A 72,089-nucleotide genomic window follows, 5' to 3' on the forward strand; every position below is an offset into this window, starting at 1 on the left:
CATGAGGATAATGAGTGGCCCCGGAATTAGTATTACTGCCACGCGGGAGACTCAGTAAGTATAATGCTCCTGCTTATCCCTATTTTATTTCTTTTTCCTTTTTTTTAATCATTTGGGTGACCGGATCCAGATAGTTACCCGGAGTTCCCACAGTACTCTGGGCCCTGTATCTTTGCATGAATACTAGATATCCCGCGTGGATCCATACTTTTACAGTCTGGGTTTGACCATCGCTAAATAAGAGCTCTTTATAAGACTGCATTATAAATAAGTGTGGCTGTCAACTGAAATTGAAATGCGTTGTTTTAAAACTGAAGTTTAATGTTCATGTATGGGTACTAAAACCAGTATTCCATCAAAGTGGTTGTATCACACCCACAGCAACATGATTGACATCCCAGCATGTGGAAGGAGAGCAATGAGGAGGAGAAAAATCTCTTCTCTTCTTTCCTGTGCTACCTGTGTGACACCCTGGCTGGGCCAGGTAGTCACAAATAGGGCCCCACACAACACCCGTCCCTCACAGGTGACATCAGCCAACCTTTAAACCCTAGTCACCCCTTAAGGGCTTGATAGACACACCAGGGGGCGGAACCAGGTGGTTGGAAGATGCCCACCTAGGAGTTTTAGACAGCCCGGGGCGGGGAAAAGTCAGATCAGTTGTAGAGTTCAAGGAGAGTGGAGGTCAGGCCTGTGTCTCAGGCCTGAAGGAAAACTGACAGGTACCAGTGTAGGAGCTCTGGTGCCTTTGGCTAGGAGGCAGACGGCGGTCTCCATCTGCAGGAGCCTTAAAGATGGCTCGGTGGAACCGAGGTGGACCGGGACAGGGTAGTGGCCCGCCGGTACCAACCCGGGAAACCGACTCGGAAACCAGAGCACACAGCAGGGTACGCAGACCCTGAAGCTAGGTCCAGAAGCGACTGGAACTGGTTAATTAACTGATTGCGGCCAGGACTAGAGATCCTGTCACACCAAAAGTCCCGATTGAAGGCAACAGCCCACCGAGGGGGGTTTAACAGGCCATTGCCACGGCTCCAAGATCCCACGAGAGTCTGCGGGCAAGGGCTCCTTAGGCCACATCCAGCCGGGAGCGGACTCCTGAAGTTGCAAGCACAGGCAGTCCACTGTTCTAAAACAGGTGCAGGAGAAAGACAGACACCACCAGCCGGGTGGGGGAACCAGAACGCAGCCGGCTGCGGGCACCGACCACCATCACCTTGGTTTACCAGAGACTCGTGTGTTTTCTTAATAGTAAGTACACCAGCACCCTGCAGTCGCCCATCTCCCTGCACCACCAAACCCCAACGGGTCCCGGGGTCACCATCCTTGCCCACGGAGGGGTTAACAACTTGCTGCACAACATCTCCCCCCGGGTGCCCCGTAACTGCAGTGGTGGTGTCCAATATCACTACATACTGTGGGTGGCGTCACGAACCTAGTACGGCCCAGCCTGTACATATACAGTACGTCCATGAAATCCCCCTTTTCATTCGGAGTGTCCGCGGGATCCCCCGGGTCCGGAGACCCTCGAGCCACCCACCGGAAGGTCCGGACCCGAGCAGCGGCAGGCTGCTGGCACGGGGGCGGCACACCTGCACATGCTGGGATGACAATCACGAGGCTGCGGAGGAGATACCAGCACTTTGATGTAATGACTAATAGCATTCTCGGACTAGTCAAGTTACACAGAAGCCTTGTGATTTTTCAGAAGAAGAAGAAAGTGTCTGAAATGCATTGAGAAATAAATCACTATCTATATTCCTGGATTGTTCTACATCACGGCAGCATGGCATTAACCTTGTCTTTACACACACCATTCTCAGCAGCTGTTAGTTATGATACAGGACAATAAAGCACTGCTGATATGTCTTATAGGGAAGATGGCGCATTTTTATTTTTGTATTAATAATACTGATTATGAAATCAAGTATTGTTAATACCAAATTAAACTCACTGTTTATTTAGTTTTTTTTAATTCTAGTGTTACTGAAGCACTGGGGGCTGCCATCTTGGATGTGCTGTGTGTAGCAACAGTTACTCACCTCCTTTATTGCAGCCCCCTGTGCATTGATTCTGATTGTCGGACTGTGACCCTATTCTCTAATACAGAGAGCTCCCTGCTGTGAACTAGATGTGCCCCCTGGGCTGTCCAGATCACAGCAGATGGAACAGATCTCCGCCATCTTTGTGGAGCTCACAGCGTATGCTGTGTGCTGTACTTTCCCCCGTCACCCACTGGAATGGGGTGAGTAACGGTGTCGGACAGCGGTGATTGCACTGTAACTGATCCTGACATGCTGCTCCCCACCCTGCCGCTCACACCCCTTCCCCCACCACCGCCACTCACCACCCCCCCTCCGCTCACCTCCCACTCTGCCGCTCACCCCCCCTCCCCTCACCCCCCATTCCGACGCTCATCCCCCTGTATATGCTCACCTCGGGCCTCTGCTCCTCTGTGCTGTGATCGCAGACAAAAGGAACAGACACTAGGCTGACAAGACAGGCTGCCGGGAGCACAGGTCTGAGGTGAGTGCATGCGGCTGGAAGCAATGATCGCAGCGTGACATCTGTAGTGCAATGCTGCTCAGGCTGCAGATCACCCCTCCTCTCCGCATGTCACCTCAGATCTTCGATCTCAGCCAACAGCACACTATATGGGGGTGCAGGATATAGTGCGATATGGATACAGTGCAGGATACAGTGCAGGATACAGTGTGAGATACTGTGCGGCGCAGGATACAGTGCAGTGCAGGATACAGTGCGGCATGGGATACAGTGCAGGATACAGTGTGGCGCGGGATACAGTTCAGGATACAGTGCAGGGTGGGATATAGTACAGTGCGGGATATAGTGCAGTGTGGGATACAGTACAGGATTTAGTGCTGCATTGGATACAGTGCAGGATACAGTGCAGCGTAGGATACAGTGGGACACTATGCCAGCTGTCCTCAGTGACACTTTAGAGATTAGGATCACTTTCGGTCACCAACAAAATGGCTCCGCACTTGGACACTAAACTTCATTCTTTCTTATCCTTTTGGAAACACCCAGATTGGGAGGGGGAGGTAACATCACACACAGGAGAGCAGATTCTGCCCAATTTTACTGCAGTCGTAATGCGAGCTAGTTCTACAGTAGTTCTACAGTAGGATTTTAGCAGCTGCTCCCCCTAGTGTTTAAGAGTGGAAAATATCAAACTTGAAATATTTTTTTTATATATTTTTCTCAATTAAAAAGAAATAATAATATTTAAACAAAACATCAAAACATTAATACTTTATATATTTTAGTTATTGGAAAAAAAATGTTTTATGACACCTTCCCTTTAAGAGTAAATCTTGCAATCAGATTTCTTTTAATCTTCTTTGGGTTGCAGAATTGTACAATGAACATAAAGTCTGCAATAAAATATAGAAATAAAATAGATTATATATATATATATATATATATATATACACACATTACAAACTATATAAAACATACAGTCAAATACATCTGTGATATACTTGTGATAAAAGCTGTACTGGATAAGACTACACTTACATCCCATTTATTGTGTACGTCAGGAAAGATTCCAACATATAAACTGTGTTATCAGTGATAGATCAGCCTGGCGGAGGACATCTGGTGGTATATTGGTATAGTTTGGAATAATATATTAGTGAGCGCTTTTCCATACAATGATACAGTCATATGAAAAAGTTTGGGCACCCCTATTAATGTTAACCTTTTTTCTTTATAACAATTTGGGTTTTTGCAACAGCTATTTCAGTTTCATATATCTAATAACTGATGGACTGAGTAATATTTCTGGATTGAAATAAGGTTTATTGTACTAACAGAAAATGTGCAATCCGCATTTAAACAAAATTTGACAGGTGCAAAAGTATGGGCACCTCAACATAAAAGTGACCTTAATATTTTCTAGATCCTCCTTTTGCAAAAATCACAGCCTCTAGTCACTTCCTGCAGCTTTTAGACCCGCAACACACATCCGTTTTTTTTGTATGTGTGCGGTACGTATTTGCACGTACCGGAGACACGTACACACGGAGACCCATGTTATTCAATGGTAGATGGCACATGCAAGTAAAATCACACGGAACGTGTGTCCGTGTCGTAAGTACGTGTGTGCGCTTTTCTACACGGACGACATGTCCGTTTTTGGCCGGCAGCACGCAGGCACGGACCCGCTTTAGTCTATGGGTCCGTGCCTGCACGGACCGCACACGGAGTATGTCCATGTTCAGCACGTATCGTCCGTGTCCATTTTTAATCACGAAATCTGAAACACTTGTTTCCAATCTATCAGGTCAATTGATGGCAAACAAAAACACCAGTATCTCATGATAAATGATTAACAACGTTAATTAGGTAAGAATTCGGGCTTTTAAAAACAGACAGCACATGGACAGCACACATACGTATTTTATGTCAATACGGACATTCCACACGCACACATGGCTCGCATATGCCATCACACGGATGCCATACGTACCGGAGAAATGCCCCTAAAAAACGGAACGCGGACCCGAAAAACGGACCGTGAGACACGTACTTTTTTTTGCGCAAGTGTGTTTTAGGCCTCAATGAGTTCCTGGATCTTGGATGAAGGTATATTTGACCATTCCTGTTTACAAAACAATTCCAGTTCAGTTAAGTTTGATGGTCGCCGAGCATGGACAGCACGCTTCAAATCATCCCACAGATGTTTAATGATATTCAGGTCTGGGGACTGGGATGGCCATTCCAGAACATTGTAATTGTTCCTCTGCATGAATGCCTGAGTATATTTGGAGCGGTGTTTTGGATCATTGTCTTGCTGAAATATTGTAACGCCTGCCTGGATCCACAGACTCAGATGGGCTGTAAAGGGGAGGCTAGAGGGAAGCCACTCACAAAGTAGGACCCCCAGAACCCTGAAACCCTTTAACCCCTATACAGCAATTTGGAATTACACAGGACCCTGGAGATCACTACCTGTGGAAGGCTGCAGTCCGATGAGAGTAGTAGTCAGGCAGGGTCAAACCAGGAATTACGGAACAGGGACAGAATCGGCAGGCAGTGACATAGTCAGCAAACGTAGCAGAGGTCAGATCCGGGTTGGGCAGCAAGGTACAAAAACAGTAGGCAGAAGGGTAGTCAAAAACACGCAGAAGTCAACACAGGAATCACCAACAGAATAGGATGTAACAGGAGCCAGGAAAATCAGAACTATATCTGGCAGTAATCATGTGACAGGAGGGGAAATAAGAAGGGTGTGGTGTCTTCCCATTGGCTGTAGCTGAACGCTGGCAACTTCAGCTGGAAGACACATGCCACCCACAGTCAGCCAGCGGTACTGCAGATCCCAAGCTAACCCAGCCCAGTAGATGATCGGAGCCTGCGCCCACTGGTGCCGCTGGCATCGACTTCTCTCCCATCACCAGCACCATCCACGGCAGGAACGTGGCATTGCCTGGCGATCAGAGCAGAAGTCGCTGGAGCAGACTCCGGCGGTGACGTAACAAATATCCATCCCCTGCGTAACTTCAACTTCATCACTGATTCTTGCACATTATTGTCAAGAATCTGCTGATACTGAGTTGAATCCATGCGACCCTCAACTTTAACAAGATTCCCGGTGCCGGCATTGGCCACACAGCCCCAAAGCATGATGGAACCTCCACCAAATTTTACTGTGGGTAGCAAGTGCTTTTCTTGGAATGCCGTGTTTTTTTGCCTCCATGCATAACGCCTTTTTGTATGACCAAACAACTCAATCTTTGTTTCATCACTCCACAGGACCTTCTTCCAAAATGTAACTGGCTTGTCCAAATGTGCTTTTGCATACCTCAGGCGACTCTGTTTGTGGCGTGCTTGCAGAAACGGCTTCCTTCGCATCACTCTCCCATATAGCTTCTCCTTGTGTAAAGTGCGCTGTATTGTTGACCGATGCACATTGACACCATCTCCAGCAAGATGATGCTGCAGGTCTTTGGAGGTGGTCTGTGGATTGTCCTTAACTGTTCCCACCATTCTTCTTCTCTGCCTTTCTGATATTTTTCTTGGCCTGCCACTTCTGGGCTTAACAAGAACTGTACCTGTGTTCTTCCATTTCCTTACTATGTTCCTCACAGTGGAAACTGACAGTTTAAATCTCTGAGACAACTTTTTGTATCCTTCCCCTGAACAACTATGTTGAATAATCTTTGTTTTCAGATCATTTGAGAGTTGTTTTGAGGAGCCCATGATGCCATTCTTCATAGGAGATTCAAATAGAACAACTTGCAAGTGGCCACCTTAAATACCTTTTCTCATGATTGGATACACCTGCCTATGAAGTTCAAAGCTCAATGAGGTTACAAAACCAATGTAGTGCTTCAGTAAGTCAGTAAAAAGTAGATAGGAGTGTTCAAATCAAGAAATTGATAAGGATGCCCATACTTTTGCATCGGTCAAATTTTGTTTAAATGAGGATTGCACATTTTCTATTAGTACAATAAACCTCATTTCAATCCAGAAATATTACTGAGTCCATCACTTATTAGCTATATGAAACTGAACTAGCTGTTGCAAAAACCCAAATTGTTATAACGAAAAAAGGTTAACATTAATAGGGGTGCCCAAACTTTTTCATATGACTGTATCTGACATAAAAACATTTCGCTTACAATTGGATTCTATAGGTGATGGAAGCAACACAGGAGGCATCCATGTAACATCTGCATACATTTTGGGGTACATGTTAGAGGATCTTTTACAAATTTTGGCATGTTAAACTATCCACATCATAACCTGTATTTTATTTTTTTTATTTCTCATTTCCATTGCGGTAATATTAGCTTGTAAAGTTTAGATCCTAATTTCTCCTCCTACAGAAAGGAACATTAGCAGAGATTATCCAATTATATGGAGGAGGTGTCATGCAGGGGAAGAAAACGATACATGTATGACACACAGCCCTGCTATCCTCCCTGCACCTACTGTGATTACATGGAGGGGAGTAAAATATAGCTGTATCATTACAAACACCTCTTGCAGCTCCTCTTGCAGCTCTTTTCTCACTGCAATTTCAGTGTAGGTACGATGAGTAGAGCAGAGCTGATAGCACTGTGAGATGAGAGTGTCGCGGGCGGGGAGGACGCTGCCACTGCTGCACGCTCGCTAACGCTCGGGTCCGGCGCTGCTGCGGCTGCTCGGTAGCTCGAGCGGTGGGCCGGGAACGGGAACTCGAGCGGCACTCCTCGCCTGTGAGTGAAAGGGGTGGTTGGTTTGGGGGATTTAGTTCGTGACGCCACCCACGGGTTGTGGTGAAGGTAGGCACCACCGCTGCTGGTGACGGGGATCCCGGGAGCGATGGTAGGGAACAGCTGGGATGTTGTTTTCCCCCTTTCCATGGATAGGGATCGGTGGTCCCGGGGCCCGATGATGTGACGGGAAGGCAGGGTTGGTGAGGTGCAGGTTTGCAGGGACAGCGCGGCGCGGTGCCAGATGGCGCAGGTGTACTCACTCAGTAAGAGATGCACAAAGTCCTCGGTAAACCAAACGGCTGGATGGACGGGTCCCGCAGCCGGCTGCAGTGTCTCTCTCCCCGGACAGGTGATGGCGGCTGTCTTTCCCTGCACCTTGATGTAGTTGATTGACTACTATGGATCCCCAACGGTAGTCCGCTCCCCGGTGGGTGGATGCCGGAGGAGCCCGTTTGCCCGCAGGCGCTGGCCCTTGGGTCTCTAGCCGTAGGTGGTAGCTGTATACCTTCACGATGTGGGCGGTTGCCTTCTATCGGGTCTTTGGTTGTTAGGAAACCCCTGGGGTTCCGGTCACATTCGGATTTCACTATTGTCGGCGGCTCCAAGCCTGGTCGGGGTCCGATGGCCCTGCCTGTGTGTGCTGGCTTCACTTCACTCCCCAGTCGGTACCGGCGGGCCAACACCCGACCCCGGTCCTACGGTTCCGTGTCGCTTTACCACTCCTGCAGACGGCCACCACCGTCTGCCAACCTTGCTGTCAGTGCCTGGGCCACAAACCCAGACACCCAAGTGTTTACTCCTCTCACGTCAAGCTCCAAGACTACTCTGGCACTTTTCCCGCCTCCAGGCCTGTGAACTCCTTGGTGGGTGGGGCCAACCGCTTGGCTCCGTCCCACCTGGTGTGGACATCAGACACTGGAGGGAGGCAACAAGGGTTTTTGGGTTTGGCTGGTGTCCCTGTCTAATGGGGGTGGGGGTGTTTGTGTGTTATCTGTGACGACCTGGCTAGTCCAGGGCGCCACATTCCCCCTTGGCGAAATGCAGACCGTCCGCGGGCTGCCCGTCCATCACCGGTTTTATTTTTTTTTCAAAAGCTGTAAAAATATAAATAACATGTAAACATTTTGAACATATAAGCATTTTTGTGAGGACACTTAAACGTTGCACATATAAACAAAAACATTTTTAATAATAACGGACGGACGGACGGATATCTTTCGCTTTCCCACCCAAGCGACCTAGCCCTGATGCTGCCCCTAAGAAGTGGGCAGCACCCCTTGACCCCAGTCCAGGTTCAGGCTGCCCGAGCGGGAACAGGTACGGTTACTCGCACCCGGCTGTCACTTCAGGGGACCCCACGTCCTTGGTGGACCCCTGACCCCTGGAGGATGGCCACCGGTCCTGGTGGTGGCTGGGCCTCAGCCTGCTCTGCTGCGGGCCCATCCTCCAATCTGCCTCTCCGGAAGCGGCAACTGTTTCCATCCCATAAAACTATTTACATGCCCACCAGTTCGTGGGTGGCCTGCCAGTTCTCCGCCATGTCCATGAGTAGTCTCTCATGCAGGTGGTACAAACACACAGAGAGTCCCTCCGGGGACAACTTGCCAGCAACGGCCAGGATAATCAGGTAGACAATCAGATGAAGGTCACGGTTGATTAATGTCATTCAATCACATATTTACATACTTAACATATGACACCCCTAAATGGTAGTTTCCCTGTACCTAAGCGGGGGTTGGCCTAGGTTGGGGCGTGTGGACCTTCTGGGCCCAATGTTATCAGTGGAGGGCAAGGGGACAGAAGAGACAGTCAACTCCTCTCCCTGTCTACTGTGTGGGGCCGGCGGAGACTCAGGGGGACTGGGTACAGGTGCAGCCCTGGGCACTAGTTCACTGGCGGTTACTTCCGTCTCCTTTTCCTCCACGGGTTGTGGGAACATTATTACCGGAATAAGCACCGCGCCGTTCTGTGTAGGCCAGTCCGCTGGGAAATCACCCATTACTGTGTGGATCACCTCTTTTTCTTTCTCCCCGGTTGGTCTGGGGTTTGGAACTTCAGCTGCCACCTTCAACGGCGATGGGCACCTCTTCAGGTGGTCCCTGGACACCGTGGCCGAAGTCTTCCCCTGGTCACGACTAATCTGGTAGGCCTTCTCATTCTCCCATTCAGTGGGTTGTATGACATACGGGGTCTTTTCCCACTGGTCATCAAGCTTATGGGTTCTTCTTTTTCGTTTCAGCACTACATCTCCAGTAGAGATGAGCGAACCGGTCCCGGTTCGGCTCGAGGCGGTTCGCCGAACGGGGGGTCTGGCTCGAGTTCGGCTCGTCGAACGTTCGACGAACCGAACTCGAGCCCATAGGAAACAATGGCAGGCAATCACAAACACAGTAAAACACCTAGAAAACACCCTGAAAGGTGTCCAAAAGGTGACAAACAACTCACAACATAACACAAACACATGGGAAAGTGACAAGGACATATACTCATGTGAAAACAAAACAGCTGGACAAGGAAAAAGAGGGAGACACACAGATATATGAGTATATGCAAAGAAACATCGATTCCATTATTGTGCAACTTGAGCCCTGCTCATTTTAGGCTTCCAATCTGGATAAATTGCCTGAGCTCGCCACGTACGCCTTGAGGATCTTGTCGTGTCCTGCAGCCAGCGTTCTCTCGGAACCTGTCTTCAGTGCTGCTGGGGGTCTGCTGGCAGATAAGCACACGTGTCTGTCCACTGACAATGTGGACCTGGCTCTCAGAGGACTTTTCTTCCCCTGGGTCAGCCAGGGGAGGCGAAAGGCACGCGTATTTTTGAGAGTGCTTCATGCAAAGCATCTTTTTCTTTGTCAAAAGGGGGGCTCAACCGATGCCAGTCAAGTGGGGTGTGTGTGGCCCAGTTAGTGGCAACGAGGGAGACTGTGGTTGGAGTCCCCTCGCTGTGTCTCTAAAAGAACCAAGATGAACAAGTCATGGCTCTCAGAGGACTTTTCTTCCCCTGGGTCAGCCAGGGGACGGGAAAGGCACGCGTATTTTTGAGAGTGCTTCATGCAAAGCATCTTTTTCTTTTTCAAAAGGGGGCTCAACCGATGCCAGTCAAGTGGGGTGTGTGTGGCCCAGTTAGTGGCAACGAGGGAGACTGTGGTTGGAGTCCCCTCGCTGTGTCTCTAAAAGAACCAAGATGAACAAGTCATGGCTCTCAGAGGACTTTTCTTCCCCTGGGTCAGCCAGGGGACGGGAAAGGCACGCGTATTTTTGAGAGTGCTTCATGCAAAGCATCTTTTTCTTTTTCAAAAGGGGGCTCAACCGATGCCAGTCAAGTGGGGTGTGTGTGGCCCAGTTAGTGGCAACGAGGGAGACTGTGGTTGGAGTCCCCTCGCTGTGTCTCTAAAAGAACCAAGATGAACAAGTCATGGCTCTCAGAGGACTTTTCTTCCCCTGGGTCAGCCAGGGGACGGGAAAGGCACGCGTATTTTTGAGAGTGCTTCATGAAAAGCATCTTTTTCTTTGTCAAAAGGGGGGGTCAACCGATGCCAGTCAAGTGGGGTGTGTGTGGCCCAGTTAGTGGCAACGAGGGAGACTGTGGTTGGAGTCCCCTCGCTGTGTCTCTAAAAGAACCAAGATGAACAAGTCATGGCTCTCAGAGGACTTTTCTTCCCCTGGGTCAGCCAGGGGACGGGAAAGGCACGCGTATTTTTGAGAGTGCTTCATGCAAAGCATCTTTTTCTTTTTCAAAAGGGGGCTCAACCGATGCCAGTCAAGTGGGGTGTGTGTGGCCCAGTTAGTGGCAACGAGGGAGACTGTGGTTGGAGTCCCCTCGCTGTGTCTCTAAAAGAACCAAGATGAACAAGTCATGGCTCTCAGAGGACTTTTCTTCCCCTGGGTCAGCCAGGGGACGGGAAAGGCACGCGTATTTTTGAGAGTGCTTCATGCAAAGCATCTTTTTCTTTTTCAAAAGGGGGCTCAACCGATGCCAGTCAAGTGGGGTGTGTGTGGCCCAGTTAGTGGCAACGAGGGAGACTGTGGTTGGAGTCCCCTCGCTGTGTCTCTAAAAGAACCAAGATGAACAAGTCATGGCTCTCAGAGGACTTTTCTTCCCCTGGGTCAGCCAGGGGACGGGAAAGGCACGCGTATTTTTGAGAGTGCTTCATGAAAAGCATCTTTTTCTTTGTCAAAAGGGGGGGTCAACCGATGCCAGTCAAGTGGGGTGTGTGTGGCCCAGTTAGTGGCAACGAGGGAGACTGTGGTTGGAGTCCCCTCGCTGTGTCTCTAAAAGAACCAAGATGAACAAGTCATGGCTCTCAGAGGACTTTTCTTCCCCTGGGTCAGCCAGGGGACGGGAAAGGCACGCGTATTTTTGAGAGTGCTTCATGCAAAGCATCTTTTTCTTTGTCAAAAGGGGGGCTCAACCGATGCCAGTCAAGTGGGGTGTGTGTGGCCCAGTTAGTGGCAACGAGGGAGACTGTGGTTGGAGTCCCCTCGCTGTGTCTCTAAAAGAACCAAGATGAACAAGTCATGGCTCTCAGAGGACTTTTCTTCCCCTGGGTCAGCCAGGGGACGGGAAAGGCACGCGTATTTTTGAGAGTGCTTCATGCAAAGCATCTTTTTCTTTTTCAAAAGGGGGCTCAACCGATGCCAGTCAAGTGGGGTGTGTGTGGCCCAGTTAGTGGCAACGAGGGAGACTGTGGTTGGAGTCCCCTCGCTGTGTCTCTAAAAGAACCAAGATGAACAAGTCATGGCTCTCAGAGGACTTTTCTTCCCCTGGGTCAGCCAGGGGACGGGAAAGGCACGCGTATTTTTGAGAGTGCTTCATGCAAAGCATCTTTTTCTTTGTCAAAAGGGGGGGTCAACCGATGCCAGTCAAGTGGGGTGTGTGTGGCCCAGTTAGTGGCAACGAGGGAGACTGTGGTTGGAGTCCCCTCGCTGTGTCTCTAAAAGAACCAAGATGAACAAGTCATGGCTCTCAGAGGACTTTTCTTCCCCTGGGTCAGCCAGGGGACGGGAAAGGCACGCGTATTTTTGAGAGTGCTTCATGCAAAGCATCTTTTTCTTTGTCAAAAGGGGGGGTCAACCGATGCCAGTCAAGTGGGGTGTGTGTGGCCCAGTTAGTGGCAACGAGGGAGACTGTGGTTGGAGTCCCCTCGCTGTGTCTCTAAAAGAACCAAGATGAACAAGTCATGGCTCTCAGAGGACTTTTCTTCCCCTGGGTCAGCCAGGGGACGGGAAAGGCACGCGTATTTTTGAGAGTGCTTCATGCAAAGCATCTTTTTCTTTTTCAAAAGGGGGCTCAACCGATGCCAGTCAAGTGGGGTGTGTGTGGCCCAGTTAGTGGCAACGAGGGAGACTGTGGTTGGAGTCCCCTCGCTGTGTCTCTAAAAGAACCAAGATGAACAAGTCATGGCTCTCAGAGGACTTTTCTTCCCCTGGGTCAGCCAGGGGACGGGAAAGGCACGCGTATTTTTGAGAGTGCTTCATGAAAAGCATCTTTTTCTTTGTCAAAAGGGGGGGTCAACCGATGCCAGTCAAGTGGGGTGTGTGTGGCCCAGTTAGTGGCAACGAGGGAGACTGTGGTTGGAGTCCCCTCGCTGTGTCTCTAAAAGAACCAAGATGAACAAGTCATGGCTCTCAGAGGACTTTTCTTCCCCTGGGTCAGCCAGGGGACGGGAAAGGCACGCGTATTTTTGAGAGTGCTTCATGCAAAGCATCTTTTTCTTTTTCAAAAGGGGGCTCAACCGATGCCAGTCAAGTGGGGTGTGTGTGGCCCAGTTAGTGGCAACGAGGGAGACTGTGGTTGGAGTCCCCTCGCTGTGTCTCTAAAAGAACCAAGATGAACAAGTCATGGCTCTCAGAGGACTTTTCTTCCCCTGGGTCAGCCAGGGGACGGGAAAGGCACGCGTATTTTTGAGAGTGCTTCATGCAAAGCATCTTTTTCTTTTTCAAAAGGGGGCTCAACCGATGCCAGTCAAGTGGGGTGTGTGTGGCCCAGTTAGTGGCAACGAGGGAGACTGTGGTTGGAGTCCCCTCGCTGTGTTTTACATGCTTTTAGAAGGGCATGAAATGGCTTGGAGGTTGACTTTCATCATATGCAAACTGTTGGCTACCAAAATGCTGCCTTTCCAACAACTGTGGTTATAGGCAATGAGGAACATACTGATGAAGATGAGACGCAGATACCCGATTGGGATGACAACTTAAATATTCGGTCAGGGCAAGAAGAAACTCGGTCTGAGGGGTAGGGGAGTGCAAACACAACAATTGATGATTAAGTTCTAGATCACACCTACTGTCAACCCACAGTCAGACACTCGAGGAGGTCAACAGAGGCGGTGGAGGAGGATGCAACCGACGTCGAAGTAACCTGGCGCCTTCCTGGACACAGTCGGAGCACTGGTAGCACGTCTACAACTGCATCCTCAGCCACCACTCTGCCTCTGAGCATTATTCGGGGTGGATCAACAGGTCGCATGGCCTCTAAGCCTTGCCTAGCCAGGTCCTTTTTTGACATAGAAAAAGATCGCCCAAATTATGTGATCTGTAAAATTTGTCATGGTTCTCTTAGTAGAGGTCAAAACCTCAGCAGTTTGACAACTTCTTCCATGAATCGTCACATGAATAAATATCATATGGCCCGATGGGAAGCTCACCGTGCTGCAATGCGGCCTAGCGGAGCGAACCATCCACCGCCTGCCCCTTCCAGTGCATCCGCGCGCTCGTCATCTTCTAGGACTGTGGGGACAGCTGTCACACCTGTTTTTCCACCCACAACTTCCACCACTGTAACCGCAACAGGCAGTTTGCTTGGTAGGTCGTCAGTTGGTTTGGAAGGGGAAACAAGTGAGTGTGTACAGCTCTCTCAGACATCGATAGCACCAACTTTGGATGAAGGCAACATCATGTCTCCGCCTGCACTTTCCTCACAAAGCTGCATTTTTCCAGGGACACCCGACTCAACACCGTCTACACACAGCAGCCAGATCTCTGTCCCTCAGATGTGGTCAAATAAAAGGCCACTTCCTGCGACCCATGACAAAGCGAAGAGGTTGACTCTATCCCTCTGTAAGCTGTTGACTACAGAAATGCTGCCTTTCCGCCTAGTGGACACACAGGATTTTAGAGACCTTATGTCTGTCGCTGTGCCCCAGTACCAGATGCCTAGTCGCCACTACTTCTCTAAGAAAGGTGTGCCCGCGCTACACCAGCATGTCGCACACAACATCACCGCTTCCTTGAGAAACTCTGTGTGTGAACGGGTGCATTTCACCACCGATACTTGGACCAGTAAGCATGGACAGGGACGTTACATGTCGCTGACTGGCCACTGGGTAACTATGGTGATAGATGGTGAAGGGTCTGCTGCACAAGTCTTGCCGTCCCCACGACTTGTGTGTCAATCCTCTGTCTGTCCAAGTTCCGCCACTGCTTCTGCATCCTCCACCTCATCTGGGTCCTCCACCTCCGCCCCAAGCCTGCCTGGTCAGGCCACCAGCGTTCTCACTGCGCAGAAGGAATCACGCACCCCTCATTACTATGCTGGTAGCAGAGCGCAACGGCATCAGGCGGTCTTTAGCTTGACATGTCTTTGAAATAGGAGTCACACAGCGACTGAGTTGTGGGCAGCTCTGGAGACTGATTTTGATAAATGGTTGTCTCCACTCAACCTGCAGCCTGGTAAGGCCGTGTGCGACAATGCTGCAAACCTGGGTGCGGCCCTTCGCCTGGGCAAGGTGACACACGTGCCTTGTATGGCTCACGTGTTTAACCTTGTTGTCCAGCAATTTTTAACACACTATCCCGGCCTAGATGGCCTTCTGACCAGGGCACGGAAACTGTCTGCAGTGCTCACTTCCGCCGTTCAACCGCCGCACCTGAGCGACTTGCATCGCTCCAGAAGTCTTTCGGCCTGCCGGTTCATCGCCTGAAATGCGATGTGGCGACACGCTGGAATTCAACTCTCCACATGTTACAGCGACTGTGGCAGCACCGGCGAGCCCTGGTGCAATACGTCATGATGTATAGCCTGGGCCAACGAGATGCAGAAGTGGGGCAGATCACCCTGATGGAGTGATCTCAGATCAAGGACCTATGCACCCTTCTGCACAGTTTCGACATGGCGACGAATATGTTTAGCGCTGACAATGCCATTATCAGCATGACGATTACAGTCATTTACATGCTGGAGCACACGCTAAACACTATTCGTAGTCAGGGGGTGGGACAACAGGAAGGGGAGGAACTACAGGAGGATTCATATGCGCAAGACACAACAACATCACCAAGGTCCAGACGTTCATCATCACCAACGCGGCAGGCATGGGACCATGGGGGACAGGGATCAACAAGGGCGCATGGTAGCAGGTGAGATGTTGAGGAAGGTGCAGGAGGACATGAAGATATGGAGGACGAACTGTCCATGGACATGGAAGACTCAGCAGATGAGGGGGACCTTGGTCAAATTTCAGTTGAAAGAGGTTGGGGGGAGATGACAGAGGAAGAAAGAACGGTTAGCACCTCTATGCCACAAACACAGCGTGGACTTGGTGCGCATGGCTGCGCAAGACACATGAGTGCCTTCTTGTTGCACTACCTCCAACATGACCCTCGTATTGTCAAAATTAGAAGTGATGATGACTACTGGCTTGCCACACTATTAGATCCCCGGGACAAGTCCAAATTTTGTGACATAATTCCACCCATAGAAAGGGACGCACGTATGCAGGAGTATCAGCAGAAGCTGTTACTCGATCTTAGCTCGGCTTTTCCACCAAACAACCGTGCAGGTGAAGGGAGTGATTCTCCCAGTTGTAACTTGACAAACATGGGACGGCCTCGTCATCTTCAACAGTCTACCCGTACCAGTAGGACCGTATCTGGTGCTGGTAACAGCAATTTTATGGAATCTTTTCATAATTTTTTTAGACCCTCCTTTGCAAGGCCACCAGAGACAACAAGTCTGACACATAGTCAACGGATGGAGAGGATGATACAGGAGTATCTCCAAATGAACATCGATGCAATGACTTTGCAAATGGAGCCTTGCTCCTTTTGGGCTTCAAATCTAGAAAAATGTCAAGAGCTCTCCAGTTACGCCTCGAAGATTTTGTCGTGTCCAGCTGCCAGCGTTGTCTCTGAACGTGTCTTCAGTGCTGCTGGGTGTGTGCTGACAGATAAGCGCACGCGTCTGTCCAGTGACAATGTGGACAGACTGACGTTCATCAAAATGAACAAGTCATGGATCCAGAAGGAATTTACTACCCCTGTGTCATCCTGGGGAGAGTAAATGCTTGTGGATTTGGAATGTGCTTGATGCAAATCAAAACATCCTGTTTGCAACTAGGGCACAAGTGCTGCCACTGATAAGGTGTCTGTGTGGGGCCCAATTTTTGGAAAAAAAGGGAGACTCCGCTTGGAGTAACCCTTGCTTGCTGTGTTTTTTAAAAATGATACAAGATGAACAGATCTGAAGGCAAGATGAAGCCAACATCATGTCTCCGCCTGCACTTTTCTCACAAACCTGCATTTTTCCAGGGACACCCTACTCAACACCGTCTACAGACAGCAGCCAGATCTCTGTCCCTCAGATGTGGTCAAATAAAAGGCCACTTACTGCGACCCATGACAAAGCTAAGTGGTTGACTCTATCCCTCTGTAAGCTGTTGGCTACCGAAATGCTGCCTTTACGCGTAGTGGACACACAGGATTTTACAGACCTTATGTCTGTCGCTGTGCCCCAGTACCAGATGCCCAATCACCACTGCTTCTCCAAGAAAAGCATGCCCGCGCTACACCGGCATGTCGCACACAACATCACCACTTCCTTGAGAAAATCTGTGTGCGACAGGGTGCATTTCAACACAGATACTTGGACCAGTAAGCATAGACAGGGTCATTACATGTCACTGACTGGGCACTGGCAAACTATGGTGAGAGATGGAGAAGGGTCTGCTGTACAAGTCTTGCCGTCCCCACGAGTTGTTTCAATCCTTGTTCTGTATGTAGAAGTTAATACACTGCTTCTGCCTCTTCAACCTCGTGTGGGTCCTCTACCTTTGCGCAAACCCTGTGTGGTCAGGCCACCCTTCCTTGCAACTGCGCACAAGGACTACCACACACCTCCTTACTATGCTGGCAGCAGAGCTCAATGCCATCAGGCGGTCAAAGTTTTACTTTGAAATGTATGGGAAATGTGAGTCACACCGCTATTACAGAGAATAGTAGTCAGGCAGGGTCAAAACATTAATTGAGGAACAGGAACAGAATGGGACGGCCAGGACTTAATCAGAAAACAAGCAGAGGTGAAATGCGTATCGGCCAACAAGGTACATAAACAGCAAGCAGGAAAAGTAGTCAGGTAACAAGCACACAAAATCATAAAACTGAACTGGGGGTAAAATTAACCAGAGGTTCATAGCTATGTCTGGCAGTGGTCTGCAGACAGGATGGGCATAAAAAAGGGTGTGGTGTCTTCCCATTGGTTGTAGCTGAATGATGGTATTTCATCTGTGAGATACCCACCAGCTACATTCAGCCAGAGATTCTGCATCTGTCAAGGTAATGCAGCCCAGTGGGTGAGCATAACCTGCGTCCACCTGCGCCGCTGGCATCGACTACTCTCCCATCATCAGCACTATTCATGAAAGGAACACGTTGTCACCTGGCGACCGGAGTACAAATTGACGGAGCGGACTCCGTTGGTGACTTAACAGCCGTGTGCGGCAATGATGCAAACCTGGCTGCGGGCCATCCTCAGGGCAATGTGACACACGTGCCTTTTATGGCTCACGTGTTGATCCGAATTCTCCAGCAATTTTTAAAACACCATCACGGCCTACATGGCCTTGTGCAGCGGGCACGCTCGCTATGTGCTCACTTCCATCGTGCGCACACAGCAGCTCAACAACTTTCATCACTCCGGAAGTCTTAGGGTCTGGCAGTTAAACGCCGGAAATGCGATGTTCCGACACGCAGGAATTGGAATCTGCACATGTTGCAGCGTGTGTGGCAGCACCGCAGAGCCCTGCTGAAATACGGTAAGACATATAGCCTGGGATAAGTTGATCCAGAGGTGGTGCAGATCACGCTGCTGGAGTGGTGTCAGATCAAGGACCTATGCACCCTGCTACACAGTTTTGAAATGTCGACGAAGATGTTTAGCACTGGCAATGTCATTCTCAGCGTGACAATTCTGGTCATCTACATGATGGAGCACACTGTAATTATTATTCGGAGTCAGGTGTTGGGACAAGAGGAAGGGGAGGAAGTACAGGAGGAGTCATATGCGGAAGGGATAACAAGATCTACGAGGTCCAGATGGTCAGCGGCACCTATGCGGCAGTCATGGTGAGGGAGAGGGATTAACAAGGGCGCATAGTATCAGCAAAAAGTGTTGATGAAAGTGCAGGAGCCCATGAAGAAATGGAGGACGAACTGGCGATGGGCATGGAAGACTCAGCAGATGAGTGAGAGCTTGCTCACATTTCGGTTGTGCGAGGTTGTGGGTAGAGGGCAGAGGAAGGATGCACGATTCTCACCTCTCTGCCACCAACACACCAAGGACTTGGTCCTCCTGGATGCACAAGACACATGAGCGCCTTCTTGCTGCACTACCTACATGACCCTCGGATTGTATGAATTTGAAGTAATCCTGAATACTGGGTTGCCACACTGTTAGATCCCCGGTACAAGACAAAATTTGGCGAACTAATTCCTGCCATAGAAATAGACGCACGTATACAGGAGTATCTGCAGAATGTGGTACGCAATCTTAGATCTACTTTTCCACTAAACACCAGTGCTGCACAGAGTGAATCTCAACACTTTGTCATGGATAGGAGGAAATGGTCTTTTACTTGTCCACATCGGAGGGACCGAGGGATGGCTGCTGTGCTGAGATGGCGTTGAGTACGGTGTCCCTGCACAGTTGCACTTTTGGTCATATCCCAAAATGAGTTGAAAAAGGACAGATGCTGTTGGAAAGGGGAACAGGTGTGTTGGAAAGGGGAAAAAAATTTTGGTCCGTGGATTTGGTGGTTAAACAACTGTAACATTTGCTGAAGAAACAACATCTGTTACAGTGGGACTGGCAGATTTGGATAAAGTGGTATATAATCTGTGACCGCTATATAACAAAAATTAATAAGAAAAGAAAGAGAAAGGTATATATCACCTTCAGCAGTCAGTGTCCACCGTGCTCCCAGTTGGAAAAGGAGAGGTTGGCAACTTGAAGGTTTGGTGGAGGATACAGAGCTGTGTGGCTATGAAACTAATAGTAGCCTGAACCGAGTTAGACGCCATTCGGATCTGGAGACTGTGAGCCCTGTTAGCGTCACAGGGTCCACATGCCCACCCAGCCCAGGAACTCCCTGTTAACAACACAGGGGCCATTGAGTACGCTGACCGTGTGCGTAGGGGCCACACCTGTGGACAGCAGGCGCATCAGCAGCAGCAGGCCTGTTAATGCCACTGGGCTGCACAAGCAGGACTGTTAGGACAGGAGCTGGTCTTAACCGTTCTGCGTTACCAACTGTGGTGGTGGCCTGCATCCACCACCCTATCCCTGCCTACCTCTGGCCTAAAGCCGCAATGGGTTCAACACATGGAGGTGTGCTCTTTCGGAGCATAATAGAAGACTGCGCACCTCCTTGTTGGCTCCAGCCCCTTTTATAACCTGGGTCCGCCCCAAACCAGGGTGAACCACAATGCACCTCCTGGAGACAAAAGCAGAGTGACACGTCATGAGTGGCATAACTAGCGTCCTATTTGGAAACGCAACTTCAATGATGACCTCATGGCTGCCATGACCCAAACACCTCACCAGTCATCGTCTGACCATCAATAATGCGGTGACAAGTCATAGGTGTGGGCCTCTGCAAGCCATTTGGGAGGACACCTGATGCCCTGTGGTCTATATGGGACCCCCACATCAGGGCCAGGGCCAAAGAGTTCATTACCGGACCTAGTCTCTGATGCAGGAAGTGCCTGAGCATGCTCAGTAGCATGAAATACAGTCTCTGAAAAAAGACTATCAGCTTTAGCATGGTGTCTAGGCACAAAACAGGACTTAGACCCGGCACAGAATGCAAGCACCTGTGCAAAGAGGCTTTTCACACTTAGTGTGGGAGCATGCGCTGTATCCCGAAATGAAGACTTAGCGTCAGGAATGGCACAGTCAGGCTGAGCATACTCACTAGGCGAAACACTGTAATTATGCTGCAGCTGGGGTACATCGGCACACGCATGCGCACTAGCTGCCTCTCCACACTTAGACGTGGAGGGGAAATTTGTCTTGGAGATGCTGTCTATGAACAGAAGGAAAAGCTAAAGGAAGCCTGACTTTCTATCCCTCCGAATTATGAAATGCAGCAATGAATTCCATGAGTTTGCTATAACATTAGCGTAGCTAAATGTGCATGAGGGTGTGATGTAGAGGTGCTAGAAATAGCTTGTCACCAGTGGGGCACTAATGGAATACAACAGCCAGTTCTATGATGCCACAAAATGGCAGTATTTTGTGCTATCATTATAGCTTATTAAAAACAGAGCACGAGGTTGTCATGCAGAGGTGCTGCACATAGATTTGCAGTAGTGTGAATAGACAAAAGTACAATAGCCACGTTTAGGATACAACTAGGTACAGTGAGTGTTTGCTAGTATAATGGCTGAGTTTAAAAAAGTTTGAGTGTGCAATGCAGGCAGATGTCCTGCAAATATCGTTCCAATACTGTGAATTGACAAAAGTACAATAGCCACGTTTAGGATACAACTAGGTACAGTGAGTGTTTGCTAGTATAATGGCTGAGTTTAAAAAAGTTTGAGTGTGCAATGCAGGCAGACGTGCTGCAAATAACGTTCCAATACTGTGAATAGACAAAAGTACAATAGCCACGTTTAGGATACAACTAGGTACACTGAGTGTTTGCTACTATAAATGGCTGAGTTTAAAAAAGTTTGAGTGTGCAATGCAGGCAGACGTGCTGCAAATAACGTTCCAATACTGTGAATTGACAAAAGTACAATAGCCACGTTTAGGATACAACTAGGTACACTGAGTGTTTGCTACTATAAATGGCTGAGTTTAAAAAAGTTAGAGTGTGCAATGCAGGCAGACGTGCTGCAAATATCGTTCCAATACTGTGAATAGACAAAAGTACAATAGCCACGTTTAGGATACAACTAGGTACACTGAGTGTTTGCTAGTATAATGGCTTAGTAACAATGAGTTGTAGTGTGCAATGCAGGCAGACGTGCTCTGCAAATGTCTTTGCACTAGTGGGACTATAGCAAAGTCCAATAGCCACGTTTAGGATGCCACTAGGTACACTGAGTGTTTGCTAGTAAAATTGCTTAGTTTAAAAAAGTTGGAGTGTGCAATGCAGGCAGATGTGCTCTGCTAATATCTTTGCACTAGTGGGACTATAGCAAAGTCCAATAGCCACGTATAGGATGCCACTAGGTACACTGAGTGTTTGCTAGTATAATGGCTTAGTTAAAATGAGTTTGAGTGTGCAATGCAGGCAGACGCGCTATGCAAATGTCTTTGCACTAGTGGGACTATAGCAAAGTCCAATAGCCACGTATAGGATGCCACTAGGTACACTGAGTGTTTGCTAGTATAATGGCTTGGTTTTAATGAGTTGGAGTGTGCAATGCAGGCAGACGCGCTCTGCAAATGTCTTTGCACTAGTGGGACTATAGCAAAGTCCAATAGCCACGTATAGGATGCCACTAGGTACACTGAGTGTTTGCTAGTATAATGGCTTGGTTAGAATGAGTTGTAGTGTGCAATGCAGGCAGATGTGCTCTGCTAATGTCTTTGCACTAGTGGGACTATAGCAAAGTCCAATAGCCACGTATAGGATGCCACTAGGTACACTGAGTGTTTGCTAGTATAATGGCTTAGTTAAAATGAGTTTGAGTGTGCAATGCAGGCAGACGCGCTATGCAAATGTCTTTGCACTAGTGGGACTATAGCAAAGTCCAATAGCCACGTATAGGATGCCACTAGGTACACTGAGTGTTTGCTAGTATAATGGCTTGGTTAGAATGAGTTGTAGTGTGCAATGCAGGCAGATGTGCTCTGCTAATGTCTTTGCACTAGTGGGACTATAGCAAAGTCCAATAGCCACGTATAGGATGCCACTAGGTACACTGAGTGTTTGCTAGTATAATGGCTTAGTTAAAATGAGTTTGAGTGTGCAATGCCGGCAGACGCGCTATGCAAATGTCTTTGCACTAGTGGGACTATAGCAAAGTCCAATAGCCACGTATAGGATGCCACTAGGTACACTGAGTGTTTGCTAGTATAATGGCTTGGTTTTAATGAGTTGGAGTGTGCAATGCAGGCAGACGCGCTCTGCAAATGTCTTTGCACTAGTGGGACTATAGCAAAGTCCAATAGCCACGTATAGGATGCCACTAGGTACACTGAGTGTTTGCTAGTATAATGGCTTGGTTAGAATGAGTTGTAGTGTGCAATGCAGGCAGACGCGCTCTGCAAATGTCTTTGCACTAGTGGGACTATAGCAAAGTCCAATAGCCACGTATAGGATGCCACTAGGTACACTGAGTGTTTGCTAGTATAATGGCTTGGTTAGAATGAGTTGTAGTGTGCAATGCAGGCAGACGCGCTCTGCAAATGTCTTTGCACTAGTGGGACTATAGCAAAGTCCAATAGCCACGTATAGGATGCCACTAGGTACACTGAGTGTTTGCTAGTATAATGGCTTAGTTATCAGTTGGAGTGTGCAGAGGACAAGAGGGTACAGTGGCAGGATTGTGGTGCTCTGGGTAGAGGAATGGAAGCCTGCCTTTCTATTCCCTCCTAATGGTGAAATGCAGGTAGGAAATCCCTGACCTGGGCTACACAGACGCTGTTGCTGTTTGCAGGACCTGTCACCTATGGCTCTCTGACCCTGCCGGTTGGAGCCCTTAAAAGGACTGCTATAAAGTGCTCTCCCTAAGCTGTCTAACGCTGTGTATGCAGCGCATACAGCTGTATCGGCTATAGGACTCAGGAAGACGGAGCTGCGACAGTGATGTCTGACACCAAAGACGCAGAAGGCAGATAATGGCGTCCGTGAAGAAAATGTCCGGTTTTATAATGCAGGGACATGTGACATGCAGATCCTATCACACATGCCGTTGCTTCTCTGGCTCAAAGTCCACTTAGCTGTGTGTGTGTCTGGGATTGGCTGACATGCTGGCCCGCCCCACAAGACGCGCGCGCTTAGGGAAGGAAGACAAGAAAAAAAAAAAAAAAAAATGGCGATCGCCATTATAGAAACAGCAGTGATCTGAAGGCGCTGTTCACGCACACTATACACTGAAATGTGATAATAGTTTGATTCACAGAGTGACTTACACTATTACAGCAGAAACCAAGCTATGATTTAGCTGTTTTTTGGCTGCTAGAACCGTTCTCGAACGTTTCTAGAACTACCGAGCTTTTGCAAAAAGCTCGAGTTCTAGTTCGATCTAGAACATGCCCCAAAATCACTCGAGCCGCGAACTGGAGAACCACGAACCACGAACCGCGCTCAACTCTAATCTCCAGGTTTAAAGGGGCCAGCTGGAGCCTGCCTGTTGAAGTACTGTTCCTGCTGTTCCCGGCTCCGACACAGGTTTCTCTCTACGTACTCCTGGACCTGTCGGTACTGTGCTCTCCGCCGAGTGTCCCATCCAGCAGTCAAAGAGAGGGCTTCTGGAGCTTCCAAGCCCATTTCTAGGTCCACCGGCAACCGGCCTGGCCGAGCTCTCATCAAATACGCTGGTGTACATTTGGTAGAGCTGGAAGGGATGTTATTGTACATATTGACCAGGTCAGGCAGCTTTTCTGGCCACAGATTCTGCTCTTCCAGTGGTAACGTCTCGAGGAGACCCAGGACCAGATGGTTTATCTTTTCACACATGCCATTAGTCTGGGCATGGTAAGGCGTGGTCCGAATCTTCTTGCAGCCGTACAACTGTCAGAATTCTTGAAACACCTCCGCTTCAAAAGCCGGGCCCCGGTCGGTAAGCACCCTCTCCGGGTACCCATGCGGTTGGAAGAAATAGCCCTGGAATGCTCTAGCGGTGGTACGACCGGTCAGGTCCTTCACTGGGGCAACCACCATGAATCTCGAATAGTGGTCTACAATGGTCAGGGTGTAGGTGTACCCACTTCGGCTAGGGGTGAGTTTAACGTGGTCGAGGGCGACCAACTCCAGCGGCTGATGAGTGATGATTGGGCGTAGAGGGGCCTTCTGGCTGGCCTCGTCCCTTCTTCTCAATGCACACGGACCACACTCTCGGCACCAGGCCTCCACAGACTCCCGCATCCCACTCCAATTGAACCGCTCTCTCAACAGCATCTCCAGCTTTTTCCACCCAAAGTGCCCGGCACCGTCATGGTAAGCCCGTAGGACTGTGGGCACACTAGCCTGTGGATCCACCAGCTGACGAACCTTCTCATGGGTCTTCAGGTTGATCAGTTCCCGATACAATTTCCCCTGGTCCAGATGCAGCCGGGCTCGTTCTTTCCACAGCCGTTGGGCCTCAGGCGGAGCAGCAGGGTCCAGTCTAGTGGAATCTTGTTCAAGCGGGTCCAGGTTCGCCTGCTGCTGCTTAACATGCAACTGCTTGACTGGTGGCCGGTGAAATGCAGGCAGCTCGATTTCTTCGAGATCATCGCCCTCCGGACCCTCATCCGATAGGTGGGGCATCCGGGATAGCGCGTCCGCGTTGGTGTTCTTGCGGCCGGCTCGGTACTTGATCGTGAAGTCATAATTAGACAGCCTGGCCACCCACCACTGCTCCAGCGTGCCCAGCTTGGCCGTGAACAGATGGGTTAACGGATTATTGTCCATATAGGCGGTGAACTTAGCGGCTGCGAGGTAATGGCGGAATTGCTCAGTAATGGCCCACACCAGGGCTAGGAACTCAAGCTTGAAGGAGCTGTAATTCTCAGGGTTCCTCTCCGTGGGCCGGAGTTTTCTGCTGGCATAGGCGATCACTTTTTCCCTTCCGTTCTGGACCTGGGACAGGACAGCTCCCAAGCCTACATTACTGGCATCGGTGTAGAGGATGAATGGGAGATTATAGTCGGGATACCCCAGGATTTCTTCCTTTGTCAAGGCCGTCTTCAGCTGGCGGAAGGACTCTTCGTGCTTTGCTTCCCATGCCAACGGGGTTCCAGAGGGCCTGCCACCCTTGGTCTGTCCCACGAGGAGGTCTTGCATGGGGGCGGCCATCTTCGTATACCCCTTAATGAAGCGACGATAGTAGCCCACCAGGCCCAGGAACTGTCTCACCTCTCTCACCGTGGTCGGTCTCGGCCAGTCCTGAATGGCAGTGATCTTCTCGGGATCTGGGGCGACGCCTTCTGCGCCCACCACGTGTCCGAGGTACTGCACCCTGGGTTTCAGTAGGTGGCACTTAGAGGGCTTCAATTTCATCCCATATTTGGCTAGGGATGCGAACACTTCAGCCAGATGTTCCAGATGGGCCTCGTACGTCTGGGAGTACACGATCACATCGTCCAGGTACAGTAGGACCGTTTCGAAGTTGAGATGTCCCAAGCAGCACTCCATTAGCCGATGGAAGGTTCCAGGGGCATTGCACAGCCCGAACGGCATGCTGTTAAACTCACAGAGTCCCATGGGAGTGGCGAATGCTGTCTTCTCACGGTCCTCTGGCGCGACCGCCACCTGACAGTACCCGCTAGTGAGGTCGAGGGTAGAGAAGAAGTTAGCAGTTCTCAGTGCAGCCAGCGACTCTTCGATACGGGGGAGAGGATAGACATCTTTATGCGTGATCTGGTTGATCTTCTGGTAATCCACACACATTCTCATGGTGCCGTCCTTCTTCTTTACCAGCACCAGTGGGGCTGCCCAGGGACTACAACTATCCCGAATGACCCCCGCCTCCTTCATGTTCCTCAACATGTCTTTAGCGCATTGATAGTGTGCTGGCGGAATGGGCCTATACCTCTCTTTGATGGGTGGGTGTAGGCCTGTAGGGATATGGTGTTGAATCCCCTTAATCCTCCCGAAATCTAATGGGTGCTTGCTGAAAACCTGCTCATACTCTTGCACTACCCGGTATACCCCCTCTTTGTGATGCGTGGGTGTGGTTTCGGTACCTACGTGTAGTTCCTGGCACCACCCCTCTAACTGTGCAGAGGGTGTATGGTTACTGGCAGGGGATGCCGAGGTAGGAAGGACAGCTTCGTGAAGAATGGTGTGAGGGTCTAAGGTGAGCAACTTGGCGAGGGTAGCATAACGGGGGAGCATGACTTCCTCCTCTCCACAATTCAGCACTCTTACAGGCACTCTCCCCTTTTTAACGTCAACCACCCCTCTGGCCGCCATCACCGTGGGCCAGTGTTCAGAAGGCGTGGGTTCCACCATCGCCAGGTAGTCGTGCCCCTGGGGGCCTACTGCTGCCCTGCACCAGATCATCATTTCACTTCGGGGTGGCACTACCAAGGGGGGCACATCCATTACCCTCACTCCACCAATCTCTCCGCCAGTCAAGCTCACTTGCTGCCGATACAGAAGGGCCCGGATCTCACGTTGCACAGCCCTCTGCCGGCCTCCTCCTGCTGTGGCGGCCAACTGCTGCAACAGATTCAGCACCTCACTCATACAATGTTCCATCATGATGGTCCCCAAGATTACTTTCGGGGTGTAATCACTGGGTTCATTCATTTCCACAATCATCCCTTGATTCTTTAACTCTGCATGTCCCACAGTCAGGGTCACTTGCTTGTAGCCCACCTGGGTTAGCGGGAGTCCATTAGCTGCGATCAGGGTCAGGCTATCATCAAAGGGGGCAAGTTCGTCAGTGCCCCAATACTGCTGGTACAGTGTATATGGTATAGTGGTTACCTGTGATCCTGTGTCCAAGAGGGCCATAAGCGGGACGCCGTCCACTGCCAGGGGGATAATGGGGCGAGCTCCGACGTACCGGTCTCGCCAATCAGGGGGGTCGTTGGTGTCTACTCCTGAGGATTGGCCCTTGGCCCCAGGGGTTGCTCGTTTAACGGGCACCGCCTAGAGTAGTGGCCAGGCTTGCTGCACCTGTAACAGATAGGAGGCCCATACCGTGAGTCATTGGTCCTTCTCCGCTGCATCCAGGGGACATCCTCCGGGCTGTCGGCGAGCTGGATCCCTCCTGGGGGCTTGACTCTCGTCGGAAGCTGGAGTGCGGCGAGGATCTTGGCTAGGTCTCCATCCATGCGGCGGACCTGGGCTGCTAGTTCCTCCATCATCCCGATGGGTGCTGCAGGAGCCGGTAGAGCCGGGGGTGGAGGCGCCACCGTGATAGGAGCGGTCTTAGCCGGCCATGGGGCCGCCTCAGGAGCGTCTGGCGCTGGGGCCTGCAGGGCCTTGATGGCCCGCTCTTTCAGTACTGCAAAGTCCAGATTGGGGTGTTCCAAGGCCCACAGCCGCAGCTGCTTGCAGTCTTCCACGGACCCCAGCCCCTGCAGGAATTGCTCTACTAGCATCTTATTACTGTCCACATCATTGATAGTGTCCACCCGCTTCAGCGTACGGAGGGCTGTTTGCAGGCGCAGGGCATAGTCTCTTACATTGTCCGCAGGCCGTTGTCAGCACTGATTAAACTGCATCCTCTGCTCCGCTTCGGTGCGGGTCTCAAAAGCGATTTGTAGTTTTTCGAAAATGGTAGTCACCGAGGCCCTGTCCGCGTCGGTCGAGGTCTCCGCCTCCTGCTCAGCCGCGCTGGTTAGCTGCCCTAGCACTACCGCTGCCCGTTGTCTATCAGCCAAGGGATATAAATCGAGGACCGGGCTAATCTTTTTTCGGAACACCTGCAGAGCATCAGGCTTCCCATCGTACTGCGGTAGCCAGGTAGCACCGGGCACATAGGGCAGGGAGAACGGCATCACCTGGGCGACCGCTGGACCCACGGCCCCCCCGCTCCTGCGACCGGAGCAGGGGCTATCCCATTTCCAACTACGGGTGCAGCGGGAGCCGCAACCGCCACTCCTCCAACAGCTCCGTCGGGCGCAGACATCTTTTTCCCGTCCCCCCTTGGTTCTCTTCAGCACTTCCGTTTGTTGGGGGCGGGGCTTCGCTTTCGCGCCTTCCCTGCTCGGAGAAGACGCTCGAGCGGGAGATTTTCGCGCCAAGATGGCGGCGCTTCAAAATTTTTAGCCAGACACCGCCGGCGGAGATCACAAGGCGCACTTCTACTGGTAAGTAGATGGGTTCAACCCGGTTCGTGATGCCAAGTTGTCGCGGGCGGGGAGGACCCCGCCGCTGCTGCGCACTCGCTAACGCTCGGGTCCAGCGCTGCTGCGGTTGCTCGGTGGCTTGAGCGGTGGGCCAGATCCGGGGACTCGAGCGGCGCTGCTCACCCGTGAGTGAAAGGGGTGGTTGGCTTGGGGGATTTAGTCCGTGACGCCACCCACGGGTTGTGGTGAAGGTAGGCACCACCGCTGCTGGTGACGGGGATCCCGGGAGCGATGGTAGGGAGCAGCTGAGATGTTGTTTTCCCCCTCCATGGGTAGGGGTCGGTGGTCCCAGGGTCCGATGATGTGATGGGAAGGCAGGGTTGGTGAGGTGCAGGGTTGCAGGGACAGCGGTGCCGGATGGCACGGATGTACTCACTCACTAAGAGATGCACAAAGTCCTCGGTAAACCAAACGGCTGGATGGACGGGTCCCGCAGCCAGCTGCAGTGTCTCTCTCCCCGGACAGGTGATGGCAGCTGTCTTTCCCTGCACCTTGATGTACTTGATTGACTACTATGGATCCCCAACGGTAGTCCGCTCCCCGGTGGATGGATGCCGGAGGAGCCCGTTTGCCCGCAGGCGCTGGCCCTTGGGTCTCTAGCCTTAGGCGGTAGCTGTATACCCTCACAGTGTGGGCGGTTGCCTTCTATCGGGTCTTTGGTTGTTAGGATTCAGATTTGACTATTGTCGGCGGCTCCAAGCCTGGTCGGGGTCCGATGGCCCTGCCTGTGTGTGCTGGCTTCACTTCGCTCCCCGGTCGGTACCGGCGGGCCAACGCCCGACCCCGGTCCTACGGTTCCGTGTCGCTTCACCACTCCTGCAGACGGCCACCACCATCTGCCAACCTTGCTGTCAGTGCCTGGGCCACAAACCCAGACATCCAAGTGTTTACTCCTCTCACTTCAAGCTCCAAGACTACTCTGGCACTTTTCCCGCTTCCAGGCCTGTGAACTCCTCGGTGGGTGGGGCCAACCGCTTGGCTCCGCCCCACCTGGTGTGGACATCAGACACTGGCGGGAGGCAACAAGGGTTTTTGTGTTTGGCTGGTGTCCCTGTCTAATGGGGGTGGGGGTGTTTGTGTGTTATCTGTGACGACCTGGCTAGTCCAGGGCGCCACAAGAGCAGTAAAGGCATTTGTAAGGACACACAGGTCTGCTCTATTCCTTCTTTCCTCCTCTGACAGTGGTGTGAGCTTAAAGCTGTAGCTGCAGAGGTGTTTGTAATGACAAACAGTTCTCCTTTACTCCCTTCATTTACTTGAAATCATAGCAGGTGGCAGCGCTGAGATCAGTGAGGAGAGCAGGGCTATTTGTCTTTAATGATCCGACACACAAAAAGCCGTTTACCAACATTACTTGAGAAACTTTTCACAGGGCAGGAAGAGACATATCCTAATGCCAAATGTTAAAAATTGTAATCATTTTGTTTAACAATTCAAAAACAAATAAAAGAGAATAAATAGGATTAAATAGGGAATACTTCATATTAGTACACTAGGAAAAACGAAAAAGTCCAGCAAGACATCCAAAATATAAAACTTGTTCTTCTTTATTAATACATGTTAAAAAGGTTAAAACCCTGGACGAGGGACGCGTTTCGGAATATGCTTCCTTATTCACAGTCCTAGGACATTAGGACTGTGAATAAGGAAGCATATTCTGAAACGCATCCCTCGTCCAGGTTTTTAACCTTTTTGAAAGGTATTAATAAAGAAGAACATGTTTCATATTTTGGATGTCGTGCTGGACTTTTTCGTTTTTCCTAGTGTCATGGCCAAGATTTTTTTCCGTGCACCATCTGACCGGACTTCCATCTAACTGGTGAGCTGGAATTGATAGTTCACTCTCCTTTGTTTTGTGGTTCATATGAGTACACACATACTGAATATCCTACAGAGTCAATAGAGCTGAATGATGGATTAAACCACAATAGAAATAGGCTTATGGCTAAAGTGCAAGTGCAGAATCACATAATATATATTACTGTTTTTGATTAGCCAATAGATTGCATATATAATAACATCACGAGCTCAGCAAAACAGCATATATACAGTTAGGTCCAGAAATATTTGGACAGTGACACAATTTTCGCGAGTTGGGCTCTGCATACCACCACATTGGATTTGAAATGAAACCTCTACAACAGAATTCAAGTGCAGATTGTAACGTTTAATTTGAAGGTTTGAACAAAAATATCTGATAGAAATTGTAGGAATTGTACACATTTCTTTACAAACACTCCACATTTTAGGAGGTCAAAAGTAATTGGACCAATAAACCAAACCCAAACAAAATATTTTTATTTTCAAAATTTTGTTGCGAATCCTTTGGAGGCAATCACTGCCTTAAGTCTGGAACCCATGGACATCACCAAACGCTGGGTTTCCTCCTTCTTAATGCTTTGCCAGGCCTTTACAGCCGCAGCTTTCAGGTCTTGCTTGTTTGTGGGTCTTTCCGTCTTAAGTCTGGATTTGAGCAAGTGAAATGCATGCTCAATTGGGTTAAGATCTGGTGATTGACTTGGCCATTGCAGAATGTTCCACTTTTTTGCACTCATGAACTCCTGGGTAGCTTTGGCTGTATGCTTGGGGTCATTGTCCATCTGTACTATGAAGCGCCGTCCGATCAACTTTGCGGCATTTGGCTGAATCTGGGCTGAAAGTATATCCCTGTACACTTCAGAATTCATCCGGCTACTCTTGTCTGCTGTTATGTCATCAATAAACACAAGTGACCCAGTGCCATTGAAAGCCATGCATGCCCATGCCATCACGTTGCCTCCACCATGTTTTACAGAGGATGTGGTGTGCCTTGGATCATGTGCCGTTCCCTTTCTTCTCCAAACTTTTTTCTTCCCATCATTCTGGTACAGGTTGATCTTTGTCTCATCTGTCCATAGAATACTTTTCCAGAACTGAGCTGGCTTCATGAGGTGTTTTTCAGCAAATTTAACTCTGGCCTGTCTATTTTTGGAATTGATGAATGGTTTGCATCTAGATGTGAACTCTTTGTATTTACTTTCATGGAGTCTTCTCTTTACTGTTGACTTAGAGACAAATACACCTACTTCACTGAGAGTGTTCTGGACTTCAGTTGATGTTGTGAACGGGTTCTTCTTCACCAAAGAAAGTATGCAGCGATCATCCACCACTGTTGTCATCCGTGGACGCCCAGGCCTTTTTGAGTTCCCAAGCTCACCAGTCAATTCCTTTTTTCTCAGAATGTACCCGACTGTTGATTTTCCTACTCCAAGCATGTCTGCTATCTCTCTGATGGATTTTTTCTTTTTTTTCAGCCTCAGGATGTTCTGCTTCACCTCAATTGAGAGTTCCTTAGACCGCATGTTGTCTGGTCACAGCAACAGCTTCCAAATGCAAAACCACACACCTGTAATCAACCCCAGACCTTTTAACTACTTCATTGATTACAGGTTAACGAGGGAGACGCCTTCAGAGTTAATTTCAGCCCTTAGAGTCCCTTGTCCAATTACTTTTGGTCCCTTGAAAAAGAGGAGGCTATGCATTACAGAGCTTTGATTCCTAAACCCTTTCTCCGATTTGGATGTGAAAACTCTCATATTGCAGCTGGGAGTGTGCACTTTCAGCCCATATTATATATATAATTGTATTTCTGAACATGTTTTTGTAAACAGCTAAAATAACAAAACTTGTGTCACTGTCCAAATATTTCTGGCCCTGACTGTAGTACAATCAGCTTAACAGAACACCATAAGTAAAATGTAGCCACAAGTCACAATGTAAAGCAGTATAAGGAGTTTGGTGTTGGCATATATATCTTCCTGCCCTGTGAAAAGTGTTTGTGAAGTGCTATGCATTTTTACTAGTCGGGCAAAATTGCTAAATTAACAGAGAAACCCGGGTCTGACCCTCTCTGGGTTATTTTTTCCTCTACATGACAACTCTTTCTTATACGTCATAATGGAGAAGTGCGGAGAGACCCACCACCATCTTCTGTACTCCATCTTGGCTTCTCTACTGCTAGAGACAGGTTATACTTGACAACAGTCAGTGGACGGCAAATTACATAGACGATAGATACCGTAGTGGTCAGCACTTTGGATTGTTTTTTGGTGGAAAAGTGTTTAATGAAGTGATTTGCAGATTACGTATATCCTCTGTTATTTATCAAATAAGATCAAGTGGTCCAAACGTACAGTGGCTATTAAAGCCAACAAAGGTAAATGAGAACATTATCAGCTCAATCACATATAGTCTAAAGGAAAATACGGAAATGGATAAATAATATTATTTCTCAATACTTTTGTATAGTTTACTTGCATTATGTCAAACTGCAGTCACCTTTCCTTAAGGGAAATTGATGCCTGGTGTTGACTTTTGCAAAACATTTTGCTGATGGTTTAAACAAATATAATATTACTTGCCAACAGGAATATCCTGTTTGTGGCTGTACATTCATTTGCAGAGTCAACTACACAAACCATTCTCAACCTCTTGATAAGTAGCATGAGCTCAGAATATAGCTGCTCAAAACTCTAAACAAACAGACCGTATATTGATATGAAGATATGACTTCAATTAGCCATAGCAAAAGCAATAATTATTCTTTCACGTTTATTTTGTCTGAATAATGTCTGCTGTTTGACTTCTCATGCAAATGACGAAAAAGGAAAATCTAACAAACCACAATTATGTTTCTTGTGTATAGCTATGACCTGATGAGTAAAAATAATTCCAGAGGACACCATTTGTCTGCTTGGCAGATAAAGAATCTACGTCAAGAAGTTATATTATATAAAGAAGTAGTAACGTTTTAGCAAATCTTATTCATTGTATTACAAAAAAAAATCCAATATGTTTTCTCTATCACCCTGCATCTTCAGAAACTGCAGAAAATGTACAATTCAATTTGTACAAGCTTACTTCATCATTGAAATGTTTATGTCATGTAAATACGCTAAGTGTATGTGTTTGTGCACTTGGCTCTCTTGTTTTGGCAGACATTTTTATTTGTGAAATACTGTTTTTATGTTTGCTAGTATAAGTGCACACATTTTTATTTATATTATTTTACTCTATCCCTTAACTCACTCATTTGGATAGTTATATTGTAATATTGCTCTACAAAGCAATTCTTGTGCCTATTTTTCCCTACTATTCCTGTGTGTAGCTGCATCTCTGCAAGCAAGTTACCAGCTTGCCTATAAATCCCTCCTGTTTTTGAGTGTAATTGCATCTCTGCAAGCTTGATACCAGTTTGCTCGAACATCATTGTATCAGAAGAACACATACAAATACTGTTCTACTAATGTTGTTCATCCTAACCTATAGCTTAAAACTGGAGCGTCAAACCATTTTTCTGCCTAGAGCCATTGGATATTTCTACAATCATTCAAAGGTTGAACAAAATTATCAACTTGAAAATTACTTTGCTATATTTGGTCAAATGATAAATTAACTCCCCTTTAATGTGTTAGCTGGAACTGCTCCTCGTTGATGCAGTTGTGATGTTAAGCCTGCTTTACATGTTAGAATTCTGAATATGATATCGTATGCGATCGTAATCGCCCCCATCGTATGTGCGGCACGTTCAATTTGTTGAATGTGCCACACAAACGATTAACCCCCATCACACGTACTTACCCTTCCATACGACCTCGATGTGGGCGGCGAACGTCCACTTCCTGGAGTGGGAGGGACATTCAGCGTCACAGCGACGTCACGCAGCAGCCGGACAATAGAAGCAGAGGGGCGGAGCTGAGCGGGACGTAAACATCCCGCCCACCTCCTTGCTTCCGCATTACCGGCCGGGAGCCGCAGGACGCAGGTAAGATCTGTTCATCGTTCCCAGGGTGTCACACACTGCGATGTGTGCTACCCCGGGTACGATGAACAATCTGATGTTCAATTCATGAGGAATGAACGATGTGCGTGCGATGAACGTTTTACCGTTCAATCGCAATCGCACATAGCTGTTACACACTGCAATGTACCTTACGATGCCGGATGTGCGTCACTTACGACGTGACCCCGCCGACACATTGTAAGATACATTGCAGCGTGTAAAGCGGGCTTTAAGTAGGGGTTATTAATCATTTTGCTTCACACAACTGTTTTTCAAGGTTTACATTGGTCTGTAGTGCAGTTGACTCTTTTTGATATGTTTTGTAAACAACTCTGGATAATTCCTCACAGGAGATGCTGGGGCAATTATCCATCATAGAACAGGCTGGATCATATACACCACAGTAGACACTTCTATTTCTAACCCAGTGAATGTAAAGGGAAATAAACACACACACTGGAAAAAATAGTCTAGTTGAATAAAGACCCTTCCAGATTCCCTCATTCACCAATTTATTTAAAAACAAAACATGAAGATCTGATGTAATACATTGTGTATTGGTTGCACAACGTCCCCCGAATTTGTACTCCAACCTATGGAGCCTCATTCTCCGCGTGTGTGATATTCTTGGTCATGAGGGACCATGAGTGACACCAGAGTTACTGATGTCAAAACGCTTTAGAGACTCTGGGTTTGGCGCTGAGCAGGAGTGACTTCAGAGATCAATCCTGGTCAGCACCAGAGCCAGAATTTTTCATGCATAGTGTCATCAGTATCATCGGGCATGAGAAATTCTGGGTCTGGCACTGACTAGAAGTAACTCTAGAACTCTGAACAAGGCTGCCTCGGTTGAAGTATAAATTCAGGGGATGTCGTGGAACCACTACACAATTGATTATGTCTGATCTGTATGTTTTTTTTTTAATAAATTGGTGAACAAGTGATAGTGTGGGTGAGTCTTTATTCCAATAAACGGTAATGATAATTTATCTGATGTATATACACTAACTTTTTTCATACCATCTAATCACTGACATTAAGAAATTATCACTCCCTTCTCAGTAAACGGATGAGAAAAAAGGAACCGCACTCTGTCCGCTGTGCTGGGTAATGTTTATTCAACACACGTGCATGGTGAGAGGCTGGAGACGTACTGTGAGCTGGCTCCTCTAAGACGGACGACGGCCGTTTCGCCCACAAATTGGGCTTCCACGGGTCCACACGGGTCCACCCGTGTGGACCCGTGGAAGCCCAATTTGTGGGCGAAACGGCCGTCGTCCGTCTTAGAGGAGCCAGCTCACAGTACGTCTCCAGCCTCTCACCATGCACGTGTGTTGAATAAACATTACCCAGCACAGCGGACAGAGTGCGGTTCCTTTTTTCTCATCCGTTTACTATTGGACTGTCTTCCATTACCAGCACCCCGCTTCTGGACTTTGGTTTTCCCAGGCTCTCCATTCGGGCACAGGTGATATTGCAGGCGATACCGCAGGTAATGTGCAGTGGTGCAGGACCTATATTCTTACTTTGCTCTATCACTCCCTTCCCAGTATTCTTTTTTCAAGTTAGATGTGAACTCATTGTATTCTCATATAGAGTATATATTGAGGTTAAATGCTATAGTTATTTTTTTTTTAAATTACCATTACCAAACACAATTTCTTTTATATAGCATTAATTTTATATTAAAACACATTTTTTTTTTCTTTTGAGGGTGTGACCTATAAGCAGTTGAGGGGCTATACAATGTGGACACAATTTGCCTCAAGAAACACCAATCTATTTATCTATAATATATCTATGATATATTTATATATCTATATATATATATATATATATATATATATATATATATATAGCGTTTTGAGTCCCTTTTCATTGGGTGGTCCTTCCTGCTGAAAAGTCACATCCTAATTTACAAGAGATTCGTAGACGATCTTTTCTTAATTTGGACAAGGACTGCACATGAAGTGCAACCATTTTTTGCTGAACTAAATGACAGCTAATGAGGCTTGAAATTCACATTGTCTTATTCTAAAATTAGGATAGCATTTTTAGACCTCATTTTATCAAGAAATAAAAAAGGTAACATTTTTGCAGCTACTCATTTCAATAGTGTAGATGTAAATATTTTTATAGAATTTTTGAGTAGTCATTATCTCAAGTGGAGAAAAAACATACCATATGGGCAATATTGGCTGATTAACATAAATCTGTGCGCTAGATAGTGATTTTAAGAGTCATTCATGGTTAATAAAGAAAAGGCTCCCGGAAAAGGGATATCCTAAAAATATTCTGAAGTATGCATATATGACCTCAAAAAAATAAATAAAAACGAAAGCACTTAAGAACAAATCTAACAATGAGACTAAATACAAATATAGCTTTATTAATACATTTAATAGATCTCACAAAGAGATTATGCACATTTCTATGAAATATTGGCTATTATAAAACGTAATCCCATTTTATCAGATTCTCTTCCAAACAAACCTAATTTTATGTTCAGATGCAATATGAATTTGAAATTATTTAATCCCTGGTTGTATTACATTCACTGACTATTGAAGTTAAATGATGATAAACTTGGGAGATTATCCATTTTTCCGGAACTTAAGGGATCTTTTCGATGTGGCAATTCCAAATATAGATGTTGTTCAAACATCAATAATGGATGTCAAAACTTTCAGCAATCAATCAATAGAAACCAAGGAGAGGTTTCCAATGAAATATTTTTTTAAATTGCATTATCTCATAAGCCTTTCCATTGACAAACATATTGCTTCTTCCAGCTTAAAGGCACACACAAATTTCTGGTCCTTAACAGTCATGCATAGGTTTGGATACGCCTTTCCACAGATGTATCCCATCGACCCCGGTCAGATGAAGTGAACCCTCTATTCTCCCAGGGGGTCCCTTCAGAGAGGTTTCTATTCCTGTATCCTGAGTCCAGCAGCCTTTTCACTTTATCTCAAAGGCTGCTCCTCAGACACTCAAATTTCTGGTCCGTAATGCTTGTGATTTACCCACATGAGTTTGGATACGCTTCCTGTATCCTAGTGGAGCTCACTCAGCCTCCACTCACTCACTTCCAGTCAGCTGAAGCAAACTCCCACCTTCCTCAGCTTGGGTTCCTTTCAGAGGCTTCAATACCTCTATGACAGTTTAGCAGCCTCTCCACACTGGCTCCTGGCAGTGCACGTGTAGAGCCCATTACCTTCAGGTCACCTCAGGGTCTCCAGGGACTTCACGTGCTGGTGATCTTCTGGCCACGGGTAGGTTAGGTTAACTTCAATGGGAATCGTGATGCCACTCTCGGTAATTGCGGTCAGGGGGCGACCGCCACTGCAGTTTAGGGAGCGCCTGGGGCTGATGGTAGATGCAGTCAGTTGTTGTGGCCTCCCGAGAGTGAGGCTGGCCCTTGGGCCCAGTGTAAGTGTGTAGTACCACAGATCGCAGAAGAACTCACACCAGACACAGGCAGCAATATCTTTCAGGGTTTTTACTCACTTTTCTGGTGGTAACGTGAGACAACCCGGGCGATGCTATGATGAACCAGGTGGAACCAGGTATCCCTTCGGCTGATATAGGGGTGACTGCTGACTCGCCTTTCTAGCCCTTCTTGTTTTGAGGTGACCCCAACTTGGAGTCCTTCGGGATCAGCCAGGGAAGTCGCAACTGCCGTTCTCTCCTTTCTGATCCGTTTGCTGACAGCATTGACCAAGGATAAGATGGCTCCAGGCTCGATCCTCCTTATGGGCCCCCTCGTTGCTGTTGATGCTGCGGGTTCTGTGTGGTTCGGTGAGGTACTTACAGCACTCTCACCAGCAGGTTTAGCAGGCCGAGTAGATGGGTTACTGCTCTGGGGACCTGTTTCCCCGTGCGGGCTTGGTCTACTGGTAGTCTCCTTACTCAGCCACCTCTTCTTTACTTCTCTAGGTGGTTTTCAGGCAGCACCACTGGGTAGCCGCTCTCCCTCACCAGCAGCCACTACCGGTGCAGGGTCTGGCAGTGTCCTGCTCCTCTGCTCTGCACTCCAGACGCGGCTGCTCCACTCCTACTCCTCTGACTACCACTGCATAACTCTCCTGTCTCCAGTCCCACTACCCACCACTAGCTGGGATGCCAGGGCCACGCCCCCTCCCTGGGTCTGTCCAGGGGTCCCCTCTAAGCAGTGTATGTGTTCCTGGTTACTTTGTGTCTATGTGTCCACACCCTAGTCAGCCTTTGGGATTACCTGTTTTGTACTCACTCAGCCTGAGTGCAGTACTCAGTGGCGGCTGACCAGGTCAGGGGCGCCACACACACACACTCTCTCAGATGCTGCTTCTTGCACACACATAATCATGTGCCAAATAACCTGCCTCCATTTTACAGACATGTAACACACCTCACACACACCTATGGGCAGAGTATGTAGGTAGCCAGACCCACCCATCATTCCAGCTACCTGTAAACCTGACCCAGAGAACACTTTACAAACATGTGGCACAACATGTACCAGAACGGACCTTCAGGTTTACACCACACAATGTAGCCGGTCACCATCTTACAAGTGTAGAATGATAAAAAAATTCTGTATATTTTATATTATTTTATTTATTATCCATATATTTACTTTATTCACTTTATTTGATATTGTGTATAGTTATTTTCTTTTTTTTCACATTGTGTGATTAAAGTCACCATAATTCACATTCATGCACTTTATTAGCATAAACTATGGCACTTTGTTTCTGTTCCCTATATTGAATACTAGTCGACTCTCTGTGTGTTTCTTAAGTCTCTGACATAATGACACATAGAAATCCACTTATACCAATGAAATTTGATGTGCACTTGGCCCCGCTACTCCGTGCCTTCTCTTTTTACTCGGCATCTTTTATGGTGTCTGCATTCGCAGGAGCCATGTTGACACATCCACACTGGATAGTACTACCTAGATGGCTTAAGGTACCGTCACACTAAGCAATTTACCAGCGATCCCAACAACGATAGGGATCGCTGGTAAGTTGCTAGGAGGTTGCTGGTGAGATGTCACACTGCGACGCTCCAGCGATCCCACCAGCAACCTGACCTGGCAGGGATCGCTGGAGCGTGGCTACACAAGTTGCTGGTGAGCTCACCAGCAACCAGTGACCAGCCCCCAGCGCAGCGTGGAAGATGCTGCGCTTGGTAACTAAGGTAAATATCGGGTAACCAACCCGATATTTACCTTGGTTACCACCGCACGGAGCTACACGTGCAGAGAGCAGGGAGCAGCGCACACTGAGCGCTGGCTCCCTGCTCTCCTAGTTACAGCACACATCAGGTTAATTACAGGATGTGTGCTGCAGCTACATGTGCACAGAGCAGGGAGCAGCGCACAATGCTTAGCGCTGGCTCCCTGCTCTCCTAGTTACAGCACACATGGGGTTAATTTCCCGATGTGTGCTGTAGCTACATGTGCACAGAGCAGGGAGCAGCGCACACTGCTTAGCGCTGGCTCCCTGCTCTCCTAGTTACAGCACACATGGGGTTAATTAACCCGATGTGTGCTGCAGCTACATGTGCACAGAGCAGGAGCCGGCACTGACAGTGAGAGCGGAGGAGGCTGGTATCAAAGGTAAATATCGGGTAACCAAGGACAGGGCTTCTTGGTTACCCGATGTTTACATTGGTTACCAGCCTCCGCAGAAGCCGGCTCCTGCTGCCTGCACATTTAGTTGTTGCTGTCTCGCTGTCACACACAGCGATCTGTGCTTCACAGCAGGACAGCAACAACTAAAAAATGGCCCAGGACATTCAGCAACAACCAACGACCTCACAGCAGGGGCCAGGTTGTTGCTGGATGTCACACAGCAACATCGCTAGCAACGTCACAAAAGTTGTTCGTTAGCAGCCATGTTGCTAGCGATGTTGCTTAGTGTGACGGGGCCTTTAGGAATGATCAATTGGTGCACACGGTCGAATGCACATGTGCCGCTTATCTTGATGCCATTTTGTGGCTCCAATCATTTAAAGTCCGATTGGTAAGTCTGGAATACTGGACCCTTTGGGGGGCAACACATTAAACATGCAAAACATGCGTTGGGGTAACTCCTCAATGTGCACTAAAGCTATGGGTATGAACATTTTCTTCACAATGTACCTATACGTTGATATTTGGATGACAGCATTTGGATTTATGACCATTGTGTCATTAAAATGTATACAAAAATATAACTATGCATACTTCTTTGCTGCTTCTGTGCTTTTATGTTTTTATACTGCCTTATTGCTCATGTATGTTTTGTCTGTCTTCACATCATTTTGCTTATTTAAATATTCTCAACTATATGTATCATTAATAAGTCCCTTTTTAGCCTAACACTCTGTTTTTTCTCCTTTTTAATATTATTATTATTATTATTATTATTATTAGAATGGGGAGTTTGCTATTTGCATATTTTGTGAACTTCTGTTCCATGTCCAAAGGCTAAATTCACTTTGTAATTATGCACCTGGTGGATGTAATTGGTCTAATTGGATTATATGCATGTAGAACGAATGTAATAATTCATCAATTTTTCAGTGATTTAATAAAAATTTTTACAGTGATTTTAAGCAATATGTATAGCGTTTTTGTTGATATTTTCAAATGTTTGTACTTGTTTTATGTGTTGAATTTGGTCTTTTGCATCAGATAAATTTGGTGAAAAATAGCACCCATTTTCCAAAAAAGTATTACATTTTATATTACAGTATCCCACATAACATGCAGAAGAAATCTCATCACAGTAAAAAAAAATTGCCAGCTACTAGTTGCATAAGAAAGGACATTACCCAGAAATGTTTCCTGACTTTTTAGACATCCAAGGTTTTAGGAAAATCTTTCACAAACCTGTCTTATCCTCAAATACAGTCTATGCAATGCTTATAAAACATACTTACTTCCAGCCCATATGAGCGATGATTATTAGGTTAGGAATGGAAAAAAAGGAAAGATAAGCAAGATCATTATTCACATGTTCCATTGTACCAAATTTAAGTATCATGTCTGAACATTTTAGAAGAACTTTATAGGAGTAAGGACACACAGTCCGAATCTAGTTCTTGTTGTTGTAATTGTTCATTGGATCCTAACATGGACCTTAAAAGAGGATGGAATTTTTAAACTTTGAATACATTTTTGGATTTTAAATATGACCAGAATGTGACTGCTGGATATCCTATCTGAAATTCCTGTACTCAGCATTTGCATGCCTTAGCGTTTTAGAATGCAGCTGTTTATTTGTTAGAATATATTTCTATGTAAACGTCTTCCTGGGATTTCCAGCTCTTCATATTTGGAGTTTACCTTGGAAGAAAACCCCAGTTGAGTGTTTGCTGTTTGTCTGTGTGTATTCCTTCCCAGCCTTATCCTTTCACCTTATTTGTACCTGGTTCTGTTTAGTTTTTGTTTCTGTTTGTTACTGCAGTCTTTCCTCTCCACTTGTACACAGTGTTTGGTAGCCTGCCCACTGCCTCAGGGGGCATGATAAACCCTTTAATTGCCTTTAAGGGAGCCAGGTCTCAACAGTGATGTTAGCTGTGCGACTAGGGTCTTGTGACATCTGCCCAGGACCACAGACTCAGGATGGCTGTCACGTACAGACTAGAGGCTAGCCTCCCACTCAGCAGGATCCCAAGGTCCCCGAAACCCTTTAACCCCTGTACAGGGATCTGGAAATACAGCAAGTTCAAGGAAATCGCTGCCTATGAAAGGCTGCAATCCAGGAAGAGTAGTCGTCAGGCAGGGTCCAAACCAGGAGGAACAAAAAGGGACAAAATCAGCAGGCAAGAGAGATGTCAGGAAATTAGGCTAAGGTCAAACCAGAGATGGCAGCAAAGTACAATACACGGTAGGCAGGAGAGTAGTCAGAACAGGCAGAGGTCAAAACACAGGGGTCAGAAGTTCAGGAGCAGGGTGCGAACCAGAGACAAGCAGTATACTACAAGACTATATCTGGCGGTGACCAGCAGACAGGAGGGGAAATAAAAATTGTATGGTGCCCTACCATTGGCTGTATCTGAAAGGTTGGTAAGTTTAGCTGGAAGACACACACCACCACAGTCAGCCAGTGGTACTGCAGGTCTCAGGGAAACCCAGCTTAGTGGATGGGCGGAGTCTGCACCAGAGCCAATGGCACTAACTCCTCCTCTATCACTAGCATTGCCCACAGTGGAAATACGGTGGCACCTGGTAATCAAAGCAGAAGTCGCAGGAGCAGACTCTGGTAGAGACATGACAGGTCTTTAGTCTGGGTGGGTGTGGCTGCGTCTTCCCAATTCTTGTGAGTGGTTTATGTTAATAACAGTAAAATGTAAAAGAAATGTAAAAGAAAAAGTAGTAATAAATAGGATACTATAAAAAAGCAAAAAACAAACTCTACCCGAGCTAAGAATGTGATAGCCACTAGCAGAAGCATCACCACCACTGGCATCAGCCATCCGGACAGTAATAACAATATTAATTTTTATTTATAAAGCGCCAACATATTCTGCAGCAGTTTACAATTCAGAGGGCATAAACAAGATAAGACTTTACAGAGTAACAAAGAATAGAAGTCAATGGTGGGCTGGATGAAGAGCGTGGATTAGGTGAGTATAAGAGTTTAAAAAATATATATAATATATTATTTTTCCAATGAATGGGGGATATCACAAGAGGGACTGGCTGTGGGGACATTACAAGAGTGGCTGTGTGGGCATCGCTGGATGGTCTGTTGGGGTTATCACAAGGGGCTGTGAAGGACATCACAAGAGAAGAAGGGAAGGACATCACAAGAAGTGTTGTAGGAGAGCTTATATTATGTGGGAGACTATGGGTGACATCACCAAATGAGAGTGTGGAGACATCATACTATAGGATATGTAGGGGCATCAAAATGTATAGGTGTCTGTGGGTGACATTATACTGGGGGCTGTGGATAAATCATGCTGTACAGGGGGCTGTGGGGAGGGCATCATGCTTTATAGGTGCTGTGGGGGATATAATACTGGCGGCTGTTTAGACACAATACTGTAAAGGGGGCTGTGATGACCATACTGTAGTGTAAGGGTATAACTGGGATCTGTGGTGACTATACTATTTTGGGGAAGGTTGGGAGCCTTATATTAAGGGCTATGGTGACCATACTGTATAGGGGATTGTTGTAGACATTATACTGTATAGGGAGCTGTGGTGACCATATTGTATAGGGGACAGTGGTGGACATTATATGGGGGTTGGGGTGACCATCATACTGTGTAGGGGAAGAGTGTGAGGAAGGGGTACAGTTTGGAGAGGACTGTGTCGTGAGCAGTATGAGAGCATAGTGTGAAGAGGGGACACAGATTGGATATGGATAATAGGCAGTATAAAATGGGGGCACAATATGGAGAGAAATTAGCATGATGGGGGGTAGTGTGGGAATATAGAGAGTACTGTGGTTCCAGTGGTCTGGAATCTGATGATGACGACTAGTAACAATAATTCCCACCATCTCCTTACCATTGTTAAGGGTATAGTGGTAGTTGTAGCTTCATGAGTTACAACTGTATATGGGCCTGACAACAATACAATTGATTACTGTGCTAAGCTTGGTGATGTGGTCATGCACTGAAGGTGGTTCTGGTGATGTATTCATGCTCTGATGGTGGTTCTAGGGACCTGTTTATTTACTGATGATTCTAGTGCCATATTTATGTGCTACAGTTGATGATTTTGGTTTTGTATTCATGTAGTAATGAGGGTGATGAATACAGCACAAGAACCATAATCACTACTTGAATACATCACCAGAGCCATCAGTAGTGTGTGAATACAGGACTAAAACAACCATCACCACATGAATATGTCACCAGAACCACCCTCAGTACAGGAATACAACACTAGAACCACCATCAGTACATGAATTTGTCACCAGAACCACTATCTGTACAGGAATATGGCACCAGAAACACCTTTAGTTTTGTTGTAATCTGTATTTGTCACATGGCGGACTTAACCTCTTCACGACACATGACATACTGGGTACGTCATGGATTGTGGGAGGATAATCCCTGCCGCCTGCTGCGGCAGTGATCGCTGCACATGTCAGCTGATTTGAACAGCTGACATGTGCGGCTATCAGGCACGAGTGGACTCGCTCTCCACTTGTGCCTATTAACCCCTTACAGAGCGCTGTGAAAATGTCACAGTGTGATAAAACAGCAGGCCGTGGAAAGCATTCACTGACCCGGCTCCATCGGAAGTCACGTGATGTGATCACGTGGATCCGATGGTTGCCGTGGTAGCACAGGGTGTGATGACTCCTGTAGCTATCAGGAGTCAGTTCCTCATACAGTCGTCAGAGGGCCATGTGTGAGAAGAGAAGCTGCTTTTGTACAGATCAGAGTGATGCTGCTCTGATCTATATAAAGGAATAAGCAATCAGACTGCTGATCGTTATAGTCCCCTATGGGGCCCAAGTAAAATAAAAAAAAAAAAAGTTCAAACCCCCATTGAAAATTAAAGGGTTAAAAAAAAAAATACACATATTTGATATCACCACATTCAGAAATGCCAGATCTATCAAAATATAAAATCAATCAGTAAGCGACATAGCGGCAAATTATACCAAACGCCAAAATTACGTTTTTTGGTCACCGCGAAATTTTGCGCAAAATGCGATAACAGGCAATCAAAACATCGCTTCTGCGCATAAATGGTACCGTTAAAAATGTCAGCTCAAGACCCAAAAAATAACCCATCACTTGGCCATAGATCTCAAAAAGTGAGAACGTCATGGATCACGGAAAATTGAGCAAAAAGTGCGCCTTTTTTTTGGAAAAAATTTCTGAATTTTTTTAACCCCTTAGATAAAAGTAAACCTATACATCTTTGGTATCTATAAACTTGTACCGACCTGAGCCATCACACTGACACATCAGTTTTACCATATAGAAAACACAGTGAATAAAATATCTCAAAAACAATCATACAATCGCACTTTTTTGCAATTGTTTTGCACTTGGAATTTTTTTGCCATTTTCCAGTACACTATATGGTAAAACATATGATTTCATTTAAAAGTAAAACTCGTCCCGCAAAAAAATAAGCCCTTATATGGGAAGATTGACATAAAAATAAAAATGTTATGGCTCTTGGAAGAAGGGGAGCTGAAAAAAATTCGGAAAAATGGAAAATCGCCCAGGGGCAAAGGGGTTAAAACCATCATACACTGAGCAAAATGGTAACAATGTTTTGAACTTTTAACTGTCAGGCATCATATCTCAGCATTAGAGATGAGCGAACCGGTCCCGGTTCGGCTCGAGGTCGGTTCGCCGAACGGAGGTCCCGTTCGAGTTCGGTTCGTCGAACGTTCGACGAACCGAACTCGAAACGCATAGGAAACAATGGCAGGCATTCACAAACATATAAAAACACCTAGAAAACACCCTCAAAGGTGTCCAAAAGGTGACAAACAACTCACAACACAACGCAAACACATGAGAAAGTGACAAGGACATATACTCATGTGAAAACAAAAGAGCAGGACAAGGAAAAAGAGGAGGAGACACAGATATAGGCATGGCACGCCCTTCTAAAATCATGTAAAACACCGCAAGGTGACTCCAAGCGTCTTCCTTTTTTCCAAAAATTGGGCCACACACACACCCACCCATTCAGTGGCAGCAGTTGTGCCCCAGTTGTACAATTCACAGCTAGGTTTGCATCAAGCACATTCAAAAATACGCCATAATTAACCGTCCCCAGGATGACACCAGGGTAGGTAGCAAAGTCTTTCCTGATCCCAGCTCTGTTCATCTTGGCTCCTTTTAAAAAACACAGCAAGCAAGGGTTACTCCAAGCGGAGTCTCCCTTTTTTCCAAAAATTGGGCCCCACACACACCCACCCCTTCAGTGGCAGCAGTTGTGCCCCAGTTGTACACTTCACAGCTAGATTTGCATCAAGCACATTCAAAAATACGCCATAATTAACCGTCCCCAGGATGACACCAGGGTAGGTAGCAAAGTCTTTCCTGATCCCAGCTCTGTTCATCTTGGCTCCTTTTAAAAAACACAGCAAGCAAGGGTTACTCCAAGCGGAGTCTCCCTTTTTTCCAAAAATTGGGCCCCACACACACCCACCCCTTCAGTGGCAGCAGTTGTGCCCCATTTGTACACTTCACAGCTAGATTTGCATCAAGCACATTCAAAAATACGCCATAATTAACCGTCCCCAGGATGACACCAGGGTAGGTAGCAAAGTCTTTCCTGAGTCCAGCTCTGTTCATCTTGGCTCCTTTTAAAAAACACAGCAAGCAAGGGTTACTCCAAACGGAGTCTCCCTTTTTTCCAAAAATTGGGCCCCACACACACCCACCCCTTCAGTGGCAGCAGTTGTGCCCCAGTTGTACACTTCACAGATAGATTTGCATCAAGCACATTCAAAAATACGCCATAATTAACCGTCCCCAGGATGACACCAGGGTAGGTAGCAAAGTCTTTCCTGATCCCAGCTCTGTTCATCTTGGCTCCTTTTAAAAAACACAGCAAGCAAGGGTTACTCCAAGCGGAGTCTCCCTTTTTTCCAAAAATTGGGCCCCACACACACCCACCCCTTCAGTGGCAGCAGTTGTGCCCCAGCTGTACACTTCACAGCTAGATTTGCATCAAGCACATTCAAAAATACGCCATAATTAACCGTCCCCAGGATGACACCAGGGTAGGTAGCAAAGTCTTTCCTGATCCCAGCTCTGTTCATCTTGGCTCCTTTTAAAAAACACAGCAAGCAAGGGTTACTCCAAGCGGAGTCTCCCTTTTTTCCAAAAATTGGGCCCCACACACACCCACCCCTTCAGTGGCAGCAGTTGTGCCCCATTTGTACACTTCACAGCTAGATTTGCATCAAGCACATTCAAAAATACGCCATAATTAACCGTCCCCAGGATGACACCAGGGTAGGTAGCAAAGTCTTTCCTGATCCCAGCTCTGTTCATCTTGGCTCCTTTTAAAAAACACAGCAAGCAAGGGTTACTCCAAGCGGAGTCTCCCTTTTTTCCAAAAATTGGGCCCCACACACACCCACCCCTTCAGTGGCAGCAGTTGTGCCCCAGCTGTACACTTCACAGCTAGATTTGCATCAAGCACATTCAAAAATACGCCATAATTAACCGTCCCCAGGATGACACCAGGGTAGGTAGCAAAGTCTTTCCTGATCCCAGCTCTGTTCATCTTGGCTCCTTTTAAAAAACACAGCAAGCAAGGGTTACTCCAAGCGGAGTCTCCCTTTTTTCCAAAAATTGGGCCCCACACACACCCACCCCTTCAGTGGCAGCAGTTGTGCCCCAGTTGTACACTTCACAGCTAGATTTGCATCAAGCACATTCAAAAATACGCCATAATTAACAGTCCCCAGGATGACACCAGGGTAGGTAGCAAAGTCTTTCCTGATCCCAGCTCTGTTCATCTTGGCTCCTTTTAAAAAACACAGCAAGCAAGGGTTACTCCAAGCGGAGTCTCCCTTTTTTCCAACAATTGGGCCCCACACACACCCACCCCTTTAGTGGCAGCAGTTGTGCCCCAGTTGTACACTTCACAGCTAGATTTGCATCAAGCACATTCAAAAATACGCCATAATTAACCGTCCCCAGGATGACACCAGGGTAGGTAGCAAAGTCTTTCCTGATCCCAGCTCTGTTCATCTTGGCTCCTTTTAAAAAACACAGCAAGCAAGGGTTACTCCAAGCGGAGTCTCCCTTTTTTCCAAAAATTGGGCCCCATACACACCCACCCCTTCAGTGGCAGCAGTTGTGCCCCAGTTGTACACTTCACAGCTAGATTTGCATCAAGCACATTCAAAAATACGCCATAATTAACCGTCCCCAGGATGACACCAGGGTAGGTAGCAAAGTCTTTCCTGATCCCAGCTCTGTTCATCTTGGCTCCTTTTAAAAAACACAGCAAGCAAGGGTTACTCCAAGCGGAGTCTCCCTTTTTTCCAAAAATTGGGCCTCACACACACCCACCCCTTCAGTGGCAGCAGTTGTGCCCCAGTTGTACACTTCACAGCTAGATTTGCATCAAGCACATTCAAAAATACGCCATAATTAACCGTCCCCAGGATGACACCAGGGTAGGTAGCAAAGTCTTTCCTGATCCCAGCTCTGTTCATCTTGGCTCCTTTTAAAAAAACACAGCAAGCAAGAGTTACTCCAAGCGGAGTCTCCCCTTTTTCCAAAAATTGGGCCCCACACACACCCACCCCTTCAGTGGCAGCAGTTGTGCCCCAGCTGTACACTTCACAGCTAGATTTGCATCAAGCACATTCAAAAATACGCCATAATTAACCGTCCCCAGGATGACACCAGGGTAGGTAGCAAAGTCTTTCCTGATCCCAGCTCTGTTCATCTTGGCTCCTTTTAAAAAACACAGCAAGCAAGGGTTACTCCAAGCGGAGTCTCCCTTTTTTCCAAAAATTGGGCCCCACACACACCCACCCCTTCAGTGGCAGCAGTTGTGCCCCAGTTGTACACTTCACAGCTAGATTTGCATCAAGCACATTCAAAAATACGCCATAATTAACCGACCCCAGGATGACACCAGGGTAGGTAGCAAAGTCTTTCCTGATCCCAGCTCTGTTCATCTTGGCTCCTTTTAAAAAACACAGCAAGCAAGGGTTACTCCAAGCGGAGTCTCCCTTTTTTCCAAAAATTGGGCCCCACACACACCCACCCCTTCAGTGGCAGCAGTTGTGCCCCAGTTGTACACTTCACAGCTAGATTTGCATCAAGCACATTCAAAAATACGCCATAATTAACAGTCCCCAGGATGACACCAGGGTAGGTAGCAAAGTCTTTCCTGATCCCAGCTCTGGTCATCTTGGCTCCTTTTAAAAAACACAGCAAGCAAGGGTTACTCCAAGCGGAGTCTCCCTTTTTTCCAACAATTGGGCCCCACACACACCCACCCCTTTAGTGGCAGCAGTTGTGCCCCAGTTGTACACTTCACAGCTAGATTTGCATCAAGCACATTCAAAAATACGCCATAATTAACCGTCCCCAGGATGACACCAGGGTAGGTAGCAAAGTCTTTCCTGATCCCAGCTCTGTTCATCTTGGCTCCTTTTAAAAAACACAGCAAGCAAGGGTTACTCCAAGCGGAGTCTCCCTTTTTTCCAAAAATTGGGCCCCATACACACCCACCCCTTCAGTGGCAGCAGTTGTGCCCCAGTTGTACACTTCACAGCTAGATTTGCATCAAGCACATTCAAAAATACGCCATAATTAACCGTCCCCAGGATGACACCAGGGTAGGTAGCAAAGTCTTTCCTGATCCCAGCTCTGTTCATCTTGGCTCCTTTTAAAAAACACAGCAAGCAAGGGTTACTCCAAGCGGAGTCTCCCTTTTTTCCAAAAATTGGGCCTCACACACACCCACCCCTTCAGTGGCAGCAGTTGTGCCCCAGTTGTACACTTCACAGCTAGATTTGCATCAAGCACATTCAAAAATACGCCATAATTAACCGTCCCCAGGATGACACCAGGGTAGGTAGCAAAGTCTTTCCTGATCCCAGCTCTGTTCATCTTGGCTCCTTTTAAAAAAACACAGCAAGCAAGAGTTACTCCAAGCGGAGTCTCCCCTTTTTCCAAAAATTGGGCCCCACACACACCCACCCCTTCAGTGGCAGCAGTTGTGCCCCAGTTGTACACTTCACAGCTAGATTTGCATCAAGCACATTCAAAAATACGCCATAATTAACCGTCCCCAGGATGACACCAGGGTAGGTAGCAAAGTCTTTCCTGATCCCAGCTCTGTTCATCTTGGCTCCTTTTAAAAACACAGCAAGCAAGGGTTACTCCAAGCGGAGTCTCCCTTTTTTCCAAAAATTGGGCCCCACACACACCCACCCCTTCAGTGGCAGCAGTTGTGCCCTAGTTGCAAACAGGATGTTTTGATTTGCATCAAGCACATTCCAAATCCACAAGCATTTACTCTCCCCAGGATGACACAGGGGTAGTAAATTCCTTCTGGATCCATGACTTGTTCATTTTGATGAACGTCAGTCTGTCCACATTGTCACTGGACAGACGCGTGCGCTTATCTGTCAGCACACACCCAGCAGCACTGAAGACACGTTCAGAGACAACGCTGGCAGCTGGACACGACAAAATCTCCAAGGCGTAACTGGAGAGCTCTGGCCATTTTTCTAGATTTGAAGCCCAAAAGGAGCAAGGCTCCATTTGCAAAGTCATGGCATCGATGTTCATTTGGAGATACTCCTGTATCATCCTCTGCAGCCGTTGACTATGTGTCAGACTTGTTGTCTCTGGTGGCCTTGCAAAAGAGGGTCTAAAAAAATTATGAAAAGATTCCATAAAATTGCTGTTACCAGCACCAGATACGGTCCTACTGGTACGGGTAGACTGTTGAAGATGACGAGACCGTCCCATGTTTGGCAAGTTACAACTGGGAGAATCACTCCCTGCACCTGCATGGTTGTTTGGTGGAAAAGCCGAGCTAAGATCGAGTAACAGCTTCTGCTGATACTCCTGCATACGTGCGTCCCTTTCTATGGCTGGAATTATGTCACAAAATTTGGACTTGTACCGGGGATCTAATAGTGTGGCAAGCCAGTAGTCATCATCATTTCTAATTTTGACAATACGAGGGTCATGTTGGAGGTAGTGCAACAAGAAGGCACTCATGTGTCTTGCGCAGCCATGCGGACCAAGTCCACGCTGTGTTTGTGGCATAGAGGTGCTAACCGTTCTTTCTTCCTCTGACATCTCCCCCCAACCTCTTTCAACTGAAATTTGACCAAGGTCTCCCTCATCTGCTGAGTCTTCCATGTCCATGGACAGTTCGTCCTCCATTTCTTCATGTTCTCCTGCACCTTCCTCAACATTTAGCCTGCTACTATGCGCCCTTGTTGATCCCTGTCCCCCATGATCCCATGCCTGGCGCCTTGTTGATGATGAACGTCTGGACCTTGGTGATGTTGTTGTGTCTTGCGCATATGAATCCTCCTGTAGTTCCTCCCCTTCCTGTTGTCCCACCCCCTGACTCCGAATAGTGTTTAGCGTGTGCTCCAGCATGTAAATGACTGGAATCGTCATGCTGATAATGGCATTGTCAGCGCTAAACATATTCGTCGCCATGTCGAAACTGTGCAGAAGGGTGCATAGGTCCTTGATCTGAGACCACTCCATCAGGGTGATCTGACCCACCTCTGCATCTCGTTGGCCCAGGCTATACGTCATGACGTATTGCACCAGGGCTCGGCGGTGCTGCCACAGTCGCTGTAACATGTGGAGAGTTGAATTCCAGCGTGTCGCCACATCGCATTTCAGGCGATGAACCGGCAGGCCAGAAGACTTCTGGAGCGATGCAAGTCGCTCAGCTGCGGCGCTTGAACGGCAGAAGTGAGCAGACAGTTTTCGTGCCCTGTTCAGAAGGCCATCTAGGCCGGGATAGTGTATTAAAAATTGCTGGACGACAAGGTTCAACACGTGAGCCATACAAGGTACGTGTGTCACCTTGCCCAGGCGAAGGGCCACACCCAGGTTTTCAGCATTGTCGCACACGGCCTTACCAGGCTGCAGGTTGAGTGGAGACAACCATTTATTAAAGGGAACCTGTCAGCAGAAATTTCGGCTAAAACCTAACAGATTCCCCCTCTTCAGCTCCTGGGCTGCATTCTAGAAAGGTCCCTGTTAGTATTGTGCCCCCTTTCTGACCAAAAAAAAGAGTTTATATAGAGGTACCTTTTTGGCTTCGGATTCTCTAAATGGGACACGGGGGCGGGCTGCCTGATGGCCGTTATTCTGCCCCCTGGTCCTGTATGCCGCCCCCATCGCTGATTTCCATACTTCTGGACGCCGCCCACTGCTCCAGCCATCCCCGCGCATGCCCAGTGCTCATCTCTCGTGGATGAGCACTGTGCCCAGTGTCACCGCTGGTGACGTGCACGCAGGGTTTAGATTATGGGCGGTGCTGTGATGTTTATTAACAAGCAACCGCCCATAATCGCGGGACCCGCTCTTCCCATCTATTTCCTGCCTCAGGGCAAGATGGGAAGGAGGTGACGTGAGGTCAGCAGCAGCGCGCTTGCGCAGAAAGAAGCAGGCTGAGGGGGAAAGCGCGGTCCCGCGATTATGGGCGGTTGCTTGTTAATAAACATCACAGCACCGCCCATAATCTAAACCCTGCGTGCACGTCACCAGCGGTGACACTGGGCACAGAGCTCATCCACGAGAGATGGGCACTGGGCATGCGCGGGGATGGCTGGAGCAGTGGGCGGCGTCCACAAGTATGGAAATCAGTGATGGGGGCGGCATACAGGACCAGGGGGCAGAATAACGGCCATCAGGCAGCCCGCCCCCGTGTCCCATTTAGAGAATCCGAAGCCAAAAAGGTTCCTCTATATAAACTCTTTTTTTTGGTCAGAAAGGGGGCACAATACTAACAGGGACATTTCTAGAATGCAGCCCAGGAGCTGCAGAGGGGGAATCTGTTAGGTTTTAGCCGAAATTTCTGCTGACAGGTTCCCTTTAAACTCGGACCGCAGAGCTGACCACAACTCCTCAGCTGTGTGACTCTTATTCCCAAGACATGTCAAGCTAAAGACCACTTGATGCCGTTGCGCTCTGCTGCCAGCATAGTAATGAGGGGTGCGTGATTCCTTCTGCGCAGTGAGAACGCTGTTGGCCTGACCAGGCAGGCTTGGGGCGGAGGTGGAGGACCCAGATGAGGTGGAGGATGCAGAAGCAGTGGTGTAACTTGGACAGACAGAGGATTGACACACAAGTCGTGGGGACGGCAAGACTTGTGCAGCAGACCCTTCACCATCTATCACCATAGTTACCCAGTGCCCAGTCAGCGACATGTAACGTCCCTGTCCATGCGTACTGGTCCAAGTATCGGTGGTGAAATGCACCCGTTCACACACAGAGTTTCTCAAGGAAGTGGTGATGTTGTGTGCGACATGCTGGTGTAGCGCGGGCACACCTTTCTTAGAGAAGTAGTGGCGACTAGGCATCTGGTACTGGGGCACAGCGACAGACATAAGGTCTCTAAAATCCTGTGTGTCCACTAGGCGGAAAGGCAGCATTTCGGTAGCCAACAGCTTACAGAGGGATAGAGTCAACCTCTTAGCTTTGTCATGGGTCGCAGGAAATGGCCTTTTATTTGACCACATCTGAGGGACAGAGATCTGGCTGCTGTGTGTAGACGGTGTTGAGTAGGGTGTCCCTGGAAAAATGCAGGTTTGTGAGGAAAGTGCAGGCGGAGACATGATGTTGCCTTCATCCAACGTTGGTGCTATCGATGTCTGAGAGAGCTGTACACACTCACTTGTTTCCCCTTCCAAACCAACTGACGACCTACCAAGCAAACTGCCTGTTGCGGTTACAGTGGTGGAAGTTGTGGGTGGAAAAACAGGTGTGACAGCTGTCCCCACAGTCCTAGAAGATGACGAGCGCGCGGATGCACTGGAAGGGGCAGGCGGTGGATGGTTCGCTCCGCTAGGCCGCATTGCAGCACGGTGAGCTTCCCACCGGGACATATGATATTTATTCATGTGACAATTCATGGAAGAAGTTGTCAAACTGCTGAGGTTTTGACCTCTACTAAGAGAACCATGACAAATTTTACAGATCACATAATTTGGGCGATCTTTTTCTATGTCAAAAAAGGACCAGGCTAGGCAAGGCTTAGAGGCCATGCGACCTGTTGATCCACCCCGAATAATGCTCAGAGGCAGAGTGGTGGCTGAGGATGCAGTTGTAGACGTGCTACCAGTACTCCGACTGTGTCCAGGAAGGCGCAAGGTAACTTCGTCATCAGTTGCATCCTCCTCCACCACCTCTGTTGACCTCCTCGAGTGCCTGACTGTGGGTTGACAGTAGGTGGGATCTAGAACTTCATCATCAATTGTTGTGTTTGCACTCCCCTCCCCCTCAGACCGAGCCTCTTCTTGCCCTGACCGAATATTTAAGTTGTCATTCCAATCGGGTATCTGCGTCTCATCTTCATCAGTATGTTCCTCATTGTCTATAACCACAGGTGTTACAGATTGTGACAAAGGGTCAACATTATGCTCAGAAACTTGGTCCTCACGGCCTGAATCAGAGTCACAAAGGTTCTGGGCATCACTGCAGACCATTTCCTGTTCTGTACTCACTGTAGCTTGGGAGCAGAACTCTGATTCCCAGGCTATAGTGTTACTGAACAGCTCTGCAGACTCAGCCATCTCAGTTCCACCATACTGTGCAGGGCTGATGGAGACTTCAGAGCTGGGAGAAAGCAAGTTTGATTGGGATGACAACTCAGAGGACTGGTGTTTTTTGGATGCGGTACTTGAAGTGGCTGAGAGGGCACTTGTTGGACCACTTGAGATCCATTCAAGCATTTTCCTTTTTTGGCCATCATCTACCTTTGTTCCTGTTGTTCGTGTCCGTAAAAAAGGGAGCACATCGGATTGTCCACGGTAAGTAGTAGACATCTTACTTTTGCTGGTAGATGGTCTATCTTCAGCAGATGATAATGGAGCTTTGCCACCTTCCCCACGGACAAACCCTTTTTTTCCTTTTCCACCACGCCTCTTCCCCTTTCCACCAGCATCTGTCATTTTGCCACTCATGTTGATTGCGACAAGATTGTGCACTGAAAATGTGGTAGTAAAAATTGAGAGGTGGTGTAAATTGCAGCGGTGGTCTAGCTTTATTAACAGCAGAATAATAAAGAATAAATATCCCTGACAATGCAACTACGGCCCTTAAACTGGCAGCATCAATTGCTAGTATAATGGCTTAGTTATAATGAGTTGGAGTGTGCAATGCAGGTAGAGGTGCTGCAAATGTCTTTGCACTAGTGTGACTAGACCAAAGTCCAATAGCCACGTTTAGGATGCCACTAGATACACTGAGTGTTTGCTAGTATAATGGCTTAGTTATAATGAGTTGGAGTGTGCAATGCAGGCAGAGGTGCTGCAAATATCTTTGCACTAGTGGGACTATAGCAAAGTCCAATAGCCACGTTTAGGATGCCACTAGGTACACTGAGTGTTTGCTAGTATAATGGCTTAGTTATAATGAGTTGGAGTGTGCAATGCAGGCAGAGGTGCTGCAAATATCTTTGCACTACTGGGATTATAGCAAAGTCCAATAGCCACGTTTAGGATGCCACTAGGTACACTGAGTGTTTGCTAGTATAATGGCTTAGTTATAATGAGTTGGAGTGTGCAATGCAGGTAGAGGTGCTGCAAATGTCTTTGCACTAGTGTGACTAGACAAAAGCCCAATAGCCACGTTTAGGATGCCACTAGGTACACTGAGTGTTTGCTAGTATAATGGCTTAGTTATAATGAGTTGGAGTGTGCAATGCAGGCAGAGGTGCTGCAAATGTCTTTGCACTAGTGTGACTAGACAAAAGTCCAATAGCCACGTTTAGGATGCCACTAGGTACACTGAGTGTTTGCTAGTATAATGGCTTAGTTATAATGAGTTGGAGTGTGCAATCCAGGCAGAGGTGCTGCAAATGTCTTTGCACTAGTGTGACTAGACAAAAGTCCAATAGCCACGTTTAGGATGCCACTAGGTACACTGAGTGTTTGCTAGTATAATGGCTTAGTTATAATGAGTTGGAGTGTGCAATGCAGGCAGAGGTGCTGCAAATGTCTTTGCACTAGTGTGACTAGACAAAAGTCCAATAGCCACGTTTAGGATGCCACTAGGTACACTGAGTGTTTGCTAGTATAATGGCTTAGTTATAATGAGTAGGAGTGTGCAATGCAGGCAGAGGTGCTGCAAATGTCTTTGCACTAGTGTGACTAGACAAAAGTCCAATAGCCACGTTTAGGATGCCACTAGGTACACTGAGTGTTTGCTAGTATAATGGCTTAGTTATAATGAGTTGGAGTGTGCAATGCAGGTAGAGGTGCTGCAAATGTCTTTGCACTAGTGTGACTAGACAAAAGTCCAATAGCCACGTTTAGGATGCCACTAGGTACACTGAGTGTTTGCTAGTATAATGGCTTAGTTATAATGAGTTGGAGTGTGCAATGCAGGCAGAGGTGCTGCAAATGTCTTTGCACTAGTGTGACTAGACAAAAGTCCAATAGCCACGTTTAGGATGCCACTAGGTACACTGAGTGTTTGCTAGTATAATGGCTTAGTTATAATGAGTTGGAGTGTGCAATGCAGGTTGAGGTGCTGCAAATGTCTTTGCACTAGTGTGACTAGACAAAAGTCCAATAGCCACGTTTAGGATGCCACTAGGTACACTGAGTGTTTGCTAGTATAATGGCTTAGTTATAATGAGTTGGAGTGTGCAATGCAGGTTGAGGTGCTGCAAATGTCTTTGCACTAGTGTGACTAGACAAAAGTCCAATAGCCACGTTTAGGATGCCACTAGGTACACTGAGTGTTTGCTAGTATAATGGCTTAGTTATAATGAGTTGGAGTGTGCAATGCAGGCAGAGGTGCTGCAAATGTCTTTGCCCTAGTGTGACTAGACAAAAGTCCAATAGCCACGTTTAGGATGCCACTAGGTACACTGAGTGTTTGCTAGTATAATGGCTTAGTTATAATGAGTTGGAGTGTGCAATGCAGGCAGAGGTGCTGCAAATGTCTTTGCACTACTGGGACTATAGCAAAGTCCAATAGCCACGTTTAGGATGCCACTAGGTACACTGAGTGTTTGCTAGTATAATGGCTTAGTTATAATGAGTTGGAGTGTGCAATGCAGGCAGAGGTGCTGCAAATGTCTTTGCACTAGTGTGACTAGACAAAAATCCAATAGCCACGTTTAGGATGCCACTAGGTACACTGAGTGTTTGCTAGTATAATGGCTTAGTTATAATGAGTTGGAGTGTGCAATGCAGGCAGAGGTGCTGCAAATGTCTTTGCACTAGTGTGACTAGACAAAAGTCCAATAGCCACGTTTAGGATGCCACTAGGTTCACTGAGTGTTTGCTAGTATAATGGCTTAGTTATAATGAGTTGGAGTGTGCAGAGGACAGGAGGGTACAGTGCCAGGTTTGTGGGGCTCTGGGTAGAGGAATGGAAGCCTGGCTTTCTATTCCCTCCTAATGGGGAAATGCAGCGACGAAATCCCTGACCTTAGCTACACAGACGCTGTCTCTGTTTTCAGGACCTGTCACCTATGGCTCTGACCCTGCCGGTACGAGCCCTTAAAAGGACTGATGGAAAATGCTATCCCTAAGCTGTCCAGCGCTGTTTATGGAGCGCATACAGCTGTATCAGCGATAGGACTCATGACGGAGCTGCGCCAGTGATGTCTGACACCAAGGACGCAGAAGGCAGATAATGGCGTCCTGGAGGAAAATGTCCGGTTTTATAATGCAGGGACATGTGACATGGACATCCTATCACACATGCCGTTGCTTCTCTGGCTAAAAGTCCACTTAGCTGTGTGTGTCTGGGATTGGCTGACATGCTGGCCCGCCCCACTACACGCGTGCGCTTAGGGAAGGAAGACAAGGAAAAAAAAAAAAAATTGGCGATCGCCATTATACAAACAGGAGTGATCTGAAGGCGCTGTTCACGCACACTATACACTGAAATGTCATAATAGTGTGAGTCACAGAGTGACTTACACTATTAAAGCGGAAAGCCAGCTAGGAATTAGCTGTTTTTTTGCTACTAGAACCGTTCTCGAACGTTTCTAGAACTATCGAGCTTTTGCAAAAAGCTCGAGTTCTAGTTCGATCTAGAACAGGCCCCAAAATCACTCGAGCCTAGAACTGGAGAACCTCGAACCGCGCTCAACTCTACTCAGCATCCACTACAGCTTTGACGTGAGACTACCTTGAATTTATAGAAAATCAGCTTGACTATCTTATACGGAAATTTGATTTTCAACTATTTAGCATATGGTTAGTTATGCAGATTCTTGTCATGTGACTACTTTGTTACTGTTTTGCATCTGATGTTTGAAAAATCTTGTTCTTTTTTCATACTACAAATTACAATATATTCTCACATTAACTAATAACTCAGTGCTTTATTAGGTTTATTCACAAGCGAAAGGTCAGTGGCTCAAATCAAAGAGCAGCCATGAAGAAGATTTTCGAAGAAAAAAGAAATAGCATCATCCAGCTGATTGATAGTGGTCTATCGGCCCCAAAAATTGCCAAACTGCATCATGTGAGTGTCATGACAGTGGGAAGAATGCAAAAGGAAGTCCATTCAAAAGTCAAGAGGTGGACATCTAAGCAAAATATCAAAGTCACACACTATGAAGAAAAAGACATGGATCGCACATCCCAAAAATACAATGATCTAAAGCCGCTAGGCAAAAAATTAAATAGAACATGAGGTTCTTTTGTTACCATTCTGATCAGATTGTATTAAGCCCACTGCCACGTCATGGCAAACCTCTTGAATGGGTCCCTAACCTGACCTTTTTGTGCGGCACTGTGCACTGACCACCGCCACAGCGACAAAGCGCCAGCAGGGCGGGCGACCTGGTGCCTCACAGCACCCATGCTGCAAGGCGAAGCCCCCAAGGCTCCAGGCCGCGCCGCCCCACCGACACGACACCACCACAACAGCAGCCACCACACAGCACCAGCACACAGTGAGAGGAGCTATGCACTCACCTCACCTCACCTACACAACATTCTATTCCTCCCTTTTTTTGCTTGGATCTGCACTCTCCCCATTTGGCACAGGTGATTTTAATCAGCAGGAGACTGCAAGAGGGGTCAGCCTTCTTTTTGCTCCCAGTCCACATATGGGAGCCAGTGGGAGGTGAGTGCACAGCTCCTCTCACTGTGTGCTGGTGCTGTGTGGTGGCTGCTGTTGTGGTGGTGTCGTGTCAGTGGGGCGGCGCGGCGCGGCCTGGAGCCTTGGGGGCTTCGCCTTGCAGCATGGGTGCTGTGAGGCACCAGGTCGCCCGCCCTGCTGGCGCTTTGTCGCTGCGGCGGTGGTCAGTAGTGATGAGTGAGTATGCTTGTTACTACTCGGTACTCGCACGAGTATCACTGTACTCGGGCTACTCGGCGGGGACCGAGTAATCTCGCGATACTCGTGCTGTACTCGTGGTCTTCATCCCTGCATGTTGGCGCTCTTTTGAGAGCCAGCCCTCATGCAGGGATTGGCTGGCAGACCACTGCAATGCCACAGCCCTGTTAGTTGTGGAATTGCAATGATTGGCCGGCCTGCACAGCGTGACCGAGCCTTTATACCGGCGGGCGCGCTGTGCTCTGCACACAGCCATCCAGACAGTCAGTGCAGGGAGAGTGTTGCTGCTTCAGGGAAAGGTTTGCGGCCCTTTATAGTTATTTCCGTAGCAGGGCTGCAAACAGTGTGACCAGAAGTCCTTCTCAGGACTATTGTAGTAGTATACAGGCAGGCAGGGTATAGCCAGGTCGGAGTACAGTAGCAGAGTCCTTCTCAGGACTATTGTTGCTATATACAGGCAGGGTATAGCCAGGTCGAAATACAGGCTAGTGACCAGAAGAGTCCTTGTCAGGACTATTGTAGCAGTATACAGGCAGGCAGGCAGGCAGGGTATATAGCCATTCCTAGTGGTGACCGTATACCAGCCTTCATCATATCTGGGGCTGGTGTACACAGTCTAAAACAGTCCAGATAGTGTCAGACTTCTCAGTAATTGTCGCTTCTAAAAACCTGTTAGGTTCTTAGTGCGTCCGTGCTTGCATTTAAAAACCGCACATGTGTGCCTGTCGGTGGCAGCGTACAGGTGCACGTTTTGCACAAACTATTATATAACGCACAAGTCTAGTGTATAATACACGTCAGTCAGCAGTGTCTGATAGTGTCAGACTTCTCAGTAATTGTCGCTCCTAAAAACCTGTTAGGTTCTTAGTGCGTCCGTGCTTGCATTTAAAAACCGCACGTGTGTGCCTGTCGGTGGCAGCGTACAGGTGCACGTTTTGCACAAACTATTATATAACGCACAAGTCTAGTGTATAATACACGTCAGTCAGCAGTGTCTGATAGTGTCAGACTTCTCAGTAATTGTCGCTCCTAAAAACCTGTTAGGTTCTTAGTGCATCCATGCTTGCATTTAAAAACCGCACGTGTGTGCCTGTCGGTGGCAGCGTACATGTGCACGTTTTGCACAAACTATTATATAACACACAAGTTTAGTGTATAATACACGTCAGTCAGCAGTGTCTGATAGTGTCAGACTTCTCAGTAATTGTCGCTCCTAAAAACCTGTTAGGTTCTTAGTGCGTCCGTGCTTGCATTTAAAAACCGCACTTGTGTGCCTGTCGGTGGCAGCGTACATGTGCACGTTTTGCACAAACTATTATATAACACACAAGTTTAGTGTATAATACACGTCAGTCAGCAGTGTCTGATAGTGTCAGACTTCTCAGTAATTGTCGCTCCTAAAAACCTGTTAGGTTCTTAGTGCGTCCGTGCTTGCATTTAAAAACCGCACGTGTGTGCCTGTCGGTGGCAGCGTACAGGTGCACGTGTCGCGGGCGGGGAGGAGGGTGTCAGCACACCGCGCTCACCCCTTCTGCTCGGGTCCGGCTGCTGCTCAGTGGTGGCTCGAGCCGTGGGCCGGATCCCGGGGTGTCTCGAGCGGCACTCCTCGCCCGTGAGTGAAAGGGGGTTTGTTGGGTGTGGGGATTGTTATAGTTCGTGACGCCACCCACGGTTGTGGTGATTGCACCACCGCTGCTTTGGATGGGGATCCCGGGGATGGTGATGGGAGCAGCCAGGTGTTGTGTTGCCCCTCCGTGGGTAGGGGTTGGTGATCCCGGGCCCGGTGAAGAGAGGTGAAGTGTAGGGCCTGGTGGGCGCAGGGACGCGGGGGCAGCGCTGTGCCTTGCGGCACTATGGTACTCACTCAGCCTGAGACTTGGACACAGTTTGTACGGTAAACCAAACGGCTGGTAGGACGGTCCCACAGACGGCTGCTTTGCTTCCCCGGTAGGTGACGGTGATGTCCCTCTTCCTTGCACCTGTATGTACGGATGGTTGCGATGGGTCCCCACCGGTAACCCGCTCCCCGGCTTCAAGCTGGGCCGGAGGAGCACTACACTTTGCCCGCAGGCGCTGGCCCTCAGAGACTGGTGCCCTGGCGGTGGCGGTGCCTCTGCTGTACAGGTTGGACTGTTGCCTTCTATCGGGACTTGGTTGTTGGGGGAATCTACGTCCCCTTCACTGACGGATTCGGCAAATTTGGCGACTCCTAGCCTTGCCGGGGTCCGAGAGGCCCCTGCCCTGGTGCTGACTGTCTTTCGGAACACTGCTCCAGACCACCGGGCACACACAGCCAACGGGGTCCTTCCAGGAACTTCCAAACGGTCCCCCTCCGGACAGTCACCGCCGTCGCTGACCTTGCTGTTCTAGCCCTACACACAGCTGGGCTCTCAGGCTTCTCCTTCTCTCTGCTCTGTCACCACTTCTTGCTTTCCTCCTTTACTCCTTTTCTTTCCTCCACTTTCACTTCTTGTTTGTTTACTCTAGCCCTACCTGGGCTAATCTGCTGTTCACTCCTTCATGTCCCTGACTCGACTCCTGCTCCTCCCTGAGCTTTCTGCCTGGTTACTTCCTGCCTCCAGAGTTGTGAGCTCCTTGGTGGGCGGAGCCAACCGCCTGGCCCACCCCCTGGTGTGCATCACAGACTCCTGGAGGGAGGCAACAAGGATTTCTGGTTAGCAGATGTGCCTACCTGGAGTGTGGGGTGTGGTGGTGTTGTTATCTGTGTCCCCTGGCTTGCCCAGGGCGACACACACGTTTTGCACAAACTATTATATAACGCACAAGTCTAGTGAATAATACACGTCAGTCAGCAGTGTCTGATAGTGTCAGACTTCTCAGTAATTGTCGCTCCTAAAAACCTGTTAGGTTCTTAGTGCGTCCGTGCTTGCATTTAAAAACCGCACATGTGTGCCTGTCGGTGGCAGCGTACAGGTGCACGTTTTGCACAAACTATTATATAACGCACAAGTCTAGTGTATAATACACGTCAGTCAGCAGTGTCTGATAGTGTCAGACTTCTCAGTAATTGTCGCTCCTAAAAACCTGTTAGGTTCTTAGTGCGTCCGTGCTTGCATTTAAAAACCGCACGTGTGTGCCTGTCGGTGGCAGCGTCAGGCTCCATATTGTCCCTGGATAGAGACGTGCATGAAGGCCTCTAAACCTGAAGTGCCCATTGTAAGGAAGTGGGTCTATTGTAGTATAGCCCTTAGGCAGGGCAGCCAAAAATTTGGAGGCTCCACATTGTCCCTGGATAGAGATGTGCATGAGGGCCTCAAAACATTGTTCCCATTGCAAAGGAGCGGGTCTACTGTCGTTGCAATGCCCATTCTGAAAGAATGGGCGAAAAAATTTACCACTGGGGGTATACCTGAAACAACGGCCTAACTATTGTAACGGTCATCATGATGGCGCATGAGGAGAAGGAGGAGCAGTCCAGCGATTAGCCAAAGTGTGTTACCATGGGTGAGTGGAGGTACATGGCAAATTCCCGTTACAAACTTTAAATTCCGCTGTCATTTGCTGGTGGTGTGGTGAAGTCTGGCCCAATCCAACCCTTGTTTATCTTGATCAGAGTCAGCCTGTCAGCATTTTCAGTTGACAGGCGGGTGCGTTTATCTGTAATGATTCCACCTGCGGCACTAAAAACACGCTCTGACAAAACGCTAGCGGCAGGGCAGGCCAGGACTTCCAAGGCGTAGAGAGCCAATTCATGCCACGTGTCCAGCTTGGATACCCATTAATTGTAAGGCACAGAGGAATGTTGGAGTACAGTTGTTTGATCTGCAAGGTACTCTTTGAGCATCTGGGCAAACTTAGGATTTCTTGTGGCACTACCCCGCACCTCAGGGGCTGTGGTATGTGAGGGGCTGAGAAAACTGTCCCACATCTTAAAGACTGTTCCCCTACCTCTGGCGGATTGGACTTGTGCCCCTCTCGGCTGTACGCCTTGGTTGTCCACTGATTCCTGACCTATGCCGCTAGCGTTTTGTGAGGGGAATGCTTTGCCTACTTCCGTGACTATGGCCTTCTGGAACTGCTGCATTTTGCCTGACCTCTCCGCCTCGGGAATAAGAGACATAAAGTTCTCCTTTTAGCGTGGGTCTAACAGTGTTACCAACCAGTAATGATTGTCGGCCAAGATGTTCTTAACGCGAGGGTCACGAGACAGGCAGCTTACCATAAAGTCAGCCATGTGTGCCAGACTCTTAACAGCCATCACTTCAGTATCCTGACCAACACGATGACTGAACATGCTGTCCTCCTCCTCCTCATCATCATCTACCCTGTCCTCTGGCCAGCCACGCTGAACCGAGGATATGACTGCATGTCATATCCTCAATTTGGCCGGAGAGTTGCTCCATGTCTTCATCCTCCTCCTCGTCATAGTCCTCCACTGCACGTTGTGATGAGACGAGGCTGGGCTGTGTGTTATCACCCACACCCACTACTGTTTCTTGCTCCAACTCATCGCGCTCCGCCTGCAATGCATCATGTTTGTTTTTGAGCAGAGACCATTTTAGAAGGCAGAGAAGCGGTATGGTGACGCTAATAATGTCGTCATCGCCGCTCACCATCTTGGTGGAGTCCTCAAAGTTTTGGCGGATGGTACATAGGTCGGACATCCATCTCCACTCCTCACGTGTTGTGTGTGGAGTTTGACCCATTTCCCTACGGCTTAGGTGATGCAGGTACTCAACAACTGCCCTCTTCTGCTCACATATCCTGACCAACATGTGCAGAGTTGAATTCCAACACGTGGGGACATCACACACCAGTCTGTGAGCCGGAAAATGCAAATGGCGCTGAAAGCCGGCAAGGCCGGCTGAAGCAGTAGGTGACTTTCGAAAATGTGCAGACAGGCGGCGAACTTTTACCAGCAGATCAGACAGCTCTGGGTATGACTTTAGAAACCGCTGAACCACGAGGTTGAGCACATGGGCCACGCATGAACCATTTGTCAGCTGGCCTCGCCTCAAAGCCGCCACCAGGTTCCGGCCATTGTCACACACAACCTTTCCTGGCTTTAGGTTCAGAGGTGTGAGCCAGTGATCTGCATGCTGTTTCAGAGCTGTCCACACCTCTTCTGCATTGTGGGGTTTGTCACCTATGCAGATTAGCTTCAGCACAGCCTGTTGCCACTTCGCCGAGGCAGTGCTGCAGTGCTTCTGTGTCGCCCTGGACAAGCCAGGGGCCACAGAGCACAACACTTACACACCCCACACTCCCTGCAGGCACATCATAGTCAAAACACAAAATCCTTGTTGCCTTCCCCAGGGGCTTTTGTCCACACCAGGGGGTGGAGCCAGGCGGTGGGTCTCCACCCACCAAGGAGTTCACAGTCCTGGAGGAGGGAAAACACAGGCAGTGAGAGTTAAATTAAGGAAGTGGAAGGAGGAAAGTAGTAGAGAGGAGAAAAGTGACAGCAAAGAGCCTGAAGTTGGTCCGGGTGTGTGGCCCGGACAGGACAGCAAGGTTGGCAGGATGTGGTGACCGTCTGCAGTGGAGGTCGATTGGAGTCTGCCGTAAGGACCGTGGACGGGTGGTGACCCGGCGGTACCGGACCGGTATACAAAGAGAAGCCAGCACCATTGGCAGGGGCCTTTCGGATCCCGGCAAGGCTTGGTGTCGCCATGAATTTGCCAAATCCGTTAGTGAAGGGGACCTCCGGGTTTCCAAACAGCCAAGTCCCGATAGAAGGCAACCGTCCAACCATGAAGGGGAGACACCGCCACCGCCAAGGGCAACCGTCTCCCAGGGCCAGCGCCTGTGGGCAAAAGGGGCTCCTCCGGCCCATATCCAGGTCGGGGAGCGGGTTACCGGTGGGAACCCATCGCTACCAACACTGAACTTAGGTGCAGGGAGAGACAGTCATCACTAACCTGCAGGGAAGAACAACCGCAGCCGTCCGAGGGACCAGTCCATCCAGCCGCTTGTTTTACCGTGAACTGTGTCATCATCAATGGGCTGAGTGAGTACCTCCGTGCCGTGCGGCACAGCGCTGCCCCTGCGACCCTGCACCTCATCAGGCCCCGCAACCCGCCTGTCATCCATCTCTACCCCATCACCGGGAACCGGGACAACCAACCCCCCTACCCACGGAGGGGAGAAATAACAACAAAGATGCTCCATGTCACAGGCTCCCGGGATCCCCGTCCAGAGCAGCGGTGGTGTCCACACAATCACCACAACCGTCACGGACAATATCCCCAAAACCCAAACCACCCCTTTTCACTCACGGGCGAGGAGCGCCGCTCGAGTCCCCGGGATCCGGCCATCGCTCGATCCACCGAGCAGCAGCAGCCGTAGAGCAGCGGCAGCCGGACCCAAGCAGTGGGAGAGTGCAGCGTCCCCTCCTCCGCCCGCGACACTTCCAGCTTGGGACTGGTGTGGAGGGTAAAGTGGATGAGGATGCGCAGGAGGAGAAGGAGGCTGAGGAGCATGACATTCTGGAGCTGTAGAGTGTGGGTGAAACCCTGACTGAGGTAGGGCCTGCAAAACTTGGTGTGGGAAGGACGTGTTCCGTCCCTCGCTCAGACTGGGTCCTAGCTTCCACAATATTAACCCAGTGTGCTGTCAACGAGATGTAGCGGCCTTGCCCACAAGCACTTGTCCACGTGTCTGTGGTTAGGTGGACTTTGGCTGAAACAGCGTTGTTCAGGGCACGTGTGATGTTTTGTGACACGTGGTTATGCAATGCGGGGACGGCACACCGGGAGAAATAGTGGCGGCTGGGGACAGAGTAACGTGGGACAGCTGCCGCCATCAGGTCGCGGAATGCTTCTGTCTCCACCAGCCTAAAAGGCAACATTTCCAGCGCAAGCAGTCACGAAATGTTAGCATTTAGAAGTGTGGCATGTGGGGCGTTGGCAGTGTATTTGCGCCTGCGTTCAAAGGTTTGCTGAATGGATAACTGAACGCTGCGCTGGGACAAGGACGTGCTTGATGATGGTGTTATTTCTGCGTGGGCAACTGCAGGTGCAGGGCCGGAGGAGGCTTGTTCGCGGGCAGCATGGACAGTGGATTGGCTCGCATGCACAACAAGCGAAGACGTAGCAGTGACATCAGCAAGCACTGCTCCTCGACTCTGTTGTACATCCCACAAAGTCGGGTGATTGGCTGACATGTGCCTGATCATGCTGGTGGTGGTCAGGCTGCTAGTTTTGATACCCCTGCTGATGCTGGCATGGCAGGTGTTGCAAATGGCCTTTTTAGAATCATCTGGAGCCAACTTAAAAAACTGCCAGACTCTGGAAGACCTAACATTTGTACAGGCACCTTGTTTCGTGTTGTTGTTCCGGGGAACGGTTGCCTGACGTCTGCCTGGGGCCACCACCCTGCTTCTTTATGCCTCCTTCTATGCCTCCCTCCCCCTGTGCACTGTTGTCCTCGCTCTGCATATCCTCCTGCCAGGTTGGGTCAGTTACTGGATCATCCACCACGTCGTCTTCCTCTTCCGCACCCTGCTCCTCCTCCTGACTTCCTGACAATTGTGTCTCATCATCGTCCACCCCTTGTTGAGACACGTTGCCAACTTCGTGAGAACGTGGCTGCTCAAATATTTGGGCATCTGTACATACAATCTCGTCATGGCCCACTTCAACAGGAGCTGGCGAGAGGCCAGAATGTGTGAATGGAAACGTGAACAGCTCTTCTAAGTGTCCAAGTGTGGGATCAGTAATGTCCGTGGACGTGTACTCGGCCTGGTGGTAGGAAGGAGGATCAGGTTCTGAAATGTGCGGTGCAGTATCACGGCTACTGACACTTGACCGTGTGAAAGACAGAGTGTTTGTGGTGGTGCCAATCTGACTGGAAGCATTATCCGCTATCCAACTAACAACCTGTTGACACTGGTCTTGGTTCAAGAGCGGTGTACTGCTGCGGTCCCCAAGAATTTGGGACAGGACGTGCGAGCGAGTAGATGTGGCCCTTTGTTGTGGCAAAATTAGAGCTTGCACACGACCTCGGTCTCTGCCTGCACCACCATCACGTCCACTTTCTTGTTCATTGCCAACGCCCTTGCGCGTTTTGCAATGCTGTGCTGATGTGTATTCACTAGACTTGTGCGTTATATCCAAGTTTGTGCAAAACGCACACAAGTGCACCTGAACGATGCCACCAACAGGCACACACGTGCGGTTTTTAAATGCAAGCACGGACGCACTAAGAACCTAACAGGTCTCTATCCAGGGACAATGTGGAGCCTCCCAATTTTTGGCTGCCCTGCCAAAGGGCTATACTACAATAGACCCACTTCCTTACAATGGGCACTTCAGGTTTACAGGCCCTCATGCACGTCTCTATCCAGGGACAACGTGGAGCCTCCTAATTTTTGGCTGCCCTGCCAAAGGGCTATACTACAATAGACCCACTTCCTTACAATGGGCACTTTAGATTTATAGGCCCTCATGCACGTCTCTATCCAGGGACAACGTGGAGCCTCCCAATTTTTGGCTGCCCTGCCAAAGGGCTATACTACAATAGACCCACTTCCTTACAATGGGCACTTCAGGTTTACAGGCCCTCATGCACGTCTCTATCCAGGGACAACGTGGAGCCTCCCAATTTTTGGCTGCCCTGCCAAAGGGCTATACTACAATAGACCCACTTCCTTACAATGGGCACTTCAGGTTTACAGGCCCTCATGCATGTCTCTATCCAGGGACAACGTGGAGCCTCCCAATTTTTGGCTGCCCTGCCAAAGGGCTATACTACAATAGACCCACTTCCTTACAATGGGCACTTCAGGTTTACAGGCCCTCATGCACGTTTCTATCCAGGGACAACGTGGAGCCTCCCAATTTTTGGCTGCCCTGCCAAAGGGCTATACTACAATAGACCCACTTCCTTATATGGGCACTTCAGGTTTACAGGCCCTCATGCACGTCTCTATCCAGGGACAACGTGGAGCCTCCCAATTTTTGGCTGCCCTGCCAAAGTGCTATACTACAATAGACCCACTTCCTTACAATGGGCACTTCAGGTTTATAGGCCCTCATGCACGTCTCTATCCAGGGACAACGTGGAGCCTCCCAATTTTTGGCTGCCCTGCCAAAGGGCTATACTACAATAGACCCACTTCCTTACAGTGGGCACTTCAAGTTTACAGGCCCTCATGCACGTCTCTATCCAGGGACAACGTGGAGCCTCCCAATTTTTGGCTGCCCTGCCAAAGGGCTATACTACAATAGACTCACTTCCTTACAATGGGCACTTCAGGTTTACTGGCCCTCATGCACGTCTCTATCCAGGGACAATGTGGAGCCTCCCAATTTTTGGCTGCCCTGCCAAAGGGCTATACTACAATAGACCCACTTCCTTACAATGGGCACTTCAGGTTTACAGGCCCTCATGCACGTCTCTATCCAGGGACAACGTGGAGCCTCCCAATTTTTGGCTGCCCTGCCAAAGGGCTATACTACAATAGACCCACTTCCTTACAATGGGCACTTCAGGTTTATAGGCCCTCATGCACGTCTCTATCCAGGGACAACGTGGAGCCTCCCAATTTTTGGCTGCCCTGCCAAAGGGCTATACTACAATAGACCCACTTCCTTACAATGGGCACTTCAGGTTTACAGGCCCTCATGCACGTCTCTATCCAGGGACAACGTGGAGCCTCCCAATTTTTGGCTGCCCTGCCAAAGGGCTATACTACAATAGACCCACTTCCTTACAATGGGCACTTCAGGTTTACAGGCCCTCATGCACGTCTCTTTTCAGGGACAACGTGGAGCCTCCCAATTTTTGGCTGCCCTGCCAAAGGGCTATACTACAATAGACCCACTTCCTTACAATGGGCACTTCAGGTTTACAGGCCCTCATGCACGTCTCTATCCAGGGACAACGTGGAGCCTCCCAATTTTTGGCTGCCCTGCCAAAGGGCTATACTACAATAGACCCACTTCCTTACAATGGGCACTTCAGGTTTACAGGCCCTCATGCACGTCTCTATCCAGGGACAATGTGAAGCCTCCCAATTTTTGGCTGCCCTGCCAAAGGGTTATACTACAATAGACCCACTTCCTTACAATGGGCACTTCAGGTTTACAGGCCCTCATGCACGTCTCTATCCAGGGACAACGTGGAGCCTCCCAATTTTTGGCTGCCCTGCCAAAGGGCTATACTACAATAGACCCACTTCCTTACAATGGGCACTTCAGGTTTACTGGCCCTCATGCACGTCTCTATCCAGGGACAATGTGGAGCCTCCCAATTTTTGGCTGCCCTGCCAAAGGGCTATACTACAATAGACCCACTTCCTTACAATGGGCACTTCAGGTTTACAGGCCCTCATGCACGTCTCTATCCAGGGACAATGTGGAGCCTCCCAATTTTTGGCTGCCCTGCCAAAGGGCTATACTACAATAGACCCACTTCCTTACAATGGGCACTTCAGGTTTATAGGCCCTCATGCACGTCTCTATCCAGGGACAACGTGGAGCCTCCCAATTTTTGGCTGCCCTGCCAAAGGGCTATACTACAATAGACCCACTTCCTTACAATGGGCACTTCAGGTTTACAGGCCCTCATGCATGTCTCTATCCAGGGACAACGTGGAGCCTCCCAATTTTTGGCTGCCCTGCCAAAGGGCTATACTACAATAGACCCACTTCCTTACAATGGGCACTTCAGGTTTACAGGCCCTCATGCACGTCTCTATCCAGGGACAATGTGGAGCCTCCCAATTTTGGCTGCCCTGCCAAAGGGCTATACTACAATAGACTCACTTCCTTAAAATGGGCACTTCAGGTTTACAGGCCCTCATGCACGTCTCTATCCAGGGACAACGTGGAGCCTCCCAATTTTTGGCTGCCCTGCCAAAGGGCTATACTACAATAGACCCACTTCCTTACAATGTGCACTTCAGGTTTATAGGCCCTCATGCACGTCTCTATCCAGGGACAATGTGGAGCCTCCCAATTTTTGGCTGCCCTGCCAAAGGGCTATACTACAATAGACCCACTTCCTTACAATGGGCACTTCAGGTTTACAGGCCCTCCTCATGCACGTCTCTATCCAGGGACAACGTGGAGCCTCCCAATTTTTGGCTGCCCTGCCAAAGGGCTATACTACAATAGACCCACTTCCTCAAAATGGGCACATTAGACTCAAGAGGCCTTCATGTACGTCTCTTCTCAGGGACATCGAAGTGCCACACAATATTTTCACGTAAAATCTTTCATGTAATCTCCAAAAGTAACATACACCAGCTCTATCTCAGTATCGGGTATGTGCCCTTAACATTTCCGCCATGAAAATTCATTTTGGTGTCATTTTGGAAGGTTTTCTGGTGAGTCCATAAAAATGGCGTAAAACGCTGACAAAATTGTTCATAGCTGTGACTTTTGAGTGATAAATGCTTCAAGGGATCTTCCCCATGCTGTTGCCATGTCATTTGAGCACTCTTCTGAGACTTCTGTGACATTTTTAGGGTTTCTACATGCTGCTGGGGGTCATTTCATAAAAATACTCGGGTCTCCCATAGGATAACATTGGGCTCGGTGCTCGGGCCGAGTACACAAGTATCTTGGGATGCTCGGCCCGAGCCTCGAGCACCCGAGCTTTTTAGTACTCGCTCATCACTAGTGGTCATTGCACAGTGCCGCACAAAAAGGTCAGGTTAGGGACCCACTCAAGAGGTTTGCCGTGACGTGGCAGTGGGCTTAATAAAATCTGATCAGAATGGTAACAAAAGAACCTCATGTTCTATTTAATTTTTTGCCTAGCGGCTTTAGATCATTGTATTTTTGGGATGTGCGATCCATGTCTTTTTCTTCATAGTGTGTTATACAACATTCTATCCCTCCCTTTTTTTGCTTGGATCTGCACTCTCCCCATTTGGCACAGGTGATTTTAATCAGCAGGAGACTGCAAGAGGGGTCAGCCTTCTTTTTGCTCCCAGTCCACATATGGGAGCCAGTGGGAGGTGAGTGCACAGCTCCTCTCACTGTGTGCTGGTGCTGTGTGGTGGCTGCTGTTGTGGTGGTGTCGTGTCAGTGGGGCGGCGCGGCCTGGAGCCTTGGGGGCTTCGCCTTGCAGCATGGGTGCTGTGAGTGAGGTACCAGGTCGCCCGCCCTGCTGGCGCTTTGTCGCTGCGGCGGTGGTCAGTGCACAGTGCCGCACAAAAAGGTCAGGTTAGGGACCCACTCAAGAGGTTTGCCGTGACGTGGCAGTGGGCTTAATACAATCTGATCAGAATGGTAACAAAAGAACCTCATGTTCTATTTAATTTTTTGCCTAGCGGCTTTAGATCATTGTATTTTTGGGATGTGCGATCCATGTCTTTTTCTTCATAGTGTAAAATATCAAAGTCAATGAGTCTGCTCATCACAAGGTCTATCAGTCCTGGAGCGACAAACACGGCTGTGGAAATGGCTCTTATGCTTCATAATAATGAGATCACAGACGTCCAAGCCAACACCATGCAATGCCTCGGTGTATCATACCATTTTGATCTCTGGAGGCTACAACATCTAAGGTAGGAATATTTCTGGGAAATTGATTTACTGATCTATTTTACTAGTAGGATGCTGCTAGATACACTGGGCGATTATTTGGGGGCTAACTTTTGACCGCTTTTTTGAAGTAAATATATTTAAAATAAATAATTTATTTATATTGACGTTTATATTGAAGTTTTTTGACTTTGAAAAATGACTCCTTATAGGAGGCTAGTGTGCCAGCATCTAAGGTGGCTATTGTGCCAGTATGAAAAAAGAAAAAATCTCCTGATGAACTCCGTCCACCACTAAAATGGAGTGAAACGTGTCGAGATGGGACTTTGAGAATTATTTTTGAAATATCATATATATCTAGGCACCCCATAACAAGGAATAACAGATAA

The sequence above is a fragment of the Anomaloglossus baeobatrachus genome, chromosome 1, assembly GCF_048569485.1.
Source record: "Anomaloglossus baeobatrachus isolate aAnoBae1 chromosome 1, aAnoBae1.hap1, whole genome shotgun sequence".
Classification (NCBI taxonomy): Eukaryota; Metazoa; Chordata; class Amphibia; order Anura; family Aromobatidae; genus Anomaloglossus; species Anomaloglossus baeobatrachus.